We start from the raw sequence: 72,089 nt of genomic DNA, 5'->3' as shown, positions 1-72,089 counted from the left end.
TCAAATGAGAGATTGAGAAAAATTAGGGAAAAATAGCAATTCAAGAAAAGCATGGAAAGGAAGTCAACCAATTTGAAATAAAGAATTAAAAACTTAAGGAAGAAAATAATTCTTTGAAAATTAGAATTGGGTAAGGAGAAACCAATGATATTATAAGATACCAAGAAATAATAAAAAATCAAAAGAATGGAAAAAACTAGAAGAAAATGGGAAACCTCTTATTAGAAAAATAGCTGGAAAACAGATTGAGGAGAAATAATATAAAGTCAAACTCTCTGAAAATTGAGATTTTAAAAAATCTTGATACAATATTATAAGAAATTTTCAAGAAAAATTACCCTGGAGGCAGCTAGGTGTTACAATGGATAGAGCACTGACCCTGGAGTCAGGAAGACCTCATTTTAAATCTAGACTCAGACACTTAATAATTGCCTAGCTGTGTGACCTTGGGCTAGTCACTTAACCCCAATGTCTTAGATAAACAAAATTATAAAAAGAAAAATTTCCCTGAAGTGCTAGAACAAGTAGGCAAAGGAGAAATAGGAAAAAATCCATCAGATAGGGATCCCAGGAGGAAAAGTTATAGAAATATGATAGTCAAGTTTCAAAGTTCCCAGGTTAACCCCACTGCCTTGCAAAAGAAAAAAAAAACAACTTAAAAAAAAAGAGTAAAAGCTCAGGAATTTCAAAGAAGCCAAGGAAAATTGATGTACAGGAAGGAAATTCAGCAGTATCAGAACTCAAATTTTAAGGCATATGATAGGAACTATATAAATCCCTTTGAGTAGTGGGAAGAACACTGTAACTGGGGAGAAGGAGGAGGAGGAGGAGGAGGAGGATGGTCTGATCAGTTGGTAGGACACTACTGCTTCTTGTTGCTACAATTCTCTTGATCTTTTAAGGGGAGTCATGTCTTTGGGACTATCAGTACAGTCAGATAAAGTAAACTGGGCACACCCAGTTGCTAGCAAAAGCTGGCAGCTTTCAAAGACCATGGAGTGAAAACCAAGGGTCAGCTAATGGACTTTTTGATTGTACAAGTAAAGAGTTCTCTTCTGTTGGGAATAGGGACTGCAGCCAATTGTCTCTGACCTCAAGGTTCCAGTTCCTTCTGAGAGAGAAGTCATGAGTTTGGGGCAAACTAGAGAACTACTACAGTGATTAGAAAAACCCCAGGTTTATCCTATCACTGCTCCTTGGAGATAGGTAGACTGTGGGCTGATTCTCTCCACCAAGGAGTGGAGGTGGTCACAGGAGAAGGTCAAAATGAAACTTGAGGATCCCTGCAACAATGACTCTAGAGGCTCTAGAGTGATCTAATATAGCCAGTGCTGAAAGAATCTCTTCTTTGTTCTTCTATGGGCTACTCTTTGAGGACTCACTTTTATAGAGCAGTAAAAACTAGAAGCTAGATTAGAATCTAGATCTCCATTACCCTTCTTGCAATGATCTAGAAATGGTACCAGTTCAAATTATGATTGGGAAAACCAAGAAAAAGTCACTGTGAATGTAGGGTGGCTTAGGGAGAAAAACAGAGGTCTGTGGACACTGGGAAAAGGGGTCTAACCAAGAGTACATGGAAGTGTTTCTGAGACAGAAACAAGGTCCATGAGTAAGGGTCCAAAGTAGGAAGCACCAAGGCAGAAAGAGATTTGAAGGAATTTGGTATCATCTGGCAATTATGTTGCCCATTATCCAGTTCTAGGTCATATATTCAAGGGGGAGGGGAGCAGTTGCAAATATGGGTATTAGCAGGATCCTGAGCAAGAAACAAGTTCTGGAAGCATAACATTGTGACTCTAATAGCAAGAGCAAAGAGGTGTCTCAGTTCTAGTCATTAGCCAGCAAAAATCTCTATAGCAGATTTGGTAGTTCAGTAGCTCTGAACCTGTGCAGAGTCTCCCAGCAGACCAACAATGACTGGTTTAGTAGTAGTCTTATGAAATTATTCCCTGCATCAGGAACTCACTGATCTCAGGCCAGAAATACAGTGAACAAACCTCATCTGTGATAAAAAAAAAATTTTAGGAGATCTAAAAGCTGGCAGGCTTTCAGGCTGAGCTGTGAAAATAGTGGAAAGACATAAAAGGATAAAATGTGAGAGCAAACATTTCCCCCTCGTCTTCTCCACCCACCCCAATTGCATATAGTCAGAACTAACATAAAGTTCAAAGTCAAGAAGTAAGTTGAATGAATGAACAAACAAATAAAAAAGAGGACTATTAAAAGAGTTAGTATAGAGATAGGAACACTCAACAGAGATAAATAGGAAAATTATATTTTGCTAAAAGGTATCAGAGAAATGATGACTAGAGCTAGGTGGTTCAATGGTTAAACCTCTGGACCTGGAAGCAGGGAGACCTGAGTTCAAATGTGACTTCACACACTCACTATGTGACCCTGGGCAAGTCACTTAACCTTGATTTGCCTTAAATCCACTGGAGAAAGGAGGGCAAACCACTCCAGTATCTTTGTCAAGAAAAAACCCATACAGGGTCATGAAAAGTCAGATTCAACTGAACAACAACCAGAGAAAATTAATTAATACTAATATTAAATACAAAATATACTACATAGTATAGCATCCAAATTATTAAGGGAAAAGTTAAATGAGTGAAAGGAAGAAAGACACAATAAAACTCTTAAGTGTGAGGGACCACAACTTTTTTGTCTAGACCTGGATAAATCTTACCCAAAAAATCAGAAATATTAAATGAATCTTTTTTCTTATTGTAATACAATAAAAATTATGTCAGTAAAGGACCTCTGAAACAAAGATTAAAATTAATTGAAACCTATATAACCTGATCTTGGTCAATGAACAAGAAAAAATAATTTTAAATTAAACAACAATAATAATTTCATTAAAATAATTATAACAAAGAATCAACAAATCAAAATTTTAGAGAAAAACAAAATAATACTTAGGGGAAATTTTATGTCTCTAAATATTTTGATCAGCAAAAGAGAAAAAGAACAGATCAATAAATGGGGCATGAAATTAGAGACAACTAGGGACCTAGTGCAAAGCACTCTGGAACTGGAATCCCAAAGTCCTAGAATCTAAACTCTTACTAGCTATATGACCCTAGACAAGTCACTTAACCTGTTTGTCTTATTTTCCTTCACTAAAAAATAGATCATAGTTTTACCTATCTTACAGTGTTGTTGTGAGGATCAAAGGAAATAATATTTGTAAAAAAAGTAGCAGAGTCCCTGGCACATAGTAGGCAATATATAAATTCTGCCTTTTTTTTCATTCCAACTAAAAAACAACCTAGAAAACTGACAAATTAAATATCTTCAATTAAACCCCAAAGAAAATTCCTGAAAATCACGAATGATTTAAAAATTGTTAGTAAACCCCCCCAACAATGCTCAACTAATCTATAAAACTAAGACATGTTTACTTAAAAACAAACCCCCATACCAACAAGGTAAGTCATTAACTAATTTGATTTTTAAAAAATGGAAAATTAAATTTCCAGAATTAAAAATAAAAAGTTGAATTCACGACCAATGAATAAGAAATAAATGCAGTTATTATCATCACTCAATTGCATGTCAAAAATTAACAATCTAAAAGAAATGAATGATTATTTTAAATATATATAGAGCATAACTTATCTTAGAAAAAGAAAACATATTATAAATTAAGTCTATAAGATTAAAACTCCAAGATTAAATGGATTTACAAATTAATTCTACCAAACTTTTAAAAAACAATTAATTCCAATATTTCACAGTTTGAAAAAATGGGTAAAAAAAGATATTCTATCTAATTCCTTCTGTGACACAAATATGCCTTAACCAGGAAAAGAAAAAGCCCATCCCTTCATTTAATTGCAACTTCCTTATTTCTTCTAGTTTTATTTATTGGACAAATGTTGAGATTGATACGATTCAGTTCCTCATTGAAAAGAGATTTCATAATTCAAGAAATAGCAACTGATGGTACAAAAAAGGCTATTATACTTAAATATGGACTATAGTGGAAAAATCAAGATATTTTCAGGCTTAGATGGGGCTCCAATCATTCTACCATTATTAGCATTCCTACCCAGAGTGAGTACCGATTAATTTGACAACATTTGTATGAGGTTCATCGTTATAGAAACTCTAGGAGTGAAAGGACAGTGACTTGAACTTTGCGGAGTTCTTTCCTCTCAAACAGGAGACCCAAAAGAGACCCCATTCAATTTTCTAGATAGCAGAGTAGCATGTTTCAAGAGCAAAGAATTGCTTATCTACTTGGAAAGTTTTTTATAGATACCAACTTCTTCACTAGGAGATGTGTGCTCAGCTTATGTGCATTTTTTAAAAATTTTAGAGTCCGGTCAAACAAAACTAGCTTGGTTGGAAGGTAGGGCTAGATGCAGTTTTAAATATATAAAATAGCTATAAATTTTTTTTCAGTTCCCTAAAACAACATTCAGTACTAAATATATATGAAAAATACTTTCAGAATATGTAGTTTTTATGGGGCATTTAACTTGTCCTTTAAGAACATCACATTCAGTCCATCTTGTTGCTACAAGATATACCATTCACAAAGCCTTTTCTCTTAGAGTCTGACTATGAAGCTCTTTAATATTCCTGAATTTAACCACCTTAGATATGAAATATCTCCTTGAGTGAAATTTTTTGAGTCTTTTTCATTGCATTACATGTGCACACTTCCTCAAAACCTTTTGATTATAGAACAAAATTTGTAGCTATGCTATAGACTTAGCATTTAGTGCCCACCAAAATGGTTTATTTTCCCTGTAGTCCACAACTCTACCATGACTATTTCTTTTGTTGTTAACTGTGACATAACTTTGATGTCATCTGTTGTTAGTCTGATGTAGCTTCTCCTTTCTAAGAACCTGTCTCTGTACTTAATGTATCATGACTTAGCAACATGGCCTTGGAATGCTAAATTAAAATGAACGTGCTGGTTGTAAATGTTTATATATTGTATAGTAAGTACCTTTATATATACTTGAGGTTCTGATTAGAGAGAACTGTAAATCACTAGTTTTTTATATAGATAATATTAAAAAAGGGTTCATGGTCTTTGGTTCTTATTCTATAAAAAAAGAAATAGCAACTGAATTAAAATTTTGTTGATGGTTAAAACTGTATAACTTTTAAGATCCTCTTTCTTCTTTCCCACCACTGTGCCACTGAGGAGTTAAAGTAGACCATACAGAACTGCGGTATTTTTTTTTTTTTGGTTTTAATTTATTTCTTGGCTTTCCAATACTGAAAAAGAAATCATCACCAGACAATCAATTTACTGATCTTCTTCCTCTCTGTGATTAGGTAAGCTGGTCCTTGGAAACAGATACTTGTTCTGTTCCCAGCACTGCACCCAAATCCTTTCCAGAATGGTAGAATCTGCCAGAGTTTATGCTCCACTGGTAGGTTTTGGCATAGCCTTCAAGACTCAAGTGTCACCTTCATCCCAATATGGGGAAACAGAATTGGACTTCTGTGCAGTATACTTAATTGTATAAAATATGTACAAAATTACATATAATTATATCATCTCATAATTAAAATTCATAGAAAATATATAACATGAGGGGAGAGGGTACCTCATGAACTTCCTATTTGAACTGAGCAAAAAAGAATTAAACACACTTAAAAAATGAACATTTAATTTTGATAAGAAAGTAGTGATAGTAATATGGGAGGGATGATTTAAGAGGGAGCCTTGGGGGCAACTAGGTGGCATAGTGGAAAGAGCACCCCCACCCCGAGTTCAACTTCAGACACTTAATGTTTACCTGACTATGTGACCTTGGGCAGGTCACTTAACTCCATTGCCTTGCAAAAAAAGAAAAAAGAAAAAAAGAAAAAAGAGAACCTAAACTTGAGAGGAAATAGTTACAAGAAAATATAATAATAATAAGAAGAAAGGGATAATTAAAATGAGAGAAAAATATAAGAATCACTGATTGAAATCTTACATGGGCAAAGAGAGGAAGAGTAGAGGAGTAGGAATAAATCAGTTTAATTATAAATTAATAGTGTTCTATTCTTTATATTTTGCAATATTCTTCTTTTTTTGTAAAGAACATGAGAGGGTACATAGAAAAAGGGAAAATATAAAAAATTTAATGAAAAACAATTAAAAATCCTAACTCTAAAGATGATGGGTATAAAGTTACCCTTAAATTGGAGGACAATAGCAGGATGGGTTAGAAAAACAGGAACCAGCATTATGTTGATTCTAGGAAATGCATATGAAACATAAAGATTCAAAGAGAGTTAAAATGAGAAGTTGAATTATATCTCATGAGAATTCAAAAAATTAGGGATGGTACATGATTTCAGAAAATTTAACTCTATAAATAGACATGGTTAAATAAAATAGCTACAGTACCATAGATAATGAAATAATATCAATACTTAATATAAATTCATCAAATAGCATAATATCTAAATACCTTAATGAAAAGTTAATCAAATTATAGGAAGCAACAGATAGCAAAACTGTCTACTTGGGAACCTCCATTTCAGACATAGGGAAATCTAACAAGAGGAAGAACAGGAAAGAAGTTAGCTGACTAGAATTTTAGAAAAGTTAAAGATATTAGATATCTGACTATTACTAATTAGGAAACAAAAGTAATGTGCACATTTCTTAGCTGTGAATATCCTCTTGATGAAAATTGAACGTGTTAGCAAAAAATGCATAAACAAACAAAATCCATTAATATGGACCACAACTTTACTGGTCACAATGCAATAAAATTATGATCCATGAAGAGTATTTGAAGAAAGGTTTCACACTTAAAGACTATTATAACCCTAAAGAATATTTAGATTAAAAAACTAATCATCAAAAAAAAAATAGATTTTGGGGCAGCTAGGTGGTGTAGTGGATAAAGCACTGGCCTTGGAGTCAGGAATACCTGGGTTCAAATCTGGTCTCAGACACTTAATAATTACCTAGCTGTGTGGCCTTGGGCAAGCCACTTAACCCCATTTGCCTTGCAAAAACCTAAAAACAAAAGATTTCACCAAAAGAAGTGACAATGAGACATGATACCAAACTTTGCATCAAAAATTGTCCTTAAGGGAAAATGTATTCCCCTAATTACTTTCATTAATAAAAAAGTGAAAGAGACAAATAAATGGGGAGGGTATAATTTAAAGAAAAATCTAGAAAAGCAATAAATCAAAAAGATCTCTCAGTATAAAAATCTAAGGTGATCTTTATAAAATTAATGCTAGCAAAATAAAATATTAAATTGATAAGTAAAACCAGGAGCTATTGGGCTAGAGGTGAAGAAGGAGGGAACCAACTTTTTTTCTGGAGGGGGACAGCATGTTTTATCACAATTTGAAATTGTGATTGGGCATTGTGTTGATCAAAGTTTTTAAGTCTCTCAGGGTTAATTAACTTAACAATATTGTTATTATATAATTGTTCTCCTGATTCTGTTCACTTCTGTTAACTCCAAAAGTTAAAACCTGTATTTCTGAGTTATTCTAAAACTATCCCCTTGTTAATTTCTTATATTGTATTCCACTATGTTAATATGTCATAACCTGTTCAGCTGTTCCTTGATTGATGTACATCCTCTCAGTTTCCTATTCTTTGCCACAATTAAAAGAGCTGCTATAAATATTTTTCTACTTTTCATTTCCTTTTTTCTTTCATTCTAGTAGCAGTATTACTAGTCAAAGTTTGGGACAGACTTACAAATTGCTTTATGGAATGGTTGGAACAATTCATATCTCCACCAAAGTATACATTTTTTTCACACCTGTTTCATCATTTTTCATTTTCTTTTTTTTGTGTAAAATTCGCCAAAATAGTAGGTATGAAGTGGTAACTCAGAATTATTTTGTTTTTTAAATTTCTGTAATTATTAGTGATTTAGAATATTTTTCCAGAAAGTGACTTCTTGGATCATTTATCAATTAGGGAATAGATCTTATTCTTATAAAATTGATTTAATCCCCTTTGTATTTAAAGAAGAAAGGTTGTTATCTGAGAAATTTGTTACAAAGATCCACCCCCTATCCAATTTCTCATTTTTCTTCTAACTTTAGTGTATATTAGTTTTGTTTGTGCAAAAGACTTTTTTAATCTTATGTATTCCAAATTATCCTTTTTACCTCTTCTGAACCTATTAATCTCTTGTTTGGTCATTAACTCTTCTTCTTTCCATAAATATGACTGATAATTTATTCCATAAATCTTTCATTTGCTTATGGTATCACTATGTTTAAATTATGTACCCATTTTGAACATATCTTGATTTCCAGATTGAGCTATTGGACAATACCTAATTTCTGTCATATTATTTTTGTGGTTTTCCTGGTAGTTTTGGTCAGAGTGAGTTCTTGCCTTAATAGCTGGGATCTTTGAATTTATCAAACACTAAATTTTGTGCTCATTTGCTTCTGAATATTGTGTACCTAATAATATATTTCACTGTTCAACCTCTCTATTTCTTAAACATTACCAAATTCTTTTGATAGGTACAGCTTTGTAGTATAGCCTGAGATCATGAAGTGCTATGCTCCCCTCTTTCCCATTTTTAAAATCGATTCCCTTGATATCCCCTGATCTCTTATGAACTTTGGACTTTTTTTTCCTAACTGTAAACTAATCCTTTGGAAGTTTGATTGATAACGCACTGGAAAAATAAATCAATTTAGTTAGAAATGTCATTTTTTATTTTTAACACAACCTATGCATGAGCAATTAATATTTTCCCTATTATTTAGATCTGTCTTTATTTGGGTTGTGTTTGTAATATTATTTATGTAATTCCTGTGTTTCTTAGCAAGTACACTTCCGACTAGTTTAATCTGCCTGAAGTTAATTTAAATGGAATTTCTTTTTCAGTTGTTCTTGCTGGATTTTGCTGTCAAAATGAAGATATGCTGATGAATTGGGCAGCTCTACTTTATATTCTGAAACTTTGCTGACATTATTGTTTTAATCAATTTTTTAAGTTAACTCTAGAATTCTCCAATCATCATTATATATGTATAAAGTAATGATTTTAAGGATTTGCATGAACTGATGCTGAGTGAGATGAGCAGAACCAGAAGAACACTGTACATCCTAACAGCAACATTGGGGTGATGGTCAACCTTAATGGATTTGCTCATTCCATCAGTGCAACAATCAGGGACAATTCTGGGGGTTTTTCAATGGAAAATACCATCTATATCCAGAGAAAGAATTGTGGAGTTTGAACAAAGACTATTACCTTTAATTTTAAAAAAACTGTTATCTTATTATGTAATTTTGCTATCTCTTATACTTTTATTTTTCTTCCTTAAGGATATGATTTCTCTCTCATCACATTCAACTTAGATCAATGTATACCATGGAAACAATGTAAAGACTAACAGACTGCCTTCTGTGGGGGGTGGGGGGGGGAAGTGAGATTGGGGAAAAATTGTCGAAGTCAAATAAATAAAATCTTTCTTTTATTTAAAAAATAAAGTAATGATTTTTATTTCTTATGCTTATGATAATATGACTTTCTTCTTTCATTTTTAATTAAATTAGTTAATGACTTAGCAATTTTATTATTCTTCTAAACCTCCAAAAAAAGCTCCTTGTTTTATTTAAAACTTTTAATTTTGTTTAATTTATTTTTATTAATCTCTACTTTGACTTTCAGGATTTCTCTAATTGATAATTTTTATTTGTTGGTTTTCTTTCTTTTTTAAAAAACTGCATGTCCATTGAGCTATACTTTCTGACTGAATTTTCATACAAATACTGTTTTGGCTGCATCCTCAAAATTTTGGTATATTATCTCATTGTTTACATTGAAATGATCAATTACTTCTTGAAATGATCAATTACTTCTTGAAATGATTGATTGTTTTTATAATCTGTTCTTTTATTCACCATTTTTTTTTAATGTTTTTGCAAGGCAAATGGGGTTAAGTGGCTTGCCCAAGGCCACACAGCTAGGTAATTATTAAATATCTGAGGTGGGATTTGAACTCAGGGACTCCTGACTCCAAGGCCAGTGCTCTATCCACTGCACCACCTAGCCACCCCTTTTCATCAATTTTTAAAGATCACATTTAGTTTCCAATTAATTTTTAATCTGTGCTTCAAAGCCTGTGCTTTGTGCTTCTGTGCTTCCAGCCTGTCACCCTGACTTTTGTCTTGTTACTGGACTCAGATGACTCTGAAGGAGAGAGTGAGGATGATGACTTTATACCATTCTGTCTCACTTAAACTACCAAGTCAAGTTGTCATCGGTCCTCTTTGAGAATGAAGAATGAGCAACAAACCACAGCCCTTCAAAAGTCATTTATTGAATGTTATTTATATTTCTGCATTCTTGAATTTTTGACTTTTTATGCCCTAACATATGGACATTTGTTTTTGTGAAGATACTATGTACAACTGTGAATAGATACATTTCTTTCTATTCCCAGTCTTTATTTTCCAGATGTTTGTTATATCTAAATTTTGCAAAATTCTATTTCAAGTCCTCAAGTTTATTTATTGGTTGGATTTTTCAAGGTCTCAAAGGGGATAAATTGAAGTCTTGTACTACCATAATTTTACTGTGTATTTCTTACAATAACTTATTTAACTTTTTTCTTTTATGATTTAGATGATATACCATTAATATATTGTCTCCTGGGATACATAGATAGGTCCTCTCTTTGTTGAATCTGTGTCCTGTAGGTGACAGAGCTCCCAGAAGACATGAATTCCTGCATCTAGTATTTTTTCAGGGATCCCCTGGAATCTTTTTCTGAATGGATATTTCCTGTTCTCATGTTTTCTCTCAGGCCTCTTTTTTCTTATTTTTTTCTTTTGTAGGTTTTTGCAAGGCATATGGGGTTAAGTGGCTTACCCAAAGCCACACAGCTAGGTAATTATTAAGTGTCTGAGACCAGATTTGAACCCAGGTACTCCTGACTCCAGGGCTGGTGCTTTATCCACTACACCACCTAGCTGCCCCTCAGGCCTCTTCCAGTCCTGGTATTATATTGCTATCCTCTTGTTCATACCCCATCCCTAGTATATGTAGATTTCTTTGTTATCACAAGTTGTCTGTAGCTGAAATAAATGACCCACTGACTATTTTCTTGATTTTCAATTGGAATTCAGTCTGATGAATTTTCTAGATCTTTTTGAGGAGTTGTGGTAGGCAAGCTAGAGTCTAATGAATGCTTCATCTCACTCTGCCATTTTGACTCTACCTTAAAATGTTTTTTTTTAATATTATCTCCCAATAGAATGTAAGCTCTTGGGATCAGCAATTGTTTATTTTTTGTTTCGCCATGCCTGGAACATAATAGAAATTTAATAAATACTTGCTGATTGATTTTCATGACTGAGGCTGTCAGGAAATTCAAATTAAATTTTCTTTTTGTGGGCATTTTTGCCTATTTGGCTAATGTGCTAATTTTTAGGAAGGCAAATGAGTGACTAAGGGAAATAATAAGTAAGCTGTGTTTGTTTCTTCCTTTCCTCTACATATTACATGTTTGATAAAATGATTCAGAAATTGGTCATTCTGTAAAGATAATTATCTGAGACTTCAACATCCTAGAAGTATAATTAAGGGTTTCAAACAGGGCAATGTCACAGAGAAGCTTAGTAGAACTGGAAATCATTAGTGAATTGATTTTTTTCCCCCTGGGGTGCTTTGTACCTAATAGACAGTCAATATATATTAATCAAATCAATCAACAAATTAATAGATAAATGGATTTTAATCACATTGTTTATATAATATTATTTGGAATTACTAAAATTCTTTTATATCAGTGTTTAAACATTATTTATCAATATACCTAATTTGACATAAGAATTTAATTTTTTCAATCTTAGTGTTTGTGAAGGCTAAAGGACAATGAGCTATAACCTTTCTGAGTTTTAAACACCTTACTTTGAAGGAGTTCTGAGTGTTCACATTCTCCCTGACCCTCCAGAACTGGTTTACAAACTTCTGAGAATGCTAGGCTATAAAACAGTGAATATGCAGAGGAGATGAGATAGAGACAAAGAGATGGTAGTAGAAAGGCAACAAAAAATGTTGAGGTATGTATTCAATCATTTATGATTTGGTCAGGCACAAATAGTATTTGGGAAACTATTTTCATTTCTTAATGAATTAGAAATGTAGGAGTTGCAAGGTTTAAAGAGAACTGAGGCCCCATACCAGAGTGATGGGAGTATCAGTAGTCCTGGGGCTAAAAATATGGGGATTGAAGGGATACTGTTGCCTTCTCTAGTAACAGTGAAGGTGTATTGCTGAAGTAAGAGATGTGATGAGGTAGGAGAACATAAAGAAAAAGTAATGAGTTCAGTTTTAAGTTCAAGTTGTTGTGGTTTTTTTTTTTTTTTTTTGCTAGGCAATGTGGTTAAGTGGCTTGTCTTAGGCCACACAGCTAGGTCATTATTAAATGTCTGAGACTGGATTTGAACCCAGTTACTCCTGACTCCAGAGCTGGTGCTTTATCCACTGCGCCACCTAGCTGCCCCATGAGTTCAGTTTTAGACATATTGATTTAAGAAGATGTCTATAGGATATCCAATTTGAGATGTCCAGTAACTGATTGAAAATGAGAGAATGGCAATTTACAGATGAGGAGATCAAAGCAATCCAAAGCCATATGAAAAAATGCTCTAAATCATTATTAGAGAAATGCAAATTAAAGCTTTGCTGAGGTACCACCTCACACCTCTCAGATTGGCCAGTATGACCAGGAAGGATAATGATCATTGTTGGAAGGGATGTGGGAAATCTGGGACACTATTACACTGTTGGTGGAGCTGTGAACTCATCCAACCCTTCTGGAGAGCTATTTGGAACTATGCCCAAAGGGCAACAAAAATGTGCATACCCTTTGACCCAGTAATACCACTACTGGGTCTATACCCTGAAGAGATGAGGAAAAAGGGTAAAAACATTACTTGTACAAAAATATTTATAGCAGCCCTGTTTGTGGTGGCAAAGAATTGGAAATCCAGTAAATGTCCTTCAATTGGGGAATGGTTTAGCAAACTGTGGTATATGTATGTCATGGAACACTATTGTTCTATTAGAAACCAGGAGGGACGGGATTTCAGGGAAACCTGGAGGGATTTGCATGAACTGATGCTGAGTGAGATGAGCAGAACCAGAAAAACACTGTACACCCTAACAGCAACATGGGAGTGATGTTCAACCTTGAAGGACTTGCTCATTCCATCAGCGCAACAATTGGGAACAATTTTTGTCTGTCTGCAAAGGAGAGTGCCATCTGTATCCAGATAAGGAGCTGTGGAGTTTGAACAAAGTACAAGGACTATTCCCTTTAATTCGGAAAAAAAACCCAGATGTCTTATGGTTTGATCTGGTTACCTCTGAGAATTCTATTCTCTTTAAGGATATGATTTCTCTCTCATCACACCCAATTTGGATCGAGGTATATTATGGAAACAAAGTAAAGACTGATGGAGTGCTATCTGTGGGGTGGGGGTGGGGGGGAGGAAAGCAAGATTGGGGGAAAACTGTAAAACTTAAATAATATCTTTAATAAAAATAAAAAAAAAGAAAATGAGAGAATGGAAATCAGCAACAAGATTAGGATTAGGTAAATAGATTTGATAATCTTCTTGATAAAGATGATAATTGCAGCCATAACAATAATAGGTTAAAATTTATAAACAAGTATAATTGGTTTCTTATGAACGGCAGAGGAATGGTCAGACTTTTGCCATTTCTCTCTCTTTCTCCTTTTCTAGGATCTCCAAAGTGAACCTAAAGAAGCTGTGACCTAAAACCAAGGAGTTTGTGATCAACTAACTGACACATGGAAGCCCACCTACCCTCTCTACAATTGATAATTGTGGAACTTGTCTCCAACCTATCTTTATTCTCAGCACTCCTCTACTTCAGAGACTTCCTTTGCTGTGTAAGCTCCCAATCCTTCCTCTTCTTAGTTCTCTTCCCTCTCAGGACAACTATAAACTATTAAGTACCTGATTACAGTAAACATCAATTGTAAAATGCTATTGAGATAATTGCTTTCTTTTTTCCCCACGATTACATGCAAAGGTAGTTTTCAACATTCATCCATTTGTAAATTTATTAGTTCTACATTTTTCTACCACTCTCCCTTCTCTCTCCCCCTTTCCACAGCAGTGAACAATCTGTTAAAAGTTGCACTTGTATAATCACGATGAACATATTTCCATATTAGTTATGTTGTGGAAGAGGAATTAGAACTAAGGGGGGGGGAACCATGAGAAAGAAAGAAAAAACAAAAAAAAATTAAAAAAAAGAGAACAAAGTATGCTTTGTTCTGCATTCAGACTCCATAGTTTTTTTTTTTTTCTGGATGTGGATATCATTTTTCCATAACAGACCTCTCAGAGTTGTCTTTCATCACTGAGCTGTTGAGAGAGCTGCGTTCATCATAGTTGATCCATGTCACAATGTTGCCTTTAATGTATACATTAATGTGTACAAACACATGTTTTCCAGGCTCTGCTCATTTCACTTAGCATCAGTTCATGCAAGTTTTTACAGGCTTTTCTAAAGTCTGATTACTCATGATTTCTTACAGGACAATAGTACTCCATAACATTTATATACCATAACTTGTTCATCCATTCCCAATTAATGGGCATTCCCTCAATTTCCAATTCTTTGCCAAATCAAAAAAGAGCTTCTATAAATATTTTTATATGTGCTTCTTTCCCCCTTTTTATGATTTTTTGGAATGCTAGGCTATAGAACAGTGAATATGCAGTAATAGTATTGGTGAATAAAAGGATATGCATAATTTTTTTGCTCTTTGGACATAGTTCCAAATTACTCTCCTCCACTAACTGTACATTTGAGTCCTAGTTTCCTACATCCTATCCAATGTTGATCATTTTCCTTTTTTTTTTGGTCATCTTAGCCAATCTGATAGGTGTGAATAGGTACCTTAGAGTTGTTTTAATTTGCATTTCTCCGATCAATGATGATTTGAAACATTTTTTCATATAAGAACCTTGAGAGAAGAAATAGTCATTTTTCTCTGGGAACTTAATAGCTTTTAACTCAATTTAGGTAATTAAGTTTTAATAGCTTGTAACAAAATAGTTCAGTGTGAATCCCAGTAGGGCTGCTATGTTAGCATAGTAATACCTGTATATAATTTGAAAATTAGCAAATATATACATACTTGAAGTACCTGCTTTTTTTTAAACTGTGGGGAAGTAGGGAAAAACTGTTTGGAGATAGATAATCTATTTATTGCCTGTGTTTAAACATTGAGAGTACACAAAAGAATAATGTAGATAAAACATATTTTAACTCAAATTATTTGTACATATAAGTAAAAATAATTCTCTATTGATAGTACCTAGGTTTTTGAGACTCAAGTATTTTTACTTTTGGCTTTGATTAATCAACTACAGTATCTAAAAATACAGTAAAAATCATTTCTAATAAGGGTAATATAATACAATAAAATAATCATGAGCAAGAAGGATTAAGTATCAGTGTCATCATTAAATACATATTTATTACTAACAGAATGCCAAGAGATGTTAAAGCATAGCTTTGAGGTAATGATTTCTAAATTCTAATCTTTAGTCTAAAGACAAAATCTGGCCAAATAAACCTTTTAAAACACTGGTAATATAAACCAAGGAGTATTGGCAAGTCTATATCAATATAGAGCCAATGCTTATCTGTAAATCTCTCTGGACTTTGGTGACAAGTGGTATAATTTCATTTTTGTGGCTCTTGTATTCTGCCATATTGCACTACAGAACAACTGCACTAATTTCCATTTTCACCTGGCAAATGATCAGGTGGTAGCTGCCAAATAATAAATATTTTATTCATCAAAAGATGCTTCATTCAATTATCAATCATGCATTTTAGAATTATAGAATAAGAATCAATATGCTTTTGTTGTGAATTTGTTGCTTTTCATTTATAATGTTTTATATTTTTGTAAGAGCATAAGAGGTAACCTGAGAAAAGAAGGTGAAAGATTTAAAATCTGATTAGCCTATAGTTTAGTTCTGTTTCATTACATGTTACAATATATAATAGCATTAGGTGTTACAATAAATCATTATTGTGTATTGTAAGAGAAATAAAAGCAAAGAAAAGATTCAGAAATGGTTAGAAATCAACATTACAGGAAATGTGTTATATCTAGTATCTTTAAATAAATTTTAGGGAAAAAAACTTGATTAAAAGAGATTGTCTAAAACTTGAGACTGCTATGCACTTAAATAAAAAATATTTAGCATTAAAATGCAAACACTGAATGTCAAAATATGATTTTAAATGACTGAAAGCTGAGAAGTGTGGTAATTTCTATATAATTTATATCATTATTGACCAAAATTCTTTTTTATGCTAATGACTTTCTCAAAAGGTTACTATGAAAAAGAATGCATGTATTACCCTGGAAACATGAAAGCTGTTTTCATATTGAATGATTTTTCATTTACTCTTTTTTAGATTGCCTTCAATGATGAACAGGTGTTTCATCTTTTACTGAAGGTGAATAGTCCATTATAACTTACATTTGTAGAAATAATCCCCATGAAGTTATCTTTTAAGTTTTAAAAGTTCATTCATATAGAGTAGAAAAACACAGCACTATTTTTTATAAAGGTTTTTAACAAAGAATGTTAGTCTTCTCTTCCCAAAAAATCCCTATAAGCTCCAGCTTGTCTTTAAGCATTATGAACTGTAAGTTTTCTAAGAAGGTTTCCTATAATAGCAGCCTCACTTATTCTATCACATTTAATATAAATGGTTTCCAAGATTGCTAGTCATAGTGTGTATTAAATGCTCTGATTTGTTAAACATAACCAATAAGCTAGATCCAATGAGTATTTCTTCTTTTCCCATCATCATCAAGGAACAATTGAACAGTATGGAAGAGGTACGCTGTGAGTTTTGGTAAAATATCTTTTCCCTAGAAAAAAATAACCTCAGAAATAAAATAAATAGATAGCTCCAGGGTTGCATAGAGATCCTCAGAGAGACAGGGACAATATGAACCTTACTGATTTCTATCTTATATATTTCCTGATCCATCAGAATATTCTGTTGAAATTAGCTACAGAGAAAACATACTCACTGGATCAAACTGATTTTTTGGTAACTTCTGAGACCCCATAGTCTTATTTTTCCCCTAAATCACCTGATATCCTGTTCCTTTTGCTCAACTTCCCAAATAATGAAAGTGGCTCTGTAGTCTCATCTAATAGAATTCTTTTGTCATGTTTAATGTCAGCTCCAAGACTGTGTAAAATCAGATATATTAGGACCAATTTGTGGTGCCTTTTTCCAAGAAATATTCATTTATTTTTCCCTGCTCCTTATTTTGATTTCTATCCAGACTCTTCTGAATTTTAATCTCATATTCATAGGATAAATGCTTACATTTTAAAAAGTCTCTATTCCACTCTCCCTTTTGTTTTCTTCCTCCAATCTATGAAAAACAGGGCATGTGGAGGGCAAAAGAAGAGTGCCTTCCTCTAGCCAATTTCTACATTAGTGCTTTTATAGATTCACCCCATCCTCTTATTTATATTTTATTATTTGTTTTGTTATTTTTTGGGTAGGGGAAGGGAAGGCGTCCTTCTGCTTTTCTCAATACTAGAAACATCAGTCAATGAAAGAGGCAGTTTAATGTTCTGGGAATCATTTTGCATCCACCCTCCCTAAAGTTAGTAGATTTTATCTCTGAAAATATATTCTCTCTTCTACCCTGGACCCTAGACACACTCTTCCTCTAGTGGGGAGAAATATAGTCCTGAGAAGCTTGATCTTTACTCAGAGAAGGTGGTCTTCTATGGTATCCATTTTCCTTAAGTAGTATTTGTTGGGAAGACCCTTTTAATTTGCTCCTGTCTCCATCACCATCAATGTGGGAAATTTCTTCAGGTTTTCTCTTCAGGGATGAAAGTAGTTATTCAGCCTCTATCTCTACTCAAGTCTCTTCCCTTGCTTTGTTTTCATTTTACTCTTTTATAGTTCTCATTATTGTCAAGAAATTGAAGAAATTATCTCTGTAAGTCTAGGTCAATAGGGAATACCTCTTGTCTTCCTTCTCCTCATTTGAGTTTTTTCTCTCTGTTACCACCTTACACTAACAAAACTTGGTTCACTTATGGAGAATGTGGATTTAGTTCATGGATTATTCCTCCTTTCTTCTTCTGATCCTTTAACTTTGGCTTAAATATTTTAAAAAATTTGATGTTTGCCTTTTATTCTAACACTTTTCTACTTTTTGTTCAAATTATTTGGAAGTGGAATGCTTTATTCACATCTGCTTTCTTCTGAAGAAATATGATTTGAATGCCCTGAAACTAAAGAAACTCCATAGAACATGTTCTAAAATGTACTTAAATATTTTACCTCTAAAACTTCTACCTGGGGTCTGTATACTGTCTCGATTAGTGTATCTAACAAACCCAGCCATGCTTCACCTACCTTTCATTCTTCTTTGTGTTATGTATCTACCTTGACACTACATGCATATTATCCACTTCCTTTTTCCATCCCTCTAACTTTCTAGTTTCAAAACTCTAAACAAATCAATGTTAGCATTACTATTGAAAAATAAAGGCAATCTTATTTCTTCAGTTGCAAAATGAGAGATTGAGAATAGAATGATCTCTTATATCCTTCCCAGCACTAAAACTGAAATGTATGTTTTTATTTAATAAAGTACCAACTATGACTCATTTTCTCCTAATAGCTGATAACATGTCACTGAATGGCATAGCTTTTTTTTAAGGTTTTTGCAAGGCAATGGGGTTAAGTGGCTCGCACAAGGCCACATAGGCAATTATTAAGTGTCTGGGGCGAGATTTGAACTCAGGTACTCCTGACGCCAGGGCTGGTCTCTATCCACTGCGCCACCTAGCCGCCCCTGAATGGCATAGCTTTGAAAGGACTTTAAGGTCCTTAGAAATGGGCTACAATTATAAGAGTGTAAAGATATGTCATGGGTAAAAATAGAAAACTCTAAGAATATGCTTTTTTATAGCATCTTTCATAAAAGAATGTAACATTAGACTTAAAAATTCAATAAAAGCAAAAGAATACCAGGATATAATGAATAAATAAGGTTAGTATATAGGCAATGTGTTTAATTTTTATCATTAAAAGGATAGAGTAAAGAATCTTTTTAAAAGCATGTCCATTAAATAAGATAAGTAGAAAGATAAATACATAAGGTAGAAATGATTGTGCATTTGATTTTGTGGTTCATGGAAATGCTTCATGTTTTTATTAATGGATGTCTATTATTTATGAAACTAGGGCTTGTTAGAAATGTGTTCTAATCAGCATTATTAAAATGAAGAGTGCTGTAAAAAAAAGAAAAGACAAGACAATCAAATAATAAATCAAATCAGAAACCACTTATTAAATATGTACTTCCTAGTAACCATGTTGCTGGGTGCTAGGGATAAAAAAATACAATGAAATAATGTCTGGTCTCAAGGCACCTATATTCTATTAGGGAAGGCAGGAATTTATATAAGTATAAATAAATTAAAGATAATAAAATATAATAATAAAAATTATAATGTAGTTAAACTCAAGGTAGTTAGAAATCAGGGAACTATGGATTGCGAGAATCAGGAAAAAATGCAAAAGATGGCGCTTGAGATTTCCTTGAAGCAAGAGATGGATTTTTATTGACATAGGTAAGAAAAAAAATACATTCCAGGCATCAGCATGACTGATACAAAGTCTGGGAGATGAGAGAGACCATAGTATGAAGACATTTTTTGTCATGATACTGTCAAACTTTTTTCTCAGATGAACATTTCTTATTGGTTATGGCTTCTGCAAGCAAACTTTGAAAAGATGATCAGTGCACATATAAAATTGTCTTCTTTTCACATTTTTCAATAAAATCAGCAAATTCGTCTAAATAACCAGATGTCTGAAGAACTGACTCTGGGGTGAATGTGCTTTAATTAATATTTAGAATTTGTTTCTTTTGACTTACTTTCAAAGATGAATGATGATATTCTTCACAGCATCTCAAGCAGGTCCCAAGTCATACTAATCGCTATTACCTCTTTAAGATATGTATGATTATGGGTTATTTTAAATAGATATACATGTGGTTCACAGGAGGAATAGGCTGATGAAATCTGAAGTATAACAGAATTTTTTTCTTTCAGAATCTCCCTTTTTTCAATTATCAAGCATTTTCTTTTCTCCTTTCTATACCTCTTCTCTTCTCTAAGAAATATAAAATCTTTGTACAAATGAGCATTGACTAGCAAGACAAATTCCTACATTGTCCACAAGCAAAAATATGTATTTTTCTGTTTATAGGTCCATCACCATGTCATGAAGTGGAGCATTCTTCATTACTGAAATTATGATTGATAATTTTATCCTCTAGTTCTTAAGTCTTTCAAAAAAATAAAAAACTCCAATAACAATGTTATAACTTTCTCTTAGTTTTACAGACATCTTTACTCAGTCTTCCCAAAGTCTTAAGGATGGCTTTAATATGTTTTGTTTGCTTGTTTCAAAAGTTTTTAAGGAATAGTAACTAGTCTAGCCTCAAGTAAGACCATAAGATATCACTCCTACCACATATATCATGAAGTGGAAAAAATAATTTTGTTTCTCAAAGGTATGTATTTTGTATATATGCAAAAGTTGTCTCCTCTATTAAAACACAGTAGTTCTTTTTGATCTACTTATTCTTAAGGATTTTGTTGTCAAGTCTCCATTTGCATCTATATATTTTATTTGTAGTCTCTGAACCAAATTTCTGATAGAGCACCTGCCCTGGAGTTAGGAGGACCTGAGTTCAGATTCGGCCTCAAACACTTAGTAATTACTTAGCCATACCTTGGGCAAGTCACTTAATCCCATTGTCTTGTAAATACAAAAAAGACTATATTAATTATTTCTGCCTTTTTGCTCTCTGTCTCTCTGTTTGTAATGGTCTTTGTAAAACTTCCATGTATTGTAGAGAATTATGTATATCCTTTTTGCTGTTTTGTTTAGATGATTCCTTAAGTCTTTTAATTCTAGTTTGTTTGGTTCCTTATTTTCTCCTTTATTTATCTTTCTGTTAGATTTAACCAAAACTAAAAGAATGATATTGTGTTACTTCTTATTTCTTCTTATGGTACAGATAGTGTTTCCTTTATCAATGTGAATGCTGAGATATTTGGAGAACATGCATGTGTTACTTGTATTGATTTATTCTTTGGGGTTTTTTTTTTTTTTTGGTTTTTGCAAGGCAATGGGGTTAAGTGATTTGCCCAAGGCCACACACCTAGGTAATTAGTATGTGTCTGAGGTCACATTTGAACTCAGGTCCTCCTGACTACAGGGCCAGTTCTCTATCCATGGCTCCACCTAACTGTCCCCTGATTTATTCTTTATAGTTCCTTTCAATGCACTTCAGGTTCTGTGTTTATTCTTTTAATTTTTTATTTGTTTTTGATTTGTCAGTATGCTTATGACTCATGCTTTTTCAGATTCACTTGCTGTAATTTTTTCCATCCCCTCATTTTTATTTTATATGTCTTTTTTTATAAAATTTTTTTTCTTATAAGCAACAGATTGTAGGGTTTTGCTTTCTTATCTGATCTATTTTTCCTTTTATTGGATTGTTAAATCTATTCCCATTTAAAGTTATGAGACTTAGAGGTTTATGGTTTTCTTTGTCTCTAATTTTTTAAATTATGCCCTTCCTCCATCCTCCCTCATTACTTTAAAAATCATACTATGTTTCTTTATTTACTTTTTCAGTTACTTCAGTTTTTAAAAGTACCCCAGTTAAAATTCAGGTTCCTTGAGGATCATGGATTGTTTTGTTTTTGTTTTTGTATCTCAGTACAGAGCACACACTTGGCACATAGTAATATTTGACAAACTGTTTTTGATTGATTGATTAGACTCGTTGCTGTAAGATTTAGAATTTTTACTGATTAGATTTTTACTTGAAACTATATCAAGCTCATACTCAGTCACAATAACAACAGTAGTAACAATAAAAATAACAACAGAGGCAGGGTCAAGATGATGGGGAAAAGCCAGGGGCTCACCTGAACCCTCCCCCAAATCCCTCCAAAAATTTTGAATAATGTCTCAAAATATTCTGTACTGTTAGCACCCACAAAATGATGGGAGGAAATAATTATCCAGCCCAAGACAACTTAGAAATTTGACAGGAAAGGTCTATTACACCTGGGTGAATGTGGAGTCCAGTAAGCCAGCAGTAGGTCTTGGTGGGTGATTGAATCAGTGGTAGTTTCCAAACCTCTCAGCCCACAGACATAGAGAGGGTCAGATAGTTGGTCAGAAGAAGATTACAGGGGCCCCTTTGCTGGAACTGTAGGTAGGACTCTGTTGCATTGCTCATCCTTGAATCCAGGTCACAGTTCTGGATCTCAGTCTCATGGTGAGGAAGAACACTAGCACAAACATAGCTTCAGGGTGCAGGGGAGCTAAGACTCTGACCACAGTTTCAGGGCAGAGAAGAGTGTTTGTAGTTGCTCACAGACCAGTGCATTGGTCAGAAAAGCACTAAACACTTTCCCTAGATCAGGGGCAGGAAACCTCTGACCAGCAGGTGGTATTGATCTGGTATTGCCAAGGCAACCATGGGTAGTACTGGAAATTTAATAAATTTAGGTGATTTTTAGGGGACATTAATTAAATGTTTGACCACATTTAGCCCATGAATGAGGTTATAAATATCCAAGTGGTCCTTGGCAGAAAAAATGTTCCCACCCCCCCAGCCTAAATCATACCACCCCAGAAGAACTAAGAATTATCTCTTAAAAAGAGTTGCATAAAAAACCTGAAGCTTGGGACAATGTCCCCTCCCTCTGGAAGTACAGCCTCACTTTAGCATAGAAGTAAAAGTCCATAGACTAAAAAAAATGAACAAATAGCAGAAAACAATCTAGACTAAAGAAAGTTTTCAATGATGACAGGGAAGATCAAGGCACATACTCATAAGAAGACAGCAAAGTCAAAACCATTACATTCAAAGTTTCAAAGAAACTTATGAATAGATCTCAGGTAATTGAAGAGCTCAAAAAGGATTTTTAAAATCAAGTAAGCAATGTGGAGGAAAAAATTGGAAAAGAAATGAGAATTCTGCCAGAAAATCATTAAAAAAGTCAACAACTTGGTAAAAAGCTACAAAAAATACAAATGAATAGAACACCTTAAAAACCAGAATAGGTCACATGATAAAAGAGGCACAAAAATCCAATGAATAGAAGAATATTTCAAAAAGCAGAATTGGCCAAATGAAAAAAGATATGCTAAAATTCACTGAAGAAAATAACTCCTTAAAAGGTACAAAATAGGAAGAAACAATAAAACACATTAAAAAATAGAAGAAAATATGAAATAACTCACTGGAAAAACAAATGACTTGGAAAACAGATTGAGGAGAGCCTGTTTAAGAATTTTGGGGCTACTTGAAAGCTATGTTTTATAAAAAGAGCTTAGACATCATCTTTCAGAAAATTATCAAGGGAAATGTTTCAATATTCTTGAATCAGAGAGTAAAATAGAAATTGAAAGACCTCTGATTACCTCCTGAAACCATCCAAATGAAAATGAAATCCTGGGAATAGTACAGACAGACAATTTATGAACTCTCATGTTAAGTAGAAAATATTACAAGCTTCCAAAAAGAAATAATTCAAATATCATGGAGTTATAGTTAGGATAAGACGAGATCTAGCAGTTTTTACATTAAAGGATCAGAGGGCTTAGAATATGGAATAATCCTAGCAAAAGAACTAGTATTACAACCAAGAATCACCCATCCAGAAAAACTTGAGTACATTCCTTTGGGGAAAAAAATGAACATTTAATGAAATTGAAGACTTTCAAGCAATCTTGATGAAAAGATCAGAACTGAATAGAAAATTTGATTTTCAAAAATAAGTCTCAAGAGAAGCATAAAAAAAAGTAATTAGGAAAGAGAAATTATAAGTGATTCATACTATTGAACATTGCTACTTTCTCATTATCAAGGAAATTAGAAATACCTACTGACAGAGAAAATGAATGTGAACTGAATATGATAGAATGAGTTTCTATAAAAGAAAAATTAAGGGGTGAGAAAGAGGAATGCAATGGGAAGAGGGGAAAGGAAGAGGATAATGGGATAAATTATTTTACAAAAGACAAGAGCTTTTACAGTAGAGGGGAAAATGGAGAGGAGGAGAGATGGAGGGGAACATTTAAATCTTCTCATTGGAATTGGCTTAAAATAACAAACACACTCAGTTGTGTATAGAAATCTATTTTATCCTACAGGAAAGTTGAAGGGTAAAGGAAAAAGAGGAGGAAATTCATTTGGCACGCTGGGGGTGATAAAAGCCAGAAGGAAAACACTTTTGAGAATGGGCAGATTGAACAGAGAAAGGATAAACAAGGGGGAAATGATGGAAAAAAGATACATAGTAATCATGACTGTGAAAAAAATTTATAGAAAATTTTTCTAATAAAGATCTCATTTCTCAAATATATAGAGAACTTAGTTATGGTTATAAAAATCATTTCTTAATTGATAAATCATCAAACTAATCAAAGTTTTATATATATATATGCATATACATATATATATGTGTGTGTGTGTGTGTGTGTGTGTGTGTGTTAAAATATGTTCTAAATTCCTATTGATTAAAGAAATGTAAATTAAAACAACCCTGAGCTTCCACCCCATATCTATTATGTTGACTAATAAGACAGAAAAGTAAAATGACAACTATTGGAGGGGATGTGGGAAAATTGAGATACTGATGTACAGTTAGTGAAATTGATTCTGTATAGCAATTTATACAGCGATTTGTAGGTATGCCCAAAAAGTTGTAAATCTGTTCATAAGCTTTGATCAAGCAATACCATACTAAGTCTGTATTTTGAAGCGACAAAAAACAAAAAGGGTTTGTGTCCAAAAATATTTATAGCAGAACTTTTAAAGGTGGCAAATTGAATTAGAAATTGAAATTGGAAATTGGGAGGATATCCATCAATTAGAGAATGACTGAACAAGTATGTGCATACAATTGAGATGGAATACTATTATGCTGTAAGAAATTACAAGCAGGAGAATCTCAGAAAAACCTGCAGACTTACATTAAATGATGCAAAGTAAAATGAAAAGAACCAGGAGAACTTGGTATGCAGTAACAGCAAAATTGTCTGACAATACACTGTGTATGACAACTATTTTCAGCAATACTATGATCCAAGACAATACTGAAGGACTTATGATGTCAAATGTTATCCCTCTCCAGAAAAAGAACGGGTATCTAAATGCAGATTGAAGTTTACTTTATTTTTCTTGATTTTTTTAATATGTATTTTATTTCACAACTTGACTAACATGGAAAAACTGTTTTGCATGAGTGCACATTCATAATCTATATTAAATTGCTTGACTTCTTAAAGATGGGGAGGAAGGGAAAGAATTTGGAACTCAAAAATATTTTAAATGAATGTTAGAAATTAATTTTATTTGTAAGTGGAGGAAAATTAAATATTAAAAAATAGCAATAACAGCTAGAATCTAAGTACTTACTTTTCATTAGCTATACTAAGTAAGTATTGGGGATAAAAAAGAAAAGCAAAAATATAGTCCTTTTTTCCCCAAGGAGCTCTCATTTTAATCAGGGAGACATAATAGAAATAAGCCTCCATAATTTTGCTTCAAGTTATATTTCCATCCTCAATGAATGTTTCTCTCCCTATTGCACTCTTTGATCCAGCCAAATGAGCCTTCCATCTGTTCAAACAAAATATCTTGTACTGATCAACTCTTAATCCTGGAGTGTATTCCCTTCCTTACCTGAACCAAAATCCCTCCCTTCTTTTCAGATGCAATTCAAATATCACCTTTTCCATGAAGTGCCCCCCAAAATCTAGTGCCCTTTCCAAACTATCTTATATTTAACTATTGTTAAACATTTACTTATTTGTGTACTTGTCCCAGTTAGAATGTAGTTAAACTCCTTGCAATTAAGTATTTTTTAAATTAATTGTATTTGTACCCCCAGAAATCTGCAAAGTGCTTGTTATATAGTTGACACTAAATTGATTGATTGATGTTCCAGTTATTAGTGGCTATTGATGAATAGACGATTGTAAATAAATATTTAAAAATTTTAGTCAACTGACTTACATACATAGTGTTGATACATGAAGATCTGAACAAGCCTTTTGTTCTTCACAAGGATACCAGACTGGAAAATTTGAAGTATATATTATCCCAAGAATGTAATGACCAATTGAATTTTGCAACAGACTTACAATGAAGCTCAGTACCCTTAACTTTTAAGTGGATGGTCACCAAAAAATTCAGATTCTGTATGAAAACAAATTTTAAGTGTGGATTGACAACAATGCATTTACTTATTTTTTGACTAGTGTCAAAGTTAAATTATTAGCCAACCATTTCTTCAACATCCTATTTAGGACTGGGAAAACTAATGTGGTTACTAATACCTTATTCTGAAATCCATGACGTAACAAAGATGTTTCATTGATCTTCTGTTGTCTCCTTTCTGTTTTCTGGGGATGATTGACAATGAAAGCTGATAGTTAATGAAAGGCTGAGAGAGAGATGATTCAAAAACAAGAAGAAAAGATATGACTTGAAAGAACTAAATTTTGGGGTGGCTAGGTGGCGTAGTGGATAAAGCACTGGCCTTGGAGTCAGGAGTGCCTGGGTTCAAATCCAGTCTCAGACACTTAATAATTACCTAACTGTGTAGCCTTGGGCAAGCCACTTAACCCCATTTGCCTTGCAAAAACCTAAAAAAAAGAACTAAATTTTTAGAAATCACAAGAATGAGACAATGCAGAAATATAGAAACAAAAGCAGAAATTAGACCTATTTAAAGGAGTTCTGTATCAAACTATAACTATTCCATGGGTATCAGGAAGCAAAAGTGACTACAGAAGCATAATGCTTATGACTGTGAAAGCTTTATATGGGGGCCTTTGGATTATATGGATCAAAAGAGGGAGTGAAACTAATAAGAATCTAAAGAAGAGAGGGGAAAAGAGATTAAAATGGTGGAATAGAAGTTCAGCTCTATCTTATAATTAAACAAACTTATTACTAAAAATCTCAGCTATTAGACAAATTATAACTATGATTCAAAACCCTTTGGGGATTAAGTCAAAAGGCTTCAGAACTTGGTGATAAGAAATTCCCTGCAGAAAGGAAAGAGAAAGGGAACAGGAAAATGAAGAGATGGAGCTAAGATGGTGGAGTAGCAAGATGCAGTGCAGTAAATTCCTCCCTAAAATTCCTCAAAAGAGATTTTCAAAATGTTCCAGACCAAATCTTGATGGGAAAATCAGAGAAGCAGTAAGTAGATCATTTTTTCCAGCCCAGGTTGGCATAAGGAGATAGAAAGGATAAGTGACACAGGGGATGGTAGTGGAGAAGGAAATAGACCTTCAAGAGCACTGTAGTATACAGGCTGGATGAGGCTAGGCACCAGGAGAAGAAGAGGTCCAAGACCTATAATGGGACATCTTGATGAGGATAGGTGGCATTTGGCAGCTTTGTCACTAATTATCAAGTTATGTGTCACAGATCCAGGGTGGACTTGTGCCAGAGAGTGGCACTCTCAGGTATGGAGCAGTGGTCAGGTCAAGGGTATATACCTATTAAGGAGCTAGTTAAGCTGCAAGCAGCAGTGGTATAAATCCAGATCCCAGGAGCAGGGTCTCAGTTTCAACTTCTAGCTGGCTATCTTTCCACTAGTTTGAAGTCTGCAAATGAATAACCAGGGCGGAGGACAGAGGGCAGAAATTCAAGTCCAAAATTGTTTTTTCTTTATGAGGTCTCAAGAATAGAGATAAGATCAAATCCCTGGGGGTCTTTCATTAGGCCTTTTCCTTCACCATGGACACCAGAGTTGACAATGAAAACTGAAAGCTAATGAAAGGCTGAGAGAGATGATTCAAAACAAGAAGAAAAGAAATGACTTGAAAGAACTAAATTTTTAATTTTTAGAAATCACCATGAGAATGAGACAATGCAGAAATATAAAAACAAAGGCAGAAATTAGATCTATTTTTTTGATTAAAGATTTTATTGGGAGTGGCTAGGTGGCATAGTGGATAAAGCACCGGCCCTGGAGTCAGGAGTACCTGGGTTCACATCTGGTCTCAGACACTTAATAATTACCTAGCTGTGTGGCCTTGGGCAAGCCACTTAACCCTGTTTGCCTTACCAAAAAAACCTAAAATAAAGATTTTATTTATTTTGAATTTTACAATTTTTCCCCCAATCTTACTTCCCTCCCCCATTCCCCACAGAAAACAATTTGTTAGTCTTTACATTGTTTCCATGTTGCACATTGATCCAAATTGAGCGTGATGAGAGAGAAATCATATCTTTAAAGAAGAAACATAAAGTGTAAGAGATAACAAGATCAGATAATAAGATAGTAGTTTTTTTCTAAATTAAAGGGAATAGTCCTTGAACTTTGTTCAATCTCCATGGTTCTTTCTCTGGATACAGATGGTAATTCTCCATTGCAGACAGTCCCAAATTGTCCATGATTGTAGCACTGATGAAATAAGTGTGCCCATCAAGGTTGATCATTACCCCCATGTTGCTGTTAGGGTGTACAATGTTTTTCTGGTTCTGTTCATCTCACTCAACATCAGTTCATGCTAATCCCTCCAGGTTTCCCTGAATTCCCATCCCTCCTGGTTTCTAATAGAACAATAGTGTTCCATGACATACATATACCACAGTTTGCTAAGCCATTCTCCAATTGAAGGACATTTACTTGATTTCCAATTCTTTGCCACCACAAACAGGGCTGCTATGAATATTTTTGTACAAGTGATGTTTTTACCCTTTTCCATCATCTCTTCAGGGTATAGACCCAGTAGTGGTATTGCTGGATCAAAGGGTATGCACATTTTTGTTGCCCTTTGGGCGTAGTTCCAAATTGCTCTCCAGAAAGGTTGGATGAGTTCACAGCTCCACCAACAATATAATAGTGTCCCAGATTTCCTACAACCCTTCCAACAATGATTGGTCAGTCTGAGAGGTGTGAGGTGGTACCTCAGAGAAGCTTTAATTTGCAAGAAATTAGACCTCTTTAAAGGATTTTTAAATCCTGCATTTCTGTCAATCTGAACTAGTAAACTTCCCAGTTGACCATGGTAACCAAGTTTAGAAGAATTTTAATGTTGCTAGGACCAAATCCAAGCTCAAGAGCTTATAGAACTTGTAACTATGATTTAGAACTTAGGCCTTATTCTGGACAAGAATGCTTTGGAAGAACTGAAAGATCCCTGGCCAAGCTGAATATGGAAAGGATAGAGAGAGGAGTAGGAGATGATACCTAGGCTATGTGCCTGGGAGGATGGTGAGAGTAGAAAAATTTGGAAGAGGGGGAGATTTGGGGCAAAAAGTAATGAGTTCACTTTTAATTATATTGAGTTTAATATTATATAAACACTTCAATATGTACAATAGGTGGTTGGAGAGTAATGCTTAAGGCAAGCAGATTGATTAGGCCTGGATAAGTAGATTTTAAAATCATCAATGTAGAGATGATAATTGTAGAGATAATCAGTTCCATGGGTGTTGATAAGATCACCAAGTGAAACTGTATAAAATAAAAAGAAAAGCAGTCCAAAACAGATCTAGGGAATATCCATCTTTATAAGGTAAAAACTAGATAAAAGTACAGTAAAAAAGACTGAGAAGAAACAACCAGATAGTTAGAAGGGGAACCAGGAAAGAATTGTGTAAGAAAAATCCAGAAATAAGAGTATCAAAAGGAGGGTGAATGGTAATGTCATAGGCTACAGAAAGTTCAAGAATAATGAGAATTAAGAAAAGGTCATGAGGTATGAGAATTAAGAGATTGTTTAGCAACTTTGGAGAGAGGAGCTTCAGTTGAATGATGAAGTTGAAAGCCTGAGCTAAGAATACAATGAGAGAGGGAAGTTTAAGTATCCATTATATATAGTTTTCTCAAGGAGTTTAGCTCAAAAAAAGGAGAATTAAGGTGGTGATGTTTAGATGCATCAAGTGAAGATTTTTTTTAGGATAAGGGAGACATTGGCATGTTTATAGGCAGTAGAGAAACAGCCAGTAGACAGGGAGAGATTCAAGATAAATGGAAAAATAATGATAATAGAAGAGAATATTTGTTGGAGAAGATGAAATAGAATAGGATCACTTGTGCCTGTAGAGGTGTTTGCCTTGGTAAGAAGAAAAGCCACCCCCTTGTGTAAAACAAAAATGAGGGAGAAGGCCTCTAGGTAATATGAGATAAGGAAGGAAGAAGAGAGATCTCTCAGGGAATGGTCTCATTTTTTTCTGTATAAAATATGTACTAAGGTTTTTAGCCGGAAGAGTAGAGGGGGAGCTAAGGGAATGACAGAGTTTGATACTTGCTACTGGCCTTGTTATTAAGATTAGGAGGGAAAAGGCCTAACACAGTAAGAAAAAAGGAAAAACTCCACCATGAATGAAAGGAAGCCTCAGTTCAGGTTGATAATTGATTTATTTTAAATAAATGCTTGTTATTGAAAGAAGAACTATCCTGATGGGCTAAAGTAAAATTGACAGATTGGAATCAAGCAACTAAAAAGCATTAAAAGGAATAAAATTCTTTAATTTGAGGGGGGGGGAAACCCTGAACCTTCACTCAAACTGACAGTTGAATGTTAAAAAATAAAAGATTGTGGAAGAAAAGGACCTTGATCTTTCTCCTCAAGGAAAATGTCTCGACTAGGTCTCTCACATGAAAGAATATCCTCACATCTAAAGAAGTATTAAAGAAAAGTCCTATGCTCTTCTCCCCTCATCCAAAAGAAAGGGCCTCAACCAAGGCTGACCACTTGAGAGAACTCTGGTGTCCATGGTGAAGGAAAAAGCCTAATGAAAGACCACCAGGGATTTGATCTGATCTCTATTCTTGAGACTTCATAAACAAAAAAACAAATGACTTTTTTGATGGATTATCAAAACACAAATCCAGAAGAAGATAATCTCAAAAAAAACCCCCAATCAGAACCTCGTAGAAACCCATGCAAAGCAAGGCAATTTGCCCATAAGAGCACTTAGAATTTTTCAAAGAATCAAGTCAGAATTACAGAATTAAAAAATAAATTATAAAAGAAAAGAGAGCTATGGAGCAGAGAATTAGAACAATGCTCAAAAGTTTAACATATGTACACAATCTTACCCTAGAAGCAACTTCCTAAAGATAAGAATGAACCAAATGGAAATTAATGACTCCAGGAAACAATGAATATTCTTAAAATAAAATCAAAAGAATAAAAAAATAGAGGAAAGTGTATGATATCTCATACCACAAACAACTGACTTGGCAAACAGATCAAGAAGAGATAACTTGAGAATCACAGATTACCTGGATATTATATATTTTAAAAATTATTAAAGAAAATAGTTATTAAAATAATTACTAAAAAATTAAAGAAAATCCAGGTCCCTCTCCTGACCTCTTCTCATCCTTCCCTTCCCCTTCTTTTCCTTTCTAAACTCTCTTGGTTACCCTCATTAAATTCAATTACCATGTCTTTGCAGAGGACTCCCAGATCTATATATTCAGTTCCTGTCTCTCTCCTGAGGTATATTCATACATCATCAATTACTTACTAGACACAGCAAACTTATCACATAGACATCTTAAACTCAATAGGCAACTTGGTGGTACAGTATATCATTGGGCCTGGAGTAAGGAAGATGTGAGTTCAAATCTGATCTCAGATATTTACTAATTAGGTGTTTCTTTGACTCAGCTGTAAAATAAGGCTAATATCAGCATCTACATTGCAGGGTTTTATGAGGATAAAATGAAATAAAGTTTGTTAAAATGTTAAGCATAGTGGAGGTGTTATGTAAATGATCTTCCCTCTCTCCCCTTCCTCCACTTTATACAATAGTGAACTCATTATACTTCCTCTCAAATCTATTCCTCTTCTAAAATTTCCTTTTTCTGTAGAGGACCATCCTTTCAGTTTTGCATCTTTGCATCTTTGCATCTTTGGTATCATCTTTGACTCTTTACTTCACATACATAATCACTTGTCAAATCTTACTATTTCTATGGTATTACACATTTCTATCTTTACAGTACCTCACATCTGTCCCTGTCTCATTACTCATACAGTACTTACTAAGCTTAGGTCCCCATCATCTAAAACTATTGCAATGACTCCCCTGAATTGGTCCTCACATCTAATCCTTCCTCATTCCAATATATCCCCCACACAGGTGTCTAAATCTAATCTAATCTAATCTAATCTAATCTAATCTAATCTAATCTATCTCTACATCTACATCTATATCTAATCTATCTCTATCTCTATCTCTATCTCTATCTCTGTCTCTGTCTCTGTCTCTCTGTCTCTCTCTCTATCTCTATCTTTATCTCTATTTCTATCATCTCTATCTCTGTCTCTGTCTCTGTCTCTCTCTCTCTCTCTCTATCATCTCTATCTCTATCTCTGTCTCTGTCTCTATTTCTCTCTCTCTCTATCTCTATATTATATCAATCTCTATATCTCTATATATCTACTGTAAGAAGGGTCACAGCCAAAATTCCCTTAAATCATCACTACTTTTCAATTCTGGAACTGCAGTTCCATCATACTTTTAGGACATCTCATCATACAACTTTTCTCAAGACACCATTTTATATTTCTTCACTAGTTAAGAGTTAAACCAAGTTTTATCAGGAAATAAGTTCTTTTAAACCTTTGAATGTCTCATAAATCACAATCTTCTGTTCCCCCAGAAGAACAGTTAAGTTTTCAGTTCAATCCACAGCCTCCTAATGGAATGTGTTGAGGTAATACTGTAACAATTTCTATAGTCTCTCTGGAAGAGATCTTGAAATTCGTTTTTCATTGGGTTTCCTATGAAATGAAGCTTCTTGAGAGCAGAAATTTCCATTTTTCTCTTGGATCATAGTAGAAACATAATAGAAATTATGTATGTATACATTGATTGATTAAGTTAAACTGTCTCATGATGGAAAGCTTTTGGAATAACAATTTGTATTGGAACAAACCAATACAATGATAAGTGATCAATTGAAGTATTATATAAAAACAATATTCTCAAGATTGACAATGAACGAAAGTGCTGAATAGTAGACAATGAGTTCCTTCTGACTTTTTCAGGTAACCACAAATTCCTTTTGAAAAGGATGTTATTACAAAGACTGTTGTTTCTATAGTATTTTACTTGTAATTTAAGCTGAAGTTCACAAATTGAGGAATCCATGGAAATAAATGGCCATTGTAATGTGCCTATACCTAAATGGAATATTTTATCTTGAGTCGTCTTAGAGAGTGTTTTTGAGGTTAAAGCCATGGAGAAGTAATATAAAGTGAGAGGCTGAAATCATCCGGGAAAGATTTGTAATACAAATATTCCCAGCAATTTGCTTCTGCAGCAATTCAGTACAACAAATTATTTGAAAGTCATCTGTTTGCAGAAAGGCAAAAAAAAAAACCCCAACCCTTGACACTATATTTTTCATCAAGCATGTTTCCTCTTACCCTACTTCAGAAGAGGTTGGTTTAATTGAGTTGAGTACCCCCAAATCTATGTAGGAAAAAAAAGTTTCCACCTTTTAATATCAGTGAACATTAATCTCTAGAAAATGCAAATTGATCCAACTTTTTTCTCCAAATCTTGTAGCCAAACTGTCACATTTTATACAAATAAATATAGAAGACCTCTTGGCTAAAGAAAAGGAGGAGGGAAAGGGGTGCAGTGGGGTTGCTGATTCTATGGTTTTGGAAGAGGTTTCCCGGTTAGAGGAGGGGCCAAAAAAAAAATCAATAGCGCAGGGAATGGATGTAAAAGGAGACACGTCCAGTGAGCAGAAGCAACAGCTGACCTCCCAGATAGAAACGCTCCCCCACCCTCTCCCACACAAAGACCCGGAGGTTGGGGCGACAGACAGAGATCCAAGGCTGAAGCCTTGGCTTAATCCTCTCTTTAGGAACAGAAACTAGAGCCTTGAACTTGTCTATTCCAGAGAGCTGTCTCCACTTAACCGCTCCCCCACCTCTCACCCCTCACACACATTTGCTGAGAAAAGGTGGGTAGATGAGTAACTGAAGAGGGAGTTACGGTTCTTTGTCTAAGAAATGTGAAAGGCTGCACAAGGATTCTGGGGTTTGCGAAAGCAGCTGTGACTTGAGTAAAGGAAGACAACTTGGCAGGGAAAGGGGGGACAGAAAGCTCGAAGCTCAGACTGGAAGCAGGAAAAAGGGCCGGAGGGATCGTGGAATCTCTCGCTCCCAAGAGACTGGTACCTGAGGCGGCCGTCTGCACCTGGCTTCCTTCTTGGGGGTGCGCAGCGCATGTGGGTGTGTCCCTCGGATTGTCCCTGGACCGTCCAGCCTCCCCAGACACCATGAAAGGGATGATCAGTATTCTTCTGGGTGCAATGCTGCTCTGGGGCCAGGGCGGTTTCTCCCGGAGGGTCGTCAGCGGTGAGTAAGGAGAAACCAAGGAAGGGGAATGGTTGGCAGGAGAGTCGCAGTAGTTTAAACTTTTTGTTGCCTGATGTGTTTCTGGGAGAGTGAGAGAGAACCCAGGAGTCCTTGCTTGGATACTTTGTTGCCCTCGGCAGTTTTTTGGGGTTTACTCAGAGATAAAATTTATACCTGTGGATTGGAAGTGGAGCTTTGAGTGACAAGGGCTGAACAGTTTGCGCCTATTAGCGTCCCCTTCTCCATCTCACAAACACATACACACACACACAAAATTACACAGAGTTCAAACATTGCATATAAATCTAGAGATCGACTAGACTTACTATATCATTCACTCCTCGGGAAAACAAATTTCAGGGAAATGAAGTGACTTGTCTAAGTTTGCAAAGATCGTAATTGGCCTAACATCTTCATGGACTAGTACGTTTCTAGACCATTCCACTTTGTCAGATTGACCTGAAAAAAAATACTGGAAAGATTGTGAAGATGGACATTCATTTCAAGGAAAGGGCTTTTAAGGGGAAGGAGGAATCAGAAACACAGAGAATGGAAATTTCACGGGAAAACATAACACCTGATGATCTTTGATTCTTCAGCCTAGATGTTGAAAAAAAAATTGATTAGGCTTTCCCTTGTGTTGTGTGGTCACAAAGGCGGCATATTTCATTTGTGAAAAGCAAACAAAGAAGAGGACTGTCTTTTCACAAATGAATCTCCACGACTCTCCTGCATGCTCAGGTCTCTGACTTTTCAAGGTGTGCCCAGGAATTCCTTTGAGTCCATCAGGAGAATGAATCAGATTTCTCAAAGCTCTTATACCCTTTGTCTCTTCCTCTCCCTTTCTACCTGGCTCTTCCATTTCCAGTTTAAATCCGGTGTAATTCTGAGAACTCTGCTTTAGATCTACCTTCTTTTCCCCCAACACCCCCCCCCCGCCCCCCACTGCTGTCAGAACCTCGATAAGAAGGCAACCAACAATAATGATATAGCTGATTCCGGGCCTTTGCACAGAGTATGGAGGGGGAAAAAAACCCTCACATAACATATGATGTAAAATGAGGGTTTTTGAGATGCTGTTATTCTTGTTTCTGAAATAAAAATAAATTATGTTCCTTTAAGTATTCTGATAGTCTCAGAAATTTCTACATACCTTAAGCAAAACATAGGGGAATTTTAAATCTTCATTAGTGCACATAGCCATCTCACTAGTAAAATAGTTCTTGAAATATTATTTGTGTAAATATCTAGATCTTAGACTTTCTTTTAAAAATAATGTTGTGATGGATTGAGACACTTATATTTCCTTTCCCTTTCCTTTCTTCTGTCCTCCCCTCCCCCCCTTTTTTCTGTAAGAAAGAGAAAATTGATTTATAGTGCATAAGATGACTGAAGAATGATAGAAAATCTCTGTGGGAAGGTCTTTAGAAACTGGATCGATTTTCTTTTATTTGGGTGGTTTATAGTTTGCTAAAGTCTTTTGTGAATCTTATTTAAGTCACTGAACTAACTTTGGGTATTTGAGTAGATGAATGTGTTGTAAGGGTGAAATTGTCTTTTTTGACTAGTAAGCCTTAGAAGACATATATGAGTTCCTCTCTAATGAATCTTAAAAGGAAAAACTCCTTAATAAATAAAAATTGTAAGCTGGTTCTTATACAGCAGTATTATATAGAATAATTGTGAGGGACATGACTCAAATCAATTTAGCAAATGCTTATTAAGATAATTTATTCTTTTATGTAGGAGACACAAAAATGTACATATTAAGGGGGCAGAAAATTTCCAGGTAGGATACAGGTATTCCCCAACTGGGGCAGAACTTGAGTGTCTTTATGGGCTCAGTTATAATTTTAGAGGAATAGAAAATGCCACAAGAAACTAACGGTTTAATCAGCTCTAAATATAGGCCTTTATAAAGGACAAACAGGGTATTAACTACATTGCTTCTAATAATAGTTATTAAAATTTGCTGAATCTTCAGGATATACTTCTTAAAAACCTAATTGATCAATTGTATCCAACTTTTCAGTCTTTTTCTAATATTACATTGAAAAACACTTTTAAAGATGATTAATTTAATTTTGTGTGTATGCCCTTACCTAAATTTTTGGAGAAGAAACCATACAGTGCTATTTATAAAATGAATGTATTCTACACAAGGATGTTCCTTGATGCTGTAATTTAGAAAGTATCCTAAATATGCTTTTCTAATTGGGAACACTTGAAATTTAGTCCTTTCTAAGTATATGAAGATTTAAACATTTGGCACCTTAGTGAAGTGCCCTCAGTGCAAAAAAAATGTGTTCAAATCTAGCCTCTGACTTTGACTGGAGGAATCATTTCATGTCTCTCAGTCATCCAGGCAACTCCCAAAGACATAAAGTTACTGATATTCATTGATAGAGGTAGTTATTTACTGGTTGGTCTTCATAGTGAATTCACAGGTCCAGTTAAAAACAACAACAAAATCCAATTATTTCATTGAACTGGAAGATAGATTAAAAAAAATTGGAATTGCTTCATTGATTTTCATGCTACCCTTTTAGCAGTTTTTCTTTTGTGTGTACTGTATGTGCTTTAGAATTTCAAAGGAAAAAATGATTAAAATAAAAATAAGATATTCTAAGGCAATATTGAATTGTTTTACTTTACATGACATATTAAAATTATTACTAAAGATCTTTTCCATTATTTTCTTGTGGAATATTTGTAGGCATCTTATGGGTGATATCTGAAAAGCTAATTAATTGAGCAGGAGAGATATTTGATTTAGCATAAATGATGATGTTTACTTAATGTCAAAATAATGACTATGTAATTCATTTCTCCTATACAACTTAATGGTCTTTGGTCATAAACTATTCAAATTGCAGCATAACCATTTGTGATAATAATCATGTATCTCTTCTATTCATTTTGAGATGTTACTTTTTGTCAAAATATAGATAGCATCTTTTGCCAAAATAGCATTTATGAATTCAAGCAGTCCTACCTGAATGGGAAAGTGAGGGGTAGGGGAAGCAGTATTTAATTCACTGGTTATGTGGATAAGATATTCTGTTTGGATTGGAGAAATAGTCGACCTTAAGGGTGTCATTTATTACTTCATTACCTATAACAGATTTTGTGGAGATATATTATTTTTTCACTTGCAGTCAGTATTTGGGGCACATATGAAACATGATATAAGATTGGAAACTTATTTTAAGATTGGAAACTGATGATTGCTAATAGGGAAAATCCAAAATTAAGGCACTAAAAAAGTGAAATGTTTTGTGATATTTCTTTTTTAATTACTAAAATGAATCACACAGCAAATTGAATTAATTGCAGTATGTTTTATTTATTTACTACATTACAAAAATTTGTTACTTTAAAAGTATAATTAAACTTTATATTATAAATTATTTTCTAGTAATTTTTATTATTTTAATTGAAAATATTCTCCTACTCTGATTTAATAATTTGACATTTGCATTATTTTAAGTTCAATAGAATTTAATATTTGAAATCTAGTATTTATTAATATATCAATATTTTATATTGATATATATTATATTATATTAATATATCAATATTTAACATTTGATAGTAATTTATAGTTCAGATGATATTGCACGTATTCAAGTTGCTATGGATTGTCTGATATAGTGAAAAGCAAATTGGCCCTGGAGTCAGGAAGTCAAAAGTTACTTTGGTACATAGTAACTGTGTGACCATAGACAAATTACTTAACCTTTTTGTGTCCTAGAAATCCTTTAAATTTTTGAAGACTATAAATAATTAATTAGAAAGATTTTTGCTCTGAGATCTCCTCACACAATGAAATCACAGATTTGAATAATATAAAGAAAATCAGTTATGACTGATTTTAATGTGTAAATAGGAAAGAAAAATAGAGAAATATTCTTATTGCCAAAAAGTTTTTTATTACTTGTGTTGCTGAGATAGGGACTGTATAGAGCTAGGGAATCACATAAACCTTCAATAAATTTATAATCAGACATACTGATATAGATACATATGCATTAACTATATAACCACTATAGTATGAAACTATTCACTAAATATATAGACTATAAGGTTTTTATATCACAAAAATATGAATTCAGTGAGAATCAAAATTCAAGTTTTTCCCTTTTTATGTTTTAAATGTATATATATATATATATCTGTTTTTAAAGAACTGAAGTGTCTATATAAAACCCTCCTTTCTGCCAAAAACATTTTATTTTGTATATTTTTAAAAAATAAAGTGAATTGAAATTCATTTTGGCATTAAAAATTTAGGATAACAGATAGTGTAATTGAGGATACCCCAGGATGTTACAAAACCATGTCTGCTAACCCTAGGTCTAAGACTTGAAAAGCAGAACTGCTGACTGTGTTAGTCTGTAATGTAATTCCATGACATCATCAAGAGCAAAAAGTGATGACAGTGCAGTTTCAAGAGATGCAATTTCTTTAAGTGAGTCCCTGGCAAGAAAGGTCCAAATTTTATTAATGACTTATAGTCATTTAACAGACTACACATTAATCATAGCCATTTTTTCTTCAATACTTTCCCCCCTGCCATTGTATGGTTTGCTTTTTAGATTTTTTTTTGCTCCTTTTATATACTCATTTCAGAATTACTGATATAACTTGATTATTTTTTAAAGTTTTAAATTTTTAAATTCTATGTAAATTATAAGACATTGTAAAATTGTAAATTTTACAGAGTTTTAAAAATCTATACAAAATCAAAATAACTATGTTCTTGTAGAAAACTGATTTAGATATTTCCTTCATTTAAAATTCTGGTATTCAAGACTTAGTGTCATTAAAGGGGAAATAATTTAACTGATAATCAGGAGATATGGGTTCAAATCCAATTTTGTGCCATAGATTAATTTCTCCAAGTCTCAGTTATCTCCTTTGTAAAATAAGACATGCAACCCCACAGCTAGAAGGAGCTATGGATTCTGAACTCCCTGAAACCATGTAGCTTCATCTTCAGTTCAACCAATTTTGGTTCTAATATCACATATATTCTTTTTAAAAAATAAATATAAATATCAAAAATTTAAAAATAAATATCAAAATTTTGCTCTTTGCTCTTACCACATCCCTCTATTGTTCTAACTTCCCTTCCAACCCAGTACATATTGTAGGGTCCTTTATCACTTTGTATGGATAGATATATAATCAGAATAGCTACTAAGGTTTTTTCACAATCTGAATTCTACCAGACTTTTCTGTAGCTGTTAATATTGAAAACTGGTCATTTCTGGTTCTTTATACCCTTCTTGACTTTTATTACTTTGATCTCTCTTGATGTTATTCTCACCTAAAGAATCACCTAAAGTTTCCTTGGTTGATAAGTGTTGGGGATGCAAAGAAAGGTAAAAGCAATTCCTGTTCTCAAGTGATCAACTATGCTTCACTTTAACTGCTTATCTCCCAAGGCAACCACATAAGAGTTTTCCTAGTTTAGCTACATTGGACTTGGATCTGTCTTCAATATTCATTATTTATCTTAGTTTTATCTTCCAGAACCAAGCAGAAAAAAACATCCCTCTTCCATATGACAGTTTTTTAATTAACTAAAGACAGTTATAATTCACTCTCTTTCATCCGTACCCACCAAGGTCCAAAATAGGTTTTATGATATTATTTTGCATCATCTGTATCATATGCCTTCTCTTTAGAGAATCTTCTTCTCTCTCCTTTCCAGTTCCCTACTTTTGTCAAACAAATAAGTCTGTTCAAGGCTAGAACTTTTAAATAATTTATCTTTGTCCATATTTTCTCCCTTCCATTTCCTCTATCAAATCTTAGGCATTTTTCCTTTGAAAACCTCTCATCTCATACTACCATTCCTTTCCACTCTTCCCATTTTACTCAAAATTATCATTATAATCCTCTTAATTGGCATCTATATTACTAATTTTTCTCCAGTCTAGTTTATCCTATACACTAACAACAAAATGATCTCACACCACATTTTTATCATTTTACTTCCTTGTTCAGAAACTTGAATAACTACACTTTGATTTTGAAAATAATGAAAAATCTTTTTTTTCTTTGACATTCAAAGCCAACTATAACCTAGCTCCTCTTATCCAAATTCATCTCCTTCTGATTTTCAAGATTATTGTATCTTCTCCCAAACATGCTTTTTCTGTTCAAACTCTTTCTAAATATAGTCTTTTTGTTTGTTTGTAGTCTTTTTCCAAAATGAAATGGTCCTTTTTTGGCTATTAAAATTCTGTCTAGTCTTCTAGAATCATTTCTCACTTTAATTATATGTAATTAATAATATAATTGTTCTCGATTTAATAATATGTAATTAATAATATAATTGTATTTAATTATGTTAATAATATATTAAAATCAATAATAAATTAAATGGATATTCATTAAATGTCCTTTGTGTGTAGGTTACTGTGATAGGTGAAGGTGCTAAAGAGATCTTTAAAGTTTTTCAAAATTTAAAAAATTTTTAAGCTTTGTTTTCTTTGCTCTAAAGAATCTTAAAATTTATTTATTTATTTATTTATTTTTAGTTTTTGCAAGGCAAAGTGGCTTGCCCAAGGCCACACAGATAGGTCATTATTAAGTGTCTGAGACCGCACTTGAACTCAGGTACTCCTGACTCCAGGGCCGGTGCTCTATCCACTTAGCCACCTAGCCACCCCAGAATCTTAAAATTTAACTAGTATATGACATATATAAAAATAACACTGAAAAAGGACATTGTGGAACAGTGTTTGGCTCATAGTCGGTGCTTAATGCTTGCTGATAATTGATTGATGCAATAAATACAAAGATGTCTGGATATTGTGCTTTGGGAAATTTGAGCTGATTACATAAGGGAAGTTTCATCAAGTCAGTGGCATCTGAGTTGGGCCTTGAAGGAAGAGAATTTCAACAGTATGAAATGTGGACAAACATTCCAGATATGAGTTATAATAGAGAGAGATGGGAGAGGGCAGCAAAAAAAAAAGAAAGAAAAAAGTAAAAGAAAGAAAAATATTAATAAATATTCTCTTTGATATGAATGTAGGAGTCTCTTTGAAAGCATAAACTATGTTACATGTTGCTTTTGCATTCCTCTTCTGTTGACTGGCCTTTTCAAAGTTTTTGTTAACCTTATTTGATAAGGCAGATCACAAATACAGACTGTCCCAGAATTTGAAACATCATAATAATTTTTATAATTTGTTCTACAGGACTCTAATTCTCAGTAATAAGAAGAGCTTGAGATTTGTATTCAACATAATTTCAGGCTAGTACATCTGTTCTCAAAATCTCTTTCCTTTATTTTCCAGACAATTTTGCCTTTTTTGTATTTAATTTTCAGTTATTTAATAAAATTAATTTGAGAGGGATGACAGTTCTCTAGGATAATGAACTAAGGTTAATGAAGGACTCTTCTTCCTTTCTTAGAAAACCATTAAGCAGTAACTGTTTTCTGTTTGGAAATATGAGAACATTCTCCTCAGTAAAAATCTGAACATGAATATTTGTTAAAATTCATATTTGAATTTTCTAATTCAATAATGTTGCTGCATGAGTTGTATTTTAAATTTTGTTTTAGGTTGATATATATGTATATATATATATATATATCATACCTATCTATATGCACATGTATACATTTACCTATATATACAATGTATATATATATAGATAAATACATATACATATGTATGCCAAGTAATTAATATTTGAGTGAATAGTACACTTTCTCATCCCAGTAACAGAAAACATAATATCCCATACTGGCATAGTTTATTTTAAAAATGAGAACTTTCCTTGTTACCTCTTAAATTAGTCTAAATTTAAAACACAAGGAAAATTTCTTGTTCTTAGAGACATATTCTTGACAAGAGAAAAGTTAATCCTTCCAAGCTACATACTATAAAAATGGCTTTGATTTCCTTTGTAGATGTACATTAATTGCATACATAAATAAATACATTTCTGTACATAAATATATACACATATATGAATTATTTTTTTGACAAAAATCAAAATACATTTAATGACTTTTCTCCTGCTTGTCTGATATACCTCAGTTTCCTTTTTTGGGTCTTCATTTGAAGCATGGCTGCTAACAATGGATAAACAAGACTCTGTCTTGGTCCATCTTCTCTTTTCCTATCCTCTGGATTTAATTATCTCTGTGAAAATGATTATCAGATCTATTTGTCTAGTTTTACTTTCTGTCCTGACTTCCAGTCTTACCTCTCCAATTGCTTATTGAACATCTCAAAATTATAGACATTTAAAACTAAACATGAACGAAACAAGTAATTTCCCTCCAAAAAAACTTCCTTTCTTCTTATCTTCCCCATTTCTTTCCAGGATACCATTATACTCACAAGATCTCAAAAACTTAGATGTCATTCTTGACTTTTTTCTCTCTCTTGCCTCCCCATATCTAATCATTCTTGTATGTGCCATCTTTCTTCTAATATTGCCCAGCTCAGTGCAATAGCTATATTAGATCAAATGGGATAATACCTGTCAAATCTTTAGTATATATATTAGGCACTTTATACATGCCTATTTTTCCCCCTTTTCTCTTTTTTTCCCTTGCCTGATTGATCTCTGTCTAAAGTCTCTTCCCACTCCAGGTAATTCTCTATTCATTATCAATTTAATCTTCCTCTATCAGAGGTCTGTCTGATCATTTCATTTCCCCTATTCAATCTTTTCCAATGGTTCCCCATTACCTCCAGAATCAAATTTTATAACATAATGCCTGTTTGGCATTCATAATCATTCATAATTAGGCCCCTTTCTACCTGTTTAGTCTTCTTATACCTTACTTTCTTCTGTGGACTCCATGATTTGCTATTCCTTTGACAAAACAATTCACTTTCCACTTCAGGGAATTTCCATGTTCTCCATACTTGGAATTCTTCCTTCCTTATCACTGCCTCCCGGATTCTCTGGCTTGCTTCAAGTCTCAAGCAAAGTTTCGTATGCAAAAAGCTTCTAGTTATCCTTGGTCTTTGTGCTATTTTCCTGAGAACTACAATTTATCCTAACTTTTTATTTTAGATATATGTGCAAATGATCTTCCCCCTTGGGCTATAAACTCATTGAGAACAGGAACTAGACTTTAAAAAAATTTTTTTCTTTGTATTCCCAGAACTTAGCACAGAGCCTGGCTCTTAGTAGTACTTTATAAATACCTTTTGGCTTGACTAGAGCCTGATTTTTGTCAAAATAACTTAGTGGTCAATATTTTCATGCCCTTATTCTTTTTTTTTAATAAAAGCTTTGAATTTAGAAATAAGACTCCCATGTAAAAATGTCTGCTTTCTCATCTTAGATCCAGGCAAATAATATCCTTTTATAGATCTATGTCCAAACTGCTATGTTTATTTTTTGATACTATGATTATTTTAGCTCTTGGAAGCAGGAAAAACTAGACAACTTTTTTTTTTTGGCAAGGCAATAGGGTTAAGTGACTTGCCCAAGGTCACACACCTAGGTAATTATTACATGCCTGAGGTCAAATTTGAACTCAAGTCCTCCTGACTTCTGGGCTGGTGCTCTATCTACTGTGCCATCTAGCCACCTTGAAGCAGGAAAAACTAATAGGAGTCTCATAGCCTATATGAGGAAGCGTGACTTCTTTCCAAATACTTTATAAATTGAAAGTCAAAGCTCCAAGTCAAAAAAAGAAAAGGAGATAGGGAAGGAAGGGAGCACTGAAACAGAGCACTGGGCTTCAAACCAGAAAGATTCATCTTCATGAGTTTAAATACACTTACTGTGATCCTGGGCAACTCGTTTAACCCTTTTTTGCCTCAGTTTCATCTCATAAACAAACTGGAGAAGGAAATGGCAAACCATGCCAGTATCTTTGCCAAGAAAACCCCAAAATGGGGTCACAAAGGGTCAGACATGGTTGAAAATATAATGTGTCCCAAATAACATTAACATAAATGTTAAAAATAGTGAATATTGAGTATGATTGTTTATTGAAAAAATAGTAAACAGAAATTGAATAAATTCTACAAAGTAGATATCTATTGTTAGCCAGAAATCATGACTTAGGAGACATGTATTGAAACTGTATTTATTATAAGAGAAATGAACACGAATGTGGAACATCTATGTAGTTCAAGGAGTTCACAATAAGCAGAAGCTTGCCTATTTATGAAATGTACTCTCAAATGGGAATGGCATGGGAGGAGGAAGGAGCCATAGGGGTAGGGAAAGGATTAATCTTCTCCAGAAGGGAACTAGAAAGATGAAAGAAAGGGAGGGGAACATAAGCAAATTGAATGACAAAAGTAACATTCTTCTAAACCTTGGGAACTGCTAGACTATGAAGATATGATGTTCTGCTTATTTACTAGGGTCCCAGATACACAAATAGTTTTTCAGCCTGGTTCAAATTGACCAGTACCTGTCTTGACTCCCAAGGTCCTAAGAGGAAGCCCAGCTTGGAGTATAAAAACAAATTATGTCTGTTCAAGCTTCATTCTTGACATGTCTGGGGCCTCCTGTGTACTCCAGGCCAAGTATTTCTAGAAAATATTGCAATTCAATGAGACAGAATAAATTGGATTCAGAATTACAATACACACACACGTGTGTGTATATATTATATATATATATATATATATATGTGTGTGTGTGTGTGTGTGTGTGTGTGTATATACTCATATATATATTTATATATAAATGTAATTTATTTAAAAGGAAGTGAGCTCTTCATCTCAGAGTGAGGTAAGATATCAACTTAAACAAAAAAAGAACAATCTGACTCAGGGGAGGTCCTCTCTTATCAGCCTCTTGAATTGTGTGGGGAAATGTGATGGGGCCAGCTCCTATTTATGTCAGCATCTTACAGGACCTCATCCTGCAGTCAAATTCTCTCCTTCTCAGCCACTTTGTTGGAGTTCCTTCATTCATGGGTTTCTGCAATCAATTCAAATAAGTCCCTTAAAGAGATGCATGATATCATACTCAGCATCCTTTCAACCACAGGGCTGTCTGAGGGGGCATTGCTCAAGAAGGAGTTACACTTATATTTTAATAAATATTACTCATTCCCTTATTTGGTAGATGTTTATGTTCTATTAAATTCTCATGTAATCTCAACAGGTTCTGACATATTTCCCTTCTAGTTTTTAATCAATAATTTGTGAATTTGGAACAAAATACTTCTGCTTATGAAATCATATTCAAAGAGAAAGAACATTGCATATTGAAATTAGAAACCAGAATTGTGATTTTAATATTGAAAGTCATTAATTTTTAGCAATTACCCTCAATTAAAAAAAAGATGGCATCCTTCCAGCTTGTACCAATGAATATATTTAGATATTTTGGAAATACATTTTAGATTTCATAGGCACTATTCTTTCTTACTTAGCAATCATCCAAGACAAGTATCTCTGCTTCTTTCTTTTCCCCATCAAAAATAAAGATTTTCCATGAAAAACACTTGAACCTGAGTTCTTCAAGTTCAACTTTAGAATTTCTGTTTTGGAGTATATAACTGATCACAATTGTTGTTCAAGGAAAAATGAAGTAGTCATCTATAAGAAAATGAAGCTTATTCAATATGTTTCGTATAGACGCAGAGTCTATAGATTTTCTGTAAATGTTGATGACATATTTTCTATACTGACTTGACTAGTCCATAACTCTCTCTTCTGTCTTCTATTCCAATTCTTTATTCTCTGATAGCTCCCAGATTTTAATACATATTTCTTTCCATTAGATTGTTTAACTACTTTCTCTGATCTGATAATAGTAATTGAATGAGCTGTATCATGTCATTAAATGATGCAGTTTTTAAATGCACATGTTGAATTGCACCAAATAGAACTTTTGGAGGAAAAACAATTAAATATAAACAGAAATAGATCTTTTTAAAAAAAAGATTAAATTTTGTATAGTTATATTTAGTTCAGTGATATTTTCTGGTTTTTAACATATTTTGTCTATACAATTGTTCTTATATCATTATTCCCCCTGCCTGCATGTCTTTCAGGTCAGAAGATATGTTTTACAGACTACAAACATCCCTGTTACAAAATAGCCTACTTCCAGGACTTGTCAAGTCGAGTGGGATTCCAAGAGGCACGCCAAGCATGTGAAAGTGATGGTGGAGCTCTTCTCAGTCTTGAAAGTGAAACAGAACAGAAGTTAATAGAAAGTATGTTACAAAATCTCACTAAACCAGACACGGGCATTTCTGACGGTGATTTCTGGATTGGCCTTTGGAGAAATGGAGAGGGACAGACATCAGGTGCTTGTCCAAACCTCTACAAGTGGTCTGATGGAAGCAGTTCCCAGTATCGGTAGGTGTGGATGCTGAAGGCATGGGTTATCATTTTAGTGCTTAGTCTTTAAGGGGAAAGCAGATTACATATAAAGGTGGAACAGTTATAATTTTGTGAGTAATATTGCTTTAAAATACTTGTATTGGTTTATACTTTTAGAAACTGGTATACTGATGAACCTTCTTGTGGAAGTGAAGCTTGTGTTGTGATGTATCATCAGCCAACTGCCAATCCTGGACTTGGGGGTCCCTACCTTTACCAGTGGAATGATGACAGATGCAATATGAAGCACAATTTTATCTGCAAGTATGAACCAGGTGAGAAACATTTTATCATGGTTTTCATAAACATTACATTATTGACTATTCTATAGAAATACTTTGCAGTTGTTTATAGTTTATCAGATCACAGAAGCAAACTTTTCTACCTTCCAATGAGTGTACTGTATTATTTACTATAACCCTGTCGGATTAATGACAAAGCATTTAGTAATTGTGCAACATCAGGAAGACTAAAAATTCTTAGAAAATAACAATTCTCATTCATGTCAAAATTCCCCCTCTAGGAACAAATGAACTTTTCCTTAATATGATAAGCATTATCTAAACCAAGAGGACTGAAGGAAGAAAATGAGCATTTATTAAGTATTTAATATAAGCCTGGCATTATTCTAAGTTCTGGGGATACAAATAAAAAAACAAAAAGAATGCTAGTCTCTGTCTTCAAGGAACTTACAATTTAATTGAGGAAGATAGTCCAGCAAAATGGAACTAAGTAAAAAACCAACCTTGACCACTCTACAAAATGGAAGATCCAGAAGTAAGTCATCAGTGAGAAAAGGGAGGTAGGCCTGCAGAAAGGATATTCCATGGTGAATGGCCACAGGGAAGGGGTGCTGTTCCAAGAAGAATATACTCCCCTATGCATTAATAGAAGTTCCAAGATGAGATAACAGGAGGAATAGTTTTGAAGTTCAGAGGAAATTAGGAACAAGACTGGAAAGAGAATGAACAAATGTGATTTTATAATAGAAATACACTAGAAATGTTTCCAGTAATGTTGAGTGAAACATAGATGTCCATTGTTGCTGCTATTATTTGGTATAATTCTAGAAATGCTACCAATAGAAATAAAATTTTGAGAGAATATAAATAGGTAAAAATGAGGTGAAAATTATCTCTATTTGAAAATGGCATAAAACAAAAGGTCAAGAAAAAATTAAAAATAGGATAGTACTATACAATCATACTATAAAGCAGAAATCATGATTTTTAAAATCTTGATTAAAATATGAATAAGTTTATCAAAGAAGATAATCAATATCAGAAGAAAATTTCTTCTGTGTGCAGTAAACCCAAGAAAAGCAAGTACTCATGATTTGAAGGGAAGAAGAAACATGCTATATATGTTCTTTTTAATATCATTTCCTTTTATTTTTATTCTACTACTCTGGTATTCTTTCTTCTACTTCAGTAATTTTTTATTCTAAATCTCTCTTTTATTTCCTTATTTTATTCCCCTCCCCTTTAGCTTTCTTTCTTTTTTTCCCCCATTTAATTATTCTTTAGATCAATTACATTTAAATAAAACTATTTGGCATTCATTTTTTTTGGGGGGGGAAGGCAAATGGAGTTAAGTGGCTTGCCCAAGACCACACAAGTAGGTAATTATTAAGTGTCTGAGTGCAGATTTGAACTCAGGTACTCCTGACTCCAGGGCCAGTGTTCTATCCTCTGCGCCACCTAGCTGCCCCTAGCATTCATTTTTTAAAAAAAATTATGAATTTTGAATTCTCTCCCTCCCATCTTTCCCCACTCCTTGAGAAGAAAAGTAAATAGTCTTCCATATTATCCATGTTGCAAAAGAAAACACAGACCCCCCAAATCCAAAAATAATAAAGAAAAATTTTAAAAAAGTATATTTAAATTTGTATTCAGACATTTCTTTCTTTGCAGGTAGGTAGAATTTTTCATCATAAGTCCTTCAGAAAAGTTTTGGACCATTGTATTGCTCAAAATAGCTATGTCATTCACAGCTAGATCATTTTACAGCATTGCTGTCACTATGTATTATGTTCTCTTAATTTTGCTCATTTCACTTGGTATTTGCTCTCCAGAATGGGTAATTCAGTTAACAACCCTACCAATAATACATTATTCCTATTTTCCTATATTCCCATCAACATTTATCATTTTCCTTTTCTGTCATATTAGTCTTTCTGATAGGTGTGAGGTATTATCTTAGAATTATTTTTAATTTTCATTTCTTTAATCATTCATTATTTACAGCATTTTTCATATTACTATAGATAGCTTTTTAGGGTAGAGTACCAGGTAGAGTGTCAGACCAGGAGTCAGGTAGACCTTAGTTCAAATCCATCCCAGTCAATTGCTAGCTGTATGACTTAGCCCTGCATGCCTCAGTTTCCTCATCTGTAAAATGAGCTGGAGTCAGAAATGGCAAATTACTTGAGTATCTTTGCCAAGAAAACTCCAAATGGGAGTCACAAAGAATCAGATATGACTGAAAGACTACTAAACAACAAATGCATAGCTTTGATTTTCTCTTCTAAAAACTACCTAGTCATCTCTTTCATTTGGGGAATGATTCATATTATTATTATAAATTTGACTCAGTTCTCCATATTTTTGAGAACTGAGGTCTTGGTTAGATAAATTTGCAGTAAATTCTTCCCTCACCCTGGTTTATCTTGGTAGCATTGTTTTTTTTTTTTGTACAAATCCTTTTATTTTGATGCATACATATTATATCTCTTAAAGCTCTTTATCTTTGTATAGTCATAAATTCTTTCTTTTGACTCTTAATAAAACCTCTCTATCCATATATTAAATTTTTCCTAGTCAAGTAATTGAATTTATTTTTGAAATTTTGAAATGAAAACTTTAAATTCTGAACTATACTCATTCCTAATTTCTTCTATTATGCATTTAATTTCTGTTTTGAATGATTCTGTAAATTTGTATTATTCCATGCATTTTTGGTAGTTCATAGATATTTTACTTCATTTGTCATTGATTCACCTTTTTTGATTTGTAGAGCTGTTAAATGAGCTTCATAATTTCTTTGTGGATTTAGTTCTAATGCTTGTTTATAGTTTTAGGATTCTCTCTGTTGATTTATCTCTTTGACCTCAGTATTTAGTAGTATTTTTCTCTTGAAATATTTGTCATTTAAGTTTTTTATTTGTTTCTTTTCCCTGTTACCTTTGAACTTCTTCCTTTTCTGCTTATTACTTTCTTCTGTCTCACCAAGAGTTCTTCTTACTTCTAATCTTTTGTAGTGTGGCTTCTGACCAGACTTTATCTGAAAAATGTTCTCTTTAAATTTATCAGTGCCCTCTTAATTATCAAATCTAATGGCCTTTTTTCAGCCCTCATCCTACTTGATCTTTCTGGATTTTGACACCAAGGATCACCTTCTTATCCTTGATACTCTTTTTTCTATATGTTTTCATGATATGATTTTCTCCTGGTTCTCCTCTGCATATCTGATTACTCCTTCTTAATCTCCTTTGGTAGGTCTTCTCAGACTCTGTCCTTAGCCCCTGTCTCTTCTCTTTCTATATTATTTTATTTGGTGATCTTATCTACTCCTATGAATTCAATTACTATTCCTTTGTAGATAAATCTCAGATATACTTATCCATGTTTAACTTCTCTTCTAAATTCCAGTTCTTTATTTTCTAGGCATCTCCAACTGAATGTCTCATAGACATATGAAACTCAACATGTCCAAAACTGAATACCTTATTTTTTCTTTCAGAAAAAAATTTTTCTGATTTTTTTCTGTCAAATTTAAGACCACCTTCCCCATCACTCATATTTTCAACCTAGGTAACACCCTCATCTCCTCACGTCCTCCCATTAAAATGTGAACTTCTTGCATCAAGGACTTTGTATCCTCAGCACTTAACATATGTAAGTGCTTAATAGAGACTTATTAACTAGTTGCCACAGTTTCAAATTAATTTTCAGACTTTTTGGACCAATTGACTCATAGCCCTCCAGCATAGTATCAGTGTACTTGTCTTTTGACAACTTCCCCAACATAAACTATTGCCATCTTATTTTATTTTTTAGCAACTTACTGAGTATGAGGTGAATCCTAAAGATGATTTTGATTTGCATGTCTCATGATTAGAAATATGGAATAATCAGTCATATGTAGTTAATAGTTTGCAATTATTCTTTTGAAGAAATTTTCTTCTTACTTTATTTTCTGACCACTTAGTCATTGAAGTTACATGTTTTCCTGGCTTAGGTTCCTACCCTGAATAAATTATGAAGGATAGTATTGACCCAAAATGGATCTCAATCCCATTTCCTTCAGGGTAATCCCCCACATGATTTGATTCTTCTCTCCACTCTACTTTCCATCATATGATTGAGAAGAATTAGTGCCTACAATTATTTGTGAGACATGGAGAAGGAAAGGTTGTTTGTGCAGAACATAGCAGTGGACTCCTGTTAGAAATCATATGTTTTAAGACTACCTAATTCCCTCTTTGCTTCTTCTTTTGCTTTATGTGGTTGGTTAGACTCAGTGTCTGCTTCTTTTCGTAAGTTCAGATCTTACTCCAATCATTTATTAGATGTTTGAACTAGAGTTACTTGACTGCCTCAATTTCTTCATTTGTGAAACTGAGATAATAAAAACAGCTACTTCTAAGGATTATTTTGAAGACAGGATGAGATAATATATATATTTACAAACTTAAAGCTCTTTAAATGTGCTATGGAGGCTATGACAAGCCTCATACAAGTCTATAGGTTTGCTTTTATTTGTGCTACAGTTGCCAAAGGAGTAGTAAGAGAGGGACTTGGATAACTGTTATAAATACTAGATTTCTTCAGTGTTAATTTATAAAGACTTTACCTTGTCAAGGATTTAATTTTCTGTGAACTTAGCTGTAACTACTTTTTTTAATGCTTTTTTTTGGGAGGCAATCAGGGTTACAGAGATATACCTAGACTCACACAGCTAATAGGTATCTGTGGTTGCATTTGAACTAAAATCCTCTTGACTTCAGTATTAGTGTTCCATCCACTGTGCCACCTTGTTGCCCCCATATAATACTTTTTTGAAAAGATTGAAGAGTTTAGAGAAATTGTTTCACATCTTTGGTTTGCTTTACTTGCTCCAGAACCATATTTTCCAAACCTCTCCCCTCCCCATTCCTCTATGCTTACTTTTACCATATATCTCAACCTATGAAGAATTCATCTCTCTCTATCATCTGCAACTGAAGTTAGTACAAAAACTGCAATTATTTTTTTGGTGTTCTTTTTCAAGATATTTATGATGAATAGTGTAACATCAGATGACCAAATCTTCCATGAAATGAAATGAAATGGTCTTTATAAATAAATTGGACCATCTCCTTTCCTTTCCTTTCTAAGGAGAACCAGTGAGTCATCTTTCCATTTAAATATCATTTCAGATTTTTGTTTTAATTTACATTAAGAATGTCAAAAACAATTTGATTCATTTTCTTGAACAATATATACATTTATTGGTGACTAGACAAGTAACTTATTTAGAGTATTAACAGCCAAAGTAATGTTCGAAGTAGTCTAAAAATTGCCTGAATCTCATTACCTTCTGATTACTTTTCTTCCATGTTGTAATTATTATTGCAGAAATGAAAGAGCTTCTGTATGTTTGAAGGACATTTTATTTTATTTTTTTTTGTTTTATGGGTTACTATGTCCAAAGAATTCACACATGAGCAGTGATAAGTTTCTCTGACCTTAGCATTTCTCTGTACTTCAGAAAATTGATAGATATTTTATTGCCAGAATCATATCTAAAGACTTTAAAGCATGGTAAAATCTGTCAGAACTTGCATACCCTTTGAGAAACAAAGATCACTTCCATGTCACAATGTTGCATTGGAGTAGGGCTTTGCCAATTATTTACCTAAGCAATGGGTAGATTATTATAACCTAGGAATAATTATTTTAAATAGCATTAGGTACTTGGGAATTGAGTGATAAATTTAATAATGTATTTTATTTATTCATTTTATGTGTTTTTAAATATCAATTCATAAATAGAACTTTGCTTGGTACAGTAAGAGATAAAAGGATGTCAAAAATAGTCTGTATCTTAAAAACATGATTTAATTGGGAAACAAGACATTCCATGTAAAAATATAAATACAAGTATAGAGCAATAGATAAATTAAATGTCATTTAACTACAAGTGCTTCAGAACTACAAAGGAAAGATTAATTACTGTAAGAGTAATGATTTATATCATTATAAATTAAATTTTAAAATGCTTTGAGGTAGATATAGGAAGGAGTATCCAAATACAGTGTTTTTAACTTATAACTTTAAAAAGTTTACAAAATAAATTAATCATAAATAAAAAGGAAAGTAAAAAATTGTTTAATACTGTTTCATCATTATAAAATAAAGTATTAGAAAAATGATAGTTTTTAAAAGATTAAAAAAATTAAGGAACTGCCAAAATATATTTCAAGGATACAGTGAAGAAATATGCTCCAGACCTTTGTGGTTTGGAACACTGATTACTGCTACAAAACAAATGAAATAAATTTCTGATTACCTTGCCTAATAGAATTACAAATAATAAAAATGATTTTTTTTCAAGAATAACATTTTAAATTTATTTTTCCATTTACATAAAATAATAGTTTTCAACAATCTTTTTTTGGCAAGGTTTTGTTTTACCTTTTTATCCCTACCTTATTTCTCTCTCCCCTCCTCCTGACAGAAAACAATCTATTATATGCTATACATGTATAACCATACCAACCACAGAACCATATAAATCGTGTTATGAAAAAGAATAAAATAGAAACAGAAAAAATTAGAGAAAAGAAAACATAATACCTAAGACAATTTCAAGTGTTTTAGAATTGTCTTTATTTATCATGCTGCTGAAATGGACAAGTATATCATAGTTGATCATTACCGACTGTTGCTGTTAGTGTGTATAATGTTTTCTGGTTCTGCTCACTTCACTAAATATTAGTTCAGGCAAGTCTTTCCAGGCTATTTGGAAGTCCCATATCTCATAATTTCTTACAGAACAATAAATAGTACTACATAAAATTAATGTACTGTAGCTTGTTTAAACCTTTCCCAATTGATGGACAGTCCCTCAGTTTCCAATTCTTTACCCCTACAAAAAGAGCTGCAATAAATATCTTTGTTTATGTAGAGGTTTTTAAACCCTTTTTGTGATCTCTTTGGGATACAGACATATAGGTATGAACAGTTTTATTGCCCTTTGAGCATACAAAATGATTTTTAAAATCATCTGGAAAACTCATACTTCTACCTTCTTGACTCTAACTCAAGGGCTGTTAGCATTCTTCTAGCTAACTATAATTATCAGTAATTATCAAGAAGCAGGATGTAGTTATAGATTTGTAGTGCTGCAAAATGGATAATTCATGAATAGATGGTAAAATATTTGTTTAGGTATTAAATGTTATAAAATTACAATTAAAATATCTCTAAATTGAATTTGATCATAAAGTTTGCCAAACACATTATCTCATCTTATCTTCATAATAATCCTTAGAGAAAGTGCTTTTCATTATCCAACCGTATATCTTTCATATTTAGCATTGGATATACCTATATTATTGTATAAAATATTTGTGATCATTTACAGAGAGTTTTCCAACCATCGCAGTGGAAAAGCCCTTTGATACAAGCAAACCAGAAGATCCCTATCACATAGTTGTTACTGAAACAGGTACTTAGTTTACAATTATTTAATTGTTGTAACAAGAACAGAAATCATGCTTTCCAGTACATTTTGTCCCAAAATGCTAAATAAGTAATTTAATTAGCAGCTTTATGATACTTCACATAGTCAGAACAAATGATCCTAGGATTCCAGGACTGAGAAATAAATTAAAACTATATTGCCACTGAATGTAAACATCTCTCACACTGAGTTTATATATATGTATATATATATATATATACATACATATATATATATATATATATATATATATATATGTATGTATATACTTGATACAGATTAGAGTCTGTCAACAAAGTGATATGGGCTCTCCATTAAAACAATGTTAATAAAGAATTGCTTTTTATGGATTGCTACTTGATGTGATACCAGAGGAATGATTCAGCTTGTCTAGATAAATTCAGAACTTTTTGTTAGTCTTGCCCTTAATAGAAAAGTCATTTTAAAAACATCTATAAAGTAAGAAGAATGTCCCCTTTTCCGTGGATCGAGAAGATGAATGCAAAAGAAAACCATTTAAAATGATTAGTTGGAAGATTTAATGAACTCTCTTAGTTAGAGACTTGTGGAATACTCTTTATATCATGGAGAAAAGTAATGGAAACTAACCAAACTACTCCATCTTTATACTTTAATTTGAAAGGATTCTCTTGTTGATTTATTCCAATTAGATTTGCTATTATCTCTGCTTATTTCTTCTCTAGAAGATAAAATCATTGTTCTACATAACTAAATAGAATTTTGAACAGTTATAGTGGTAATAGAATTTATTTGGACTTGATTTATCTAGAATGATTATACTGATGATCCTGAATGTACCAGACATTTACTTTCTAGAGAGAAATGAAATTTTGGTTTTGCAAAAGACTGATTTTACAATACTCTAAAACATTGTGATCTAAAGAATAGATAAAAACACAGTAAATTGGAAAAACATTTTTCCTCTTTTTGTGCTGAAGAATTATGATGCAATTATAGGCATCACAGCAATGAATTGACTATCTTCTTAGGAAGCTAGAAAGTCTCTATGAGTGATGAGACAGAAATAGAGAATAAACTAATTAACTTTAGAATTGAATTATGATTGATTCTTTGCTCCCCAGACTCTATCAGCATTTATATTTTATCATGCTATAAAAATAATTCATTTTCCTCTTTAATTAATCAAAATAAAAAAGGAAAGAAAATGCTAATATTCTATAAAAACTAATCTCATTCTGAATATCAGACTTCCAAATATTGAAGAAGCATATTAAATCTTGTGATTTAATTTCAGTTTGTTGTCATCTGAATAAAATATGCTCATGAGCATATTATATATATATATATATATATATATATATACATATGTGTGTGTGTAGATAGATGAATATAGATAATCTCTAGTTATATTTGTTCCAAAAACTGGAGGAAGAATTATATTCTGTCATATTAAATGTATAAAAATGGGGAATGGGGAAAATGTCATATAACATAGTCTAAATTTTTTTATAGGTATAATTCCCAACTTAATTTATGTTGTTATACCAACAATACCTTTGCTGTTATTGATACTAGTTGCTTTTGGGACCTGCTGTTTTCAGATGCTACATAAAAGGTAAATACTAATATATGAAGTATTAGAATTTTATAATTATGTTTTCATGAATGAATTTATTTAATTTTTCATAGAAAATGAATTTAATTTCTTAACTTTATAGGACATGAGCTATATGTGGGCAGATTTTCATACCTACATATTCACTTTTTAAACTCATGCTATGAACTTGAATTGGTAAAAGCTGGCAAAATTTTAAAATATTAAGTAATATACTAGTATCTGACCCCAGTTGGGGATCAGATAATGGGAACTGTGAGAGACTGAAATCCAGGTCATGACTCTGTTACTCAAACTAAAAATCATCCACAGGTATGGTAATCTCATGAGAAAACTAATGGGGGCATAATGTAATTAGGTTGAATACAAATACACACATTGAACATATCACTGATATGAGATAATACTCAGAATGAATATAAATAAAAGATAATTTTTTTCTTTCCTTTTTGAGGTCATAATTATTTTGATTTCTTTAACCAAGAAATGATTAACTTTTTTAAAGGATCATTAAACATATACATTTTATTGTTTTTGTATCATAGATAATGACTTTACATATAGATATAGTTAATAAATATGTTATTTCTTAATTATATATTATTGCTACTATATATTTGGGAGAAATATTCTGATTGAAATATTTTGATTTAATAGCAGGTATTAATTTAGAAAATATTAATTGATTATGTTCAAAATATTTGATCTGAGAGTCTTAGATTACAACAGTATAGATTAAAATAGGAAATTATATTCATTAATGTTATTTTTATTATGTTTTCAAAATAGGAATTTTCATTAATTTTAAAGGATCAATAAAAGTAGAAGAGAAAAATAACAATGAAGAAGAATTAGCTGTATGGGAACATAAATAGAAAATTTCACTAAAATATAAATTGATATATTATAGAAACAATTGTTGTAATGGACACAGTCTGCATTCTAGTAACATAATCCAGGTTCAAGCACCATCTCTGATACATACTTATGTGATATAGTAAATCATATAACCTCTCAGTGTCTCACACATAACTGTCTAAGGCTCTAAATTGTGAAATAGTTGCCAATACACCATGGCAAGAAGTTAAAGAAGTTTCTCTGAACCAATGAAACTGCAATTGTAATTCCAAAAAAAAAAAATTATGAAAGAAAAATGAGATTTGAAATTTCAGATGAGTTTTTTGGAAAGGAGTTAAAACTAAAATTAGATTTGTTAAAGAAAAAAAATCTCAAATTCTTGTTTTTGCTTGTCTTCTTTAAAAATGGAAAATGACCTTTGAACTCAAAATGACAAACTAAAGCAGTTAAGAGGGATGTAAAAATTAAATAAGTAGAATAGTACTTAGAGGGAAACTAACTGCCCTGGATATTTTTCCATTCAGTAGGATAACATTTAAATTTTTTGGATTGAGATTAGCTCCAGTTTTCTTTTCCTAATTATGTGAAAGCTTCAAAATCTGAAGAAAAGGAGATGCAATAAATAATAACAGAATCAAAATATTTGGTATTCTTTTAGGATGATTCCTATGAGATTCTGAATTGATAGTTGAAATGAGAGAAAAACATTATTTTTTCCATTATTCAAATTTTCTATTGATCATTTTGATATATATCAAAATATAAAAATATATACAATAAATTAGTATTGCATTGTTTTATAAATGGAAAAAGAAATGATTTAAAAATGTAGTGACCAATAGTCTGTGAGAGTCTAAGGTAATACTATGCAGATCAGCTCATATCTGACTTAGCTAAGAAGCATGTGTATTAAAACTTTTATTTTAATTTTTTTCAGTAAAGGAAGAACAAAAACTAGCCCAACCCAATCCACACTATGGATTTCAAAGAACAATAAGAAGGAAAATATCATGGAAATATGACAACTCAATGATTTGGCTTCCAAGGAAGAAATCATACTTTAACTTTATGGATGTGTATAATCGATGACATCAGAACATTAACTTGGAATGGCTTTGAAATCTCAATCAGCAAAATGAACTTGTATGCTCTACTTTGAGGCATATATTAAGATAATTTTATATGTTTGTTATTTCAGTAAAAAATATGTCATGCTAAATAAAGAAATAAAACCTGCTTATTTTGCAAAAAAAAAGTTCCTGAACTTCATCTGAATAATAAAGTGGACAGTAAAATCAAGAATAACTCCTGTACATGTCAGGAAAAAAGCTATTTTTCTTTTATCTTTTATGTTGTAGTATAGTTGAAATACTGTAAATTATACTGAAATTTACATTGTATAAAATATTTTATCTTTGCTTAGCTATTTGATAAAATAGATTGCTCTACTATGTATTTTTATGGCTTTTTTATTTTTTAAAAAGATGTTCCTTATTCTAATCATGCAAATGTGTCAACATCAACACATTTAAATGGAATTTCTTTTTTATTTTCACTGCTGAAACACTTAACTGAAGTGCTTGAATTCAAGTGTAATACTCATAAAAGTCACTTAAGATAAAACACTCTTTTGGTCAACTGCTTAGTATCTTGCAACCATATATGGAAATAATGTTATATAATGTAATGAGCCACAAATTTGGAAGCTACCATACAAACCTAAGGATTCAAATATTTTAGTTTGAAGTAAAGATGAATAATTATCTCTCTTTTATCAAATGTGTTTCAAGGCAAGGCTGCCTTGAAATTATTTTGGAGTTTGAATTCAAGAAAATTTCCAAAAAGAGATTTAATATAGTTTATTCAAAATAATGTTTTACATTATAGAAGTAACAAAGAGAAGTATTGAATAGTGGTCCAAATTGCATCTATAGAGACACTAAGATATTTGAGTAGGGTCCCACATTGAGCCAGGGATTCTATGATTCACACACTGTTTATCTCCTACATTTATCTTGTCATAATGTGTTTATTTTTGTCCTTCATTTTTGAAGAAGACCACAACATTGGGAGGGGGGCGGGGTGATGTTATGACAAGCACATGAATTGGATTTTAGTGAGGAGGTGCTGTAAGTCACCAGCCTCACTTTCTACTCAAGAACCAACTGGGTCCAGTGGCTAGATATGAATCAAGATGACTGGAGATAGTCCTGGATTTGAGGCAATTAGGGTTAAGTGACTTGTGCAAGGTCATACAGCTAGTGTCAAGTGTCTGAGACCAAATTCGAACTCCCATCCTCTTGAATGCAAGGCCTATCACGGCACCATCTTGCTGCCCTATCTAGTCACATATGTGAAACAACTAATATTTCATGAGGTAAAATATGGATAGTGTAACAAGGGTCTATTTCAGAAATTATTTAACAACTTTGGGTAACCTAAATGAACTCATCTTATGGTCTTAAGATAAGGATGAGCACATTCAGCATAGATTAATGTATACCATGGAAGCAATGTAAAGACTAATAGACTGCCTTCTGTGGGGGATGGGGGGAGGGAAGTGAGATTAGGGGGAAAATTGTAAAACTCAAAATAAATAAAATCTTTCTTAAAAAAAAGATAGGGGTGGCTAGATGGCACAGTGGATAAAGCACCGGCCCTGGAGTCAGGAGTACCTGGGTTCAAATCTGGTCTCAGACACTTAATAATTACTAGCTGTGTGGCCTTGGGCGAGCCACTTAACCCTATTTGCCTTGCAAAAACATAAAAAAAAAAAGATAAGGATGAGAAGAATAACCATACTGAAATAAGAACTCTAGTATGACATTAGGATTAAAAAATGAGTGTGGTTCAAAAATAATTCGGGAATGTCACAGATTTAGAGAACTATCATGTTTCCCTGGGTTGTCTTTTCTTCAGGATAAATCTCTTTATTTCAAACTATTTTCATATGGAAAGGAGACACCTTTTAAATATCATTTTTTGTATTCAACTTTTTCCCCTGCCTTTGCTCTCATCATTTATACATATCTTTTTAAAATTTTCTTTTTTTCATTATCTTGAAATTTGAAGTCAAAAGAATTTTCAACAGATTTACTATTTTTCATTTATAATAATGTATTAGAGTATAGAAATAACAGAGAAATAAAGCATGTAATGGTGGTCTAAATAAGCAGCTTTGTGGGTGGAGTCTGCTATCCACATACTCTTTACTTCTTACATTTATCTTGACATATGCACAGACAAATATATAAATAAGAATAGAAAAAGAGGATTGGGGGTGGCTAGGTGGCACAGTGGATAGAGCACCGGCCCTGGAATCAGGAGTACCTGAGTTCAAATCCCGCCTCAGACACTTAATAATGACCTAGCTGTGTGACCTTAGGCGAGCCACTTAACCCCATTGCCTTGCAAAAGCCTAAAAAAATAAAGAGGATTGGTCATAATAAAATCATTACTCTTGACTACACACACACACACACACACACACACACACACATACATACATAGTTTTTTAAAAAAATATTTTGAATCCAGTATGGCTTTGATGTGTCCCCTGGAATTCTTTTTGATGACTTTCTGCATATTTTAAATGAATTCCTGATACTTCCCTTTCTTTGCTTATCATTTGTAATATAGTTGTTTCATAAATTTTTCTCCTGGTTCTTTTCACTTTGCTTTACCTCTATTCATACAAATTCTCCCAGGCATTTCTGAACTTGTCCCTTTCATTATTTTTTATGGAGTATAATATTACTTGACCTTTTTATACCATAATTTGTTTAAGCATTTCTAACAGATGGGTACTCATTTTGGTTATTTTGCAACACTAATAATAATAATAACTATAATGACCATAAATATTTCTGTATGTAGGGTCCCTTCCTTTGACTTTCTTGAAGTAAAATGGCCACCAAAACTTGTGTTGGGTTAATGTGATTTTTGAGTATATGTTTCCTAATCGTTTCCCAGGATGGATGAACCACTTTTCCAACTTCACCAACAATATTACTGTTGGTTGTAATAGCTTGCCTTTCTTCTTTTAAGAGCTATCTAGTACTGGGCAGCTAGATGGTGCAGTGGATAGAGCAGTGGCCCTAGAGTCAGAAAGACCTGAGTTCAAATCTAGCCTCAGACACTTAATAACTACCTAGCTGTGTGACCTTGGACAAGTCACTTAGCCCCATTGCTTTATTTATTTATATTCTTTTTAGGTTTTTTTTTTCTGCAAGGCAAATGGGGTTAAGTGGCTCGCCCAAGGCCACACAGCTAGGTCATTATTAAGTGTCTGAGACTGGATTTGAACCCAGGTACTCCTGACTCCAGGGCCGGTGCTTTTTCCACTGCACCACCTAGCTGCCCCCAACCCCATTGCTTTATAAAGAAAATTATTCAGTACTATATATCCTTTGATGATTTATCTGTTGTGGAAGGGTCTTTATTCATATAGATTTGAATCAATTCACTATATATCTTTGAGGTCAGATCTTTACCAGAGAAATTTGCTGCAAAGATTTTTTCCAGTTCTCTTTTCCTTTTTATCAATTTTGTTTTTGCAAAATCTTTCTGCATCAATTGAGATAATTGGTTTTGAATAACTTTTTAAAAAATATGTTCTGTTGTTTTCTTAATGACAAATCATTATTCAATACCTGGCTTAAATCTAACTTGGTAAAAATGAATGATTTCTTGGATAAATCAGTATAGTCTTTTTGATGGGAGTTTATTTGAAATCTTTGAATCAAGATTCATTAATTATACTAGCCTAGAGTTCTCCTTTGTTTTAACTTTCTCTATGTAGATATTAGGATTTTACTTTTTTTAATAGAAGGTTCAGGTAGAATGCCTTCTTTCTCAATTTTGGAGAGTAATTTGCATAGGATGGGTACTACTTATTCTTTAAAAGTTAGGTAGAATATAGATAGAATATGGAGAATAACATTCTCCTTTGAATCCATTATGAACTTCGTAGTTAGCTCTATTTCTTTTTTTGAGATTGTATTATTTAAGATACTTATTTGGTCTATCTGTTTGAGTATTTCATATTTGTAAAGGTACTCATTTATTTCTTTTATGTTTTCAATTTTATTAACATAACTATGAATAATTATTTTGATTTCCCTTTTATTTCGTCTGGGTCCTCAGGAATGCAATAATATAGCCTATCACTTACTTTGTGTGAGACATTGTGCTAAGCACTTTTTCATATATATTTTATTTCAGTAGATTCTTATAAAAATTCCAGGAGATAGGTATTATTATTATTGTTATTGTTATTATTATTATCCCTTTTGTACTTGAGGAAACTGAGGCAAACAGAGGTTAAGTGATTTGCTCACATAGCTAGTAAATCAGGTCTTGACTCAAGGTCAAGCACTCTATCCTCTGTGTCACCAACTGCCTTTGGCTAAAGTTATTTTTTTAAAGAAACTTTCAGTTTTATTTATCATTTTAATGAATATTTTGCTTACAGTTTATGTATTTTATCTTTAAGTTTTAATATTTCCTCTTTGGTGCTTATTTTAGATTTATTTGTTATTTATTTGTTAGCTTTCTAAATTAAAAAGATATTCACTTCATTAATTATTTTTCCATTTTGTTCACATATTTCCCCTGAGCTTATTTTGACCGCATCTCACAAAATTTGATATATTGTTCTATCATTATAATTTTTTTCAAACAATTATTAATTTTTTCTGTGATTTGTCCTTTGACCCACTCATTATTTAGAATTTCATCGTTTCTCCATTTAGGACTGTATCTTTTGTTTGTGATCCCTGAACCAATGACTATTTTTAGGATGTTATTATCTATAAAAGCTATGTCTATTATTTCTGTTCTTTTACATTCTTTACATTATCTCCATGCCCAAATACATGGCCAATTTTTGTAAACTTTCCATGTAATGTTGAGAAATACATTCATGAAGTCTCACCAGCCATTTGTTCACTTCTATATATTTTTTGTTCCATTTAGTTTAATCCACATATAAATGATATCAAAATCTCTTGTCATTATTATGTTATTATTCATGTATTCTTGTAATTCAGTTAATATTTTCTTTATTAATTTAGATGTTAAGGCATTCGGATCAGCAAATTGATATTGGTTTATGGTCTATGGTTCCTTTCAGGCTGAGGTAGTTTCCTTGTGTATCTATTTGTATTCTTAATGTGCCTTGTTATATTTGATAGCATGATTACACCTCTGTTTTTTAATTCACTTGATATACAGTAAAATTTTTTTCTAGCTTTTAATTTTTATTCTGTATATGTTTTCTTTTCAGGTTGTGTGCTTTCATTTTCTTATCCAATCTGTTTCTTCGGTGAATGTTCAATTCCATGCCCTTTATCCTATTTTGTTCTTATCCATTATTATTTTCTATCTCTGCTCCTATTCACTTAAGCTACAGAAAATCAGGAAATCCAGTCTTTGATGGGGTCCACAACAAATTTATGTTACTTAAACTCAACTGGACTTCCACAATCCCTTTGAGTATACTTAATTTATTATCCTTCTCACCAGAGTGCCTTTCCCAAACTTTTTCATCCTGCCTCTAATCTACTGTGGCTCCTCCATCCCTTACTCTCTCAGTCAAGAACTTTTTTCTCATATATCATTCAAAAATTTAAATCCATTTGCCAAGAGCTATCTCTTATCCCCTCTTACTTACCTTATATTACTCAGATGCCTTCCCCAGCTATCTACTTCGTCCCTCTCACATAAAGAGATGACCCTTCTTTCCAAGGCAAACTTTTAAAAACATATAAAGGAAATATCATTCCACACATACTCCAGCAAATTGCTCTATTTATAATCCCTACTTTCTCATTAATATTCAATTTCCCCTCTATATTGGTTGCTCCCCTACTATGTACTACATTTTCATGTTTCCTCAGTCCACAAAACCTCTTTACTTGCTCCATTCAGTTCTTCTCTTCCTTCTCTTTTGTGCCTAAAGTAGAGAAGGCTATCCATTATTGGCTCTATTTCCTTTCTTCTCAGGCTCTTCTTAACTGTGCAGCCTGGCTTAAAACCATCTTCACTGAAATTTCTTTCTCAAAAGTTACGAATATCTGAATCTTCAAATTGAATGACTATCTAAATTCTATACTTCTTGACCTCTCTAGAGCCTTTAGCATCATCATTCAATCTCTTCTTTATACTCTTTTCTCTCTCAGTTTTTCTGACACTATTCTTTTCTGGTTCTCCTTCTACCTGTGTGATTACACCTCAATCTCCTTTGTGAATTTTTATTAGGTATGATTCCCAAGGTTCTGTCTTGAATCCTCTTTTCTTATCCTTCTATATCATTTCATCTGGTGATCTCATCATCTCTCATGAATTCAATTATCATCTCCATGCTGAAGATTCTCAGATCCACCTATTCAAATTTAATCTCTCTTCTACCATCTAATTTTCTGTCTCCAACCCTTATCAGACATCTTGAACTGAATAAGATTTAGACATCTGAAATTCAAAGTGTCCAAAAGAGAATTCACCTTTTCCTTTAAATTCTTCTGTCTTTGTAATTTTCCTTTAAAGCTGAGGGCACTACTACCTTCTACATCACTCAAGCTCACAACTTAGATATCATTCTTGACTTTTCTCTTTCATACCCCCACATGCAATCTGTTCCCTTGAAACATAACTCAAACATAACGTCTTCTTTCTTCTGACTCTGTAACCATCCGGGTGGAAGCCCTTGTCACTTAACACCTGGACTACCACAATAGACTTCTGATTGGTTTCTATATTAATGTCCTCTCTTTTAATGGAATAGTTTATCTTTCCACTCGGTTGTCAGATTGATCTTGCTAAAGCAAGTTCAACCATATCATCCTTCTCTAGCACCTAGTCAATGAACAACAATGACTTTTCTTATAGGATCAAATATTAAATCTTCTATTTGGCATTCAGAATCCATCATTACTTGACTATCTTCTAGTTTTCCAATCTTTCTATACCTTATAGTGACCTTCTTGCTGTTCCTTAAAAGTAGGCATTTTTACTGGCTATCTACCAGTCTTGAGATTTTTTTTTTCATTTCTTATCTTTGGCCTCCCTGGCTTCATTTAGTTCCCAGCCCAAATCCACATTCTTCAAGAAGTTTTTCCTGATTTCCTTGGTTGATTATCTCCATTTTATCCTGTCTATATTTTATTTATACATAGTTGTTTATATGTTGTCTGTCTCATTAGATTTTAAGCTCTTTTAGAACAAGGATTTTTCTCTACTTTTCTTTTTCTCCCCCCCCCCCCCCCGCCCCGCCATAGTTGAAGTTCTCAGACTTACTACTGTGTTTGATTGCTTTGGGGTCTTATATATCTAATCTATTCCACTAAACTAGTTTTCTATCTATTAGTTGAAAACTTTTTTTTTGATTCATAACATAGTTTGAGAGCTGGCACTAATAAGTCCCCTTCTGTCCTATTATTTAAAAAAAATCATTTCTGTTGGACTTCTTGACATTTTGTTTCTCTATAAGAATTCTTTTGTTTTTTCCTAGTTATATAAAGTAACCAATAATTTTAGTGGTATGGCATTGAATATGTAAATAAGTAGCATTGTAATTTCTATTACATTGGTGTAAATGAACCATCTTATCTGTTCAATTATGCATGTTTTTATTTGGATAAGGAGTGAGTTTTTTGGGTAGTTATATTCATATAATTTCTGTGCTTGTCTTAGTAGGTGGATTCCCACATATTTAAAACATTCCCTAGTTATTCTAAATGGAATTTCTTTCCTATGTTGTTTGTTTTATTTTCTTCTTTTGATTTGTGAGATAAACTATGGAGAAACAGTATTAAAAGTCATCATTGGGAGCAGCTAGGTGGCGCAGTAGATGCACCACAGGCCCTGGAATTGGGAGGACCTGAGTTCATCCCAATTCATCCCGCCATCCCAAATCATTTCAGAGGAGCTGAAGATACCGTTTTTCTGTCAGAACTTGGGAGAGGCTGAAAAAGAATACAAATGGAGATAGAGAAATCTTTTTCTTTGTGAAGTTATCTTTCCCTTTATCTTGCAAAGATGTTTTTTGAAAAGTAGCTTTGAAGGGGCGGCTAGGTGGCATAGTGGATAAAACACCATCCTTGGAGTCAGGCCTGGGTTCAAATCTGGTCTCAGACACTTAATAATTACCTAGCTGTGTGGCCTTGGGCAAGCCACTTAACCCCAATTGACTTGCAAAAACCTAAAAAAAAAAAAGAAAAGTAGATTTGATATTTTGAGGAAAAACTGAATAGTGTAGGAATTAATTTGCACAAGCATTTACTAGATAATCACATATACACATAATATCTGTCTGTCTCTGCCTCTGCCTCTCTATCTCTGTTTCTGACAATGTCTATCTCTCTGACTTTTTCTCTGTTTCTCTGACTGACAAGAAGGGAAATCTCATAGCTAATCATTTTCTAACATTTCAAAACTTCCAAGATGAATTTTTTCAACATTCTGATTGACTCTTAATAATGGAATATTTATAGTCATTTTGAGAAATATTTGAAAAAGAGCTTACATCTTTTTGTGACTTTTAACTTGAAACAATTTCTAGTCTTTCTCCAACAAAGATAATTAATGCTAGGTCTAGTTTTTAGATAACGAATAGTTCTTTTATCAAATTTTAATCTAATTTAATTTAATTAATATGATAATCTTTTTTTGCTTAAATGTGATGCACTTTTGGGGGGATGATAATTTTATGGTTCTTTAATTCTTTTCCACTTGTTTTCTAAGTCAACTTCTTTTATGTTAGATAACATTTTTCTCCTATTTTTTCATTGATTAATTTAATATTTCTGATTATATTTGAATTCTATTACTCCATTTTAATTTTCAGGGTGAGTAATACTTAGGTAAGCTTTTCCACCTTTTCTAAGCTATTTCCATTTTTTGTTCAGAATTTTAATTTCACCTATAGTTATATACATTTCTTAATTCTTGTTTGCTTTTTTCCAAGCTATTCTTTAGTCTTTTGTCTTTGTGACTAAGACATTTCATTCTCTAAACCTCTGCTTATAATTGCTGTGGAGTTACTTTCTTCTACATTTATCATTTGACTTCTCTTAACCAATAGATTTTCTGTATTTTCTTCTGTTTACTTTATTGGATTGAGACTTTAAGCTCAGACCAGACACCTTTAACACCCAAACAGGACCTGTTTGGCACTGCTTCATCTATAGTCTGGATGCAGATGCCAGTGGTAAGTTGGATGGGTTGACTGATATTAGGGTACACTCGTGCCTCAATCCCTGCCTGATATCTCAATTGCATACTAGATCATAGTCTATTCTTCAGCAAATTTCTGTCTTTCCTTTTTACAATCCTCAGTCAGGACTGATTTTTAAATCATCTCTCATGGAACTTTTTCCAGGTCATTTGTTTTTCTAATGAGATATTTTTTTCCATTTTTTTCATTTTCTTAGTTGTGTTTTTATTGTTTTTGATGCCTCAGAGTCATTAGCTTCTACTTATTCATTTCTAATTTTTAAGGAATTATTTTCTTCAGTGAGCTTTTGTACCTCTTAAGAAGTTCTTCTTGTCAGAAAATTTTTGTATATCTTTTTCCATTTGGTGAATTCTGTTTTTCAAGACCTTTTTCTCCTTATTGGATTTTTTTTATTTCTTTTATCTTTTGGTCTATTTTATTATTTTCTTAAATATTTTTGGTGCCACTTTTATCAATATGTTAACTCTTTTCCCCCCATGAATTTCTTTTATCATCCTCATTTCTCTTCCCAATATTTCCTCTACCTCTCTTATTTGATATTTTAAAATCCTTTCTAAATTCTTCCATGGGCTGACAATAATTCATATTTTTGTTTTAGGCTTTGGATTGTAGGACTTTTATCTTTGTTGTCTTTTTTTGGGTATGTATTGTGATCTTCCTAGTCTCAATTGTAACTTTCTATAGTCAGAATTTTTTTAAATACTTGCTCATTTTTCAAGTCTGTTTCTTGAATTTTAACTCTGCTAAAGTGGGACTCTGCTTCCAGGGTAGAGAGTACATGATCCTAAGTTTCAAAGGGTTTTTTCAGAGCTACTTCTAGGGACCTGTAAGTTTTCAATTCTTCCAAGGTGGGATGATCTAAGGAGAGGTGTGTTTACTACTCTCCCCATCTGTGCTCTGGTCTCTGAGTGACCAACCACAAGCAATTTTTCTGCCCAGAAACTGCAATAAGGGTCCCTGCTCCCTATGGCCACAAGCTGTGGTGTGCTACAGCTCCTCCTCATGCTGGGACTGCCACCCAGGACTGTGATCCAGATCCAAATCTGAGCAAAGCAACAGAGACTGCCTCAAAGAGACCCTGGGTACTTTCCTTCTGACCAGTTGTTCAACCTCCTTACTGTTTGTGAATTGAGAGCTCCAGAAATCACTTCTGCCTCTACTAATTTCAAAGCCTGCTCTATAGGACAGTCCTTTCCTCTGACCTTCTAAATTGCCATAGGTTGCACCACTATTTCACCCCATCCTTTGGTGAGTTTTGCTGCTCCAGAATTTGTTTTAGGACATTATTTAAAGGTATTCAGAGGGGGTTTGGGGGAGAGCTCAAGCAAGTCCCTGACTTTTCTCTGTCTCCTTATCTATGCCTCCAGATATAGTCTCACTAGACTTTAAAGTCCATTTCATGTTAGCCTTACTCTGGAACTTCAAATTTCACTCTTCTAGATGCCATCTTAATAATTGGCTAAACAGTCATTAACAAATATGACTTTTTCCTTCTGAATTCTTTGCCTTCAATTGATAATAATTCTAGAACTATTTCTTATTTACCATTTTCCACCAAGACTTCATAGTATCCAGCAATGTTTTCTAGATTCCTTCTGTCATTTTCATTTATGACAATTTGAATCTACAGAACTCAGTTGTAGTTATGAAATTTGCCAAGTTTCCGAGGTCCTCTGTCATGTCCTGGATATTGTTCCAGGAAGATAGCAAATCTTGTATTGCTGTTATGCCAAAATAAGAGTTGCTTCCATATCACTCAATCAGAAGTCACCAACCAATAGTATCTACCTATTCTTCCTCTGATTGAAAAATCTTCATGTGGACCTATATAATTATTTCTTAGAAGAAAAAGAATCTGCTTCCTTGTCAAATGACTCATGCACTGCTTCTTCAGGAAGAGATTGGTATTCCTTTATTGGTCCTTCTTCCCTTTTTTCTTTGCATCAAATAAAATAAAACAAACCTCTAACCCTCTGAAACACATTATGATCTCTCTTTGCTTATTTAGATCCTTTTATTTTCTTTGTTTTCAAGTTGAAGCTCCCTAATCCCCTAATGATTAGAAAGATATTTTTGAGTTCTTAACCTGTAATTGGAACATAGATTACTCTCCTGAGGCAGAAAGTTATAAATGCTATAATCAACTAGTAGCTAATGTAGTAGATAGAGTGCTATACTTGAAGTCAGGAAGACTTGAGTTCAAATTTGACCTCCTATGCTTAATGACGATGTGACCCTAGGTAAGTCATTCTCTCTGTCTTAGTTTTCTCATCCATCAAATAAGTGTATGGGATTCTATGACCAGCTTTAAAGTTATAATTCTATGACCTATCATCAAGTATGTCCTTGGTGACTGACCAGCCTAGCTTAATGTAGAGTTCATTTCCAATAGTTAGCCACACTTTATAAAATAAGGTTTACTTAGTCATAGTATGGGAAAAATATTCAATAAAGTTGCAGCTTTGGTTTGGACAATTGTGTTGCCAGTCATCCCTTTTCCCACTTCTATAAAAACATGTCTGGTTACCAGAGTAAGCTGTGGTGACTTGCATTACCACAGGACATCTACCAAGTCTGAAGGGAATTGATTCCAAGCATTGCATACCAATTGCCCAACAAATTGGGACCAGGTTCCCTTGACTTTGGTACTGGACAGGGAGAGACAGATATATGCATTAAAAACAATTAATTAAGTAAGACCAATACATCAAAAACAATTAGTTTAAAAAACATTTAATTAAAAGAATACAATTGCCAGGATAAGGTAATTTGATTTCTAAATGGATTAAAGATTAGGCAATTGGAAGGGGAAGAATGACCAGGTATCAGAAAAAAAAAAGTGGTATCCTACACCTGCTAAGTTTCTGTGAACAATCAAGGAAACATGAAAACAATAACTGATTTGTCTATATGGGGCTGCTTTTCAGATAAGAAATATGGCTTACTTAAGTACTATAACTGTGAAAAACTCCTTGCGTCAATCTTTATATCTGTCTGGGTTTCTGGTCAATATAACTTTCCTACTAACTTGGAGAAATGCTATATGGCACAGTAGATAAAGCACTGGTCCTAGTCAGGAAGTCTTGAGTTCAAATTCAGACTCATATTTTTATTAGCTGTATGACCAAGGGCAAGTCCCTTAACCCTATTTGCCTCAGCTTCCTTTTCTTATAAAATGAGCTGGAAAAGGAAATGGCAAATCAAATCATAACCTTTTAATAAATAGAGGTTGAATTGAATAGTTAAAAACTAATATGAACCAAATTCTAAACCAAATCACTGGACATTGACTCTTTTACTTTTCAGTTTTATATCTGGCGGGGAAAGTCATAGATTATATATCTCTAATCCATTCTTGAATCAATTGGTGTTTATTTTGTGCCTTTTTTGCTGGCTATGAATCCTTCTGGCCTTAGAAGGAGACCAGCTGTCTTTGTCTTAGGCTTTATCCCTTGACAAAACCATCTGCTGACTGGAAGAATCTCAAAGTTAGGGAGTGTTTTGTGTTCTCTCACTATTATTCACCAAGATTCAGTTCCTTCAGGTACAGATAACTATGTCTATGTGCATTCTAGATTTGTAGAATTGTGTAAATTAAAGTAGAATTGTGTAGGAACTTATTTTATGTACTACATCAACATGCTATTACTTACTTTTGAAGGTGTTGAATAAATCATATCATAGAACAAAGGTAAGGAGGTATTTTCTGTTTTAATATAGATTCTGGTGAATGATAATCTTTGTCTTAAGGATGGATTTAGAAATAAATATTATAAAGCAAGAATTTTTGAATGAATTGATATGGTGTAGTAGAAAACATACAGTGTCAAATTAGAGGGACTAATTTTTACTTCTCTCTTTTTTTTGCAAGGCAATGGGGTTAAGTGACTTTCTCAAGGTCACACAGCTAGGTAATAAATGTCTGAGGCCGGATTTGAACTCAGGTCCTCCTGACTCCAGATCTGGTGCTCTATCCACTGTGCCACCTAGTCACCCCCAAGGAACTAATTTTTAAAGGATGGAGAGGTAGGCTATCAGTCTTCACTGATTTATCTTCCAGTATTTAGTAGCAAATATTTTCTAAACGAATGACTATTTGTAAATACAGATTCATACCATGAAAATGAACCTCCCCCACAATTTATTGACCTTTGAAAGAGCTAAGTAAAACATACTTTATAAAAATATCAAGATGTATATAATTATGATGTATTTTTAGACAGTGAGTCTTTGGACAAGTTTACTTCTGTTTAATTAAGTTTCCTCAACTGTAAAATAAGGAATAGGTGTGATTCCTTCCAGAGTTGTTGTGAAGATCAAATGAGAAAATATTTGCTGAGCATTTAGCGCATTGTAAATGCTATGTAAATATTATTTTTATTATTATCTGGAAACAAGAGCTGCTTGCATTGTAAATGTCTAGGACAAAGGTCAGACACAAATTATTCTTCATGGGATATTTGTTATCTAACTTTGGAATCTGGCTCTGTTGATGATCCAAGGCTTTTAGGATCATCCCTTCTGGCCAGATGATATTCTATTTATATACTCATAAATCTTCTAAGCAGAGGAGTTTAGACTGGGATTTATCTCATAACTCAGGAATACAAAGATAGAAATGACAGAAATTTCTATAAAACCATTTAATGATGAAGGTATATATGTTTATATATATATAACAAGTATATGTGTTTACACATATGTCATAAGCTACATGTTTCCAACTTCTTTTTCTCCTAAGATTATCTAATTCAAGGGGGACATTATAAGAACTTTTTTACACAATAACTTCTAGGGTTCTCTATTTTATCTATCTTAGTAGTCTCTAGAAA

General features: G+C 33.1%; 1 protein-coding gene across 1 annotated transcript; it reads left to right on the top strand.

The window, feature by feature from the left end:
* Positions 1–33,858: 33,858 nt before the first annotated feature.
* Positions 33,859–58,661, top strand: CHODL (chondrolectin). The gene is made up of 6 exons (XM_074213964.1): positions 33,859–34,493; positions 46,507–46,816; positions 46,958–47,115; positions 54,470–54,553; positions 56,063–56,165; positions 57,961–58,661. The coding sequence occupies exons 1-6, from the start codon at positions 34,415–34,417 to the stop codon at positions 58,043–58,045; spliced, it is 819 nt and encodes a 272-aa protein (XP_074070065.1). The 5' UTR covers positions 33,859–34,414; the 3' UTR covers positions 58,046–58,661.
* Positions 58,662–72,089: the final 13,428 nt, after the last annotated feature.

Source organism: Macrotis lagotis, chromosome 1 (genome assembly GCF_037893015.1).
Source record: "Macrotis lagotis isolate mMagLag1 chromosome 1, bilby.v1.9.chrom.fasta, whole genome shotgun sequence".
Taxonomy (NCBI): Eukaryota; Metazoa; Chordata; class Mammalia; order Peramelemorphia; family Peramelidae; genus Macrotis; species Macrotis lagotis.
This window is presented reverse-complemented; position numbering and strand designations above follow the sequence as displayed.

What these genes read in the sequence shown, in the direction of transcription:
- CHODL (XM_074213964.1), top strand. Translation starts at nt 34,415, where the DNA reads ATGAAAGGGATGATCAGTATTCTTCTGGGTGCAATGCTGCTCTGGGGC. An exon ending in CTCCCGGAGGGTCGTCAGCG is followed by an intron (nt 34,494 to 46,506) that starts GTGAGTAAGGAG and finishes CATGTCTTTCAG; the next exon opens with GTCAGAAGATATGTTTTACA. An exon ending in GGAAGCAGTTCCCAGTATCG is followed by an intron (nt 46,817 to 46,957) that starts GTAGGTGTGGAT and finishes TTATACTTTTAG; the next exon opens with AAACTGGTATACTGATGAAC.